We start from the raw sequence: 70,043 nt of genomic DNA on the forward strand, positions 1-70,043 counted from the left end.
ACTGACTGGCTTTAACGTCAGCTCTGAATAGAGTCTGTGGTGGACTCTTCATACATCTGTGCTCCACTTCTTTTCTAGTAGGGTCCAGAACATGTACAGCAGGCTAAATACTGTTGTAATCCTATGTGTAAGAACTACATTATCTAAAGCAAAGGCTTTGTGTACATACTCATTGTGAGTGTGAGGAAGTACATCTTCCCACTAAGCTATTATTTTTGTTTTTATGTACTGTAAGAAAGTTGTTGGGAAATGAGCTACACTAGATGAATTATTGGCAGTGATAAGTCATAAGAATCCTTGGCGCCTACAGGCAGTACGTACAACAGACCCACACTAGGAATCTAGGAATTCTTTGATCCCATTGTTGGCACCACTAAAGTCTTGCCCGGGTCAGATTCTAGTCACACAGTACAGCAAAACTGCTGCTCCTCCCTGGGCACCAGAACAAATCTAGTCAAGGCCATGCCATGCCAGTTGTCTGTCACCACTAGGTCCACAGGTCACCAGAGCTCCATGCCTGTGCTATTGTTTAGGAGCGAGGAACACTGGCGTATTCCAGATGGCGGTTCCCACCCGTCACCCAAATGTCCTCACCCCAAGACCCAAATTAGACAGAGCTGTACTTGTATGAACATACCCTGTGTACATTCATTGGGAAGTAAGAGTTAAAAGATGGGAGGTAAGGACCCATTTGCATTAGTTAGTATATACACTGAATGTACAAAACAAAACACCTGCTCTTTCTATGACAGACTGACCAGGTGAAAGCTATGCTCCCTTATTGATGCCACCTGTTAAATCCACTTCAATCAGTGTGGATGAAGGAGGAGACAGGTTCATGAATGATTTTAAACCTTGAGGCAATTGAGACATGGATTGTATGTCTGTCATTCAGAAGGTGAATGGGCAAGACAAAAGATTTAAGTGCCTTTGAATGGGGTATGGTAGTAGGTGCCAGGTGTGTCATGAACTGCAACGGTGCTGAGTTTTTCACTCTGATTAGTTTCCTGTGTGTATCAAGAATGGTCCACCACCCAAAGGACATCCAGCCAACTTCACCCAACTTCAGGAAGCATTGGGTCAAGATTGACCAGCATCCCTGTCGAACGCTTTCAACATATTGGAGTCCATGCCCCGACGAATTCAGGCTGTTATGAGAGCAAAACAGGGTGCAAATCAAGATTAGGAAGGTGTGTAAAATAATTATTTAGGATGTTTAAAAAAAATAATAATAATATTTAAACATACACATGGAAACATTACAAAACATCCATTACATCACACCTGCCCAGACACACATGCTCACACCGCCATCTCCAGCGCCGCATCACTCTCTGCCACATGGCCTCAAACTGCACCACTTCGTTTCTCTGTCGCCCACGCACTTTCAACATTTAAATAATAAAGCATTTGAACTTTCCATAATGTGTTAACAATGGAGGATTGGTCGATTTCCAGTTTGAAAAAACATATTTAAGATGATTGACCAAAAAAGTACAGTCAAACCTATTGAGTATCTCATTGCACCCTCATATTCCATGAAATATGCAGACAGACGGAACACTGACTTTCGGGCATTCCCAGAAGGCATGTATTATTGAGTCATTGTTAAAATGACTGCCATTGAGCTGTAGAATTTGTGAATGTTGTCTCTTGTATAATACATTAGTTTACACTGGATTAAGCGTACATTTGTTACCTGTAATTGTGTTTTATGTTCCAATATTTCCTCACTCTTGTGCCAATATCAGTTCTTTTAAGTCTTGGTTCCAATAGTTTATTTTTTAAAGAGATTGGATAGTTGGATAGGCTCTTTGCAAGTTTTGCATATCATATAAATATAGTGCTGACACAAATAGGATTCCTTCAACATTACTCTGGCATCCAAAAGATTCGGTAAAATATACGTTTTAAGTTGCATGTTTTGAAAATATCTACATTGGTCAATCCAGAATTGCTTTTAATGTGGTCATGGAAATAAATGTATTTCCTAGTCATTTTGTTGATCTCTGCTCTTTAGGGTTCCATGACAACAACATGACCTCTGACTACTCTCTCTCAGACAGGAAGATATGTTTGCTTTAGGACATTTATACTGTGTATATAACCCTTCTTACAGGTTTAGGATCTTCATTTGACCGGTTGGTAGAGCATGGTGTTTTGCCATGCCAGTGGTGTGTTCGATTCGCACGGGGACCAGTACTGGATAAGAGTAAAAAAAACGTATCCACTCACTACTGTAAATTGCTCTGGATAAGATGTAAAATAATCCTGCAGCAACAGGATTTGGTCCCGTGCTCCTGCTTTTTCTATTCTCTCTTTTGCTAGTCCTCCCGGTTTTGACCCTTGCATGCCCTGACTCTGAACCCGCCTGCCTGACCATACTGCCTGCCCTGACCTCGAGCCTGCCTGCCACTCTGTACCTCCTGGACTCTGACCTTATTGTGATCTTTTTGCCTGTCCACGACCATTCTCTTGCCTGCCCCTTGGAAACTAATAAATATCAGAAACTTGAACCATCTGCCTCCTGTGTCTGCATCTGGGTCTCTCTGTGCCCTTATAGGTTGGTCAAAATGAGGCTACATGAAAAGTGGAATACTGTTAATATAACCGTGTGTTAGTGTGGGTTTTCAATGAATTAATGTAAATTACAAAACGTATCTGCATTTCCTGTGATCAAATTAAGTGCCTACAGTGGTGAGGTCTGCCACTAAGGTGTTGACAACACAATATCCAAAAAGAACTGTCTCTATAACATTGTCAGAAACGCCACGTTGCACTCTGCTTCTTTGCTCTCAGCCCTCCTTCTTCCTCTTCTAAGACAAATCATAACTGTACTAGCAAGACTAGCAGAAGTACAGTTGACATACTGTTGAAGATGTGTAACGGATCTCGTCCTCTTCTGAAGAGGAGTAGCGAGAAGGATCGGAGGACCAAAACGCAGCGTGGTAAGTGTCCATAATGTTTAATAAAAACAACAGAACACTGGAACAAACCAATAACGTGCATCAACGAAACAGTCCCGTGTGGCGACAAACACTGACACGGAAGACAAACACAGGTGGAAAAAAGGCCACCTAAGTATGATTCTCAGAGACAACGACACCTGCCTCTGATTGAGAACCATACTAGGCCGAACACAGACACCAACATAGAAAAACAAACAGACTGTCCACCCCAACTCACGCCCTGACCATACTAAACAAAGACAAAACAAAGGAACTAAGGTCAGAACGTGACACAGTATGACAACGAATGTCTGTTGTAACTACCCATCCCGGGTCTGGGATCGTTGTCCTCATCTGACACTAATTAGCATAACGCAACGGACATAAATATTACTAGAAAATATTCCTATTCATGAAATCACAAGTGAAATATATTGAAACACAGCTTAGTATTTTGTTAATCACCCTGTCATCTCAGATTTTGAAAATATGCTTTACAGCCAAAGCAAGACAAGCATTTGTGTAAGTTTATCGATAGCCTAGCATAGCATTATGTCCAGCTAGCAGTAGGCAACTTGGTCACAGATCACTGAGAGCCATCAGGTGACCACTTACGCAATATAGTCGCTTACGCTCATTCTTCAACATAAATGCGTGAAACTATGTCAAAATGCTGTAGACACCTTGGGGAATACTAGAAAAAGGAATCTGGTTGATAGCTCTTTCACTGCTCAATAGGGACGCATCGGAACGCAGAGCTTTCAAAACATGAGTCACTTCCGGATTGGATTTCTCAGGCTTTCGCCTGCAATGTCAGTTCTGTTATACTCACAGACAATATTTTTACAGTTTTGGAAACTTTAGTTTTCTATCCTAAGCCGTCAATTATATGCATATTCTAGAATCTTGTCCTGACAAAATAGCCCGTCTATTTTCCAAAAATGAAAATACTGCCTCCTAGTTACAAGAAGTTAAGAAAGTGGCATTAATAGTTAAAATCCTAAAGAAATTGATTATGACACAACAGCAACGATGATATTGTTCCTTTGAGAAAAATATTGACTGCATTTTCTGTGTTTTTACCAAATAAACCACACTTTCAAACTTGTGCTAATCCTGTGGTTTGTGTGGATGACTATTCTGTTTTCTGTCCTATACTTTTAGAAAACAGAACTTTAAAATACATGTTTTACTTTAAATCATAACATTTGATTTACCCACAGCTCCCAGAAAAAAAATAACTTGATTTTAATGTCCATTGTTAATGGATTCCACTGGGAGCTTTGTATATTACACTACATTGTTACATTGTTATCAGTATGAACAGACGCCATCTGCTCAAAGACGAAAAGGAGAGAACCATATATTTGTCATCACCACCATTAATAGACAACCACAGCCTATGGGAGTGTGTCCAAGCAGTGTTCTGTATAACAATGAACAGTCTCACTACCCAGACTCCTTAATGTCTGATTCAATTTAGACCATACAGTCTGATAGAGTGGAGGAAGTGGAAAACAAGGTTGTAGATAGTTTCCACCCCCTCTCTTTCTATTTGCACATCATTACAACACAGTATATATCCATAATGACATTTGAAATGTCTATTCCTTTAGAGAGAGAGAGAACGAGGAGACCACCTAAAAGGAAGCAATTCCTAAAACTTCCATAACAAAGCCATCACCTACAGAGACATGAACCTGGAGAAGAGTCCCCTAAGCAAGCTGGTCCTGGGGCTCTGTTCACAAACAGAGCCCCAGGACAGCAACACAATTAGACCCAATCAAATCATGAGAGAACAAAAATAATTACTTGACACATTGGAAAGAATTAACAAAAACAGAGCAAACTAGAATGCTATTTGGCCCTAAACAGAGTACACACATTTCACTTGCTTTGGCAATTTAAATAAATGTTTTCCTTGCCAATAAAGCCCCTTAAATTGGAGAGGCCAGTTTAGGTCGTGTTGTCATGGAACCCTAAAGAGCAGAGATCAAAAAATAAAAACAGCAGCGGTTGCTAAACCCCCCTCCTCGTCCTCCAACCTCATTTCCCTCCCTCCCTTGTTTCAGGGGCGTGACTCAACACCAGCGGCTCAGCTGAAACTGCCCAGAAACCTCTTAGTATGTCAGTGAGCCAGACACAGCCCAGACCAACACAGCCAAACACACAGGGTGGAACAGAAGGAGAGCGAGTCAGAGACAGAAAGTTCTAGGCAAGTGATGAGAGCACAGTGACTACTTGTCATTTTCTCTCTCATTTGGTGATGTCAGCAGAGCTCAATCTACTAGACAGAAGCTTGACTGAGTTGATGGATACGGGTGCCATTTTTCTTCAGTAAAACAACCCTGAGAAGTTTGGCGAAACTCCTGAGAAGAAGAGAAGACGGATCTTCATCACACTTTTGAATAGACCGTTCAGATAGGGGCAGAGTTTCAGCCCTGGTCTAATCTTGTGCGTTGTGATTCTCATAGTGAGATTCTTCTTCACCATGACAGGCAGACTGCATCTCCTGATTCTGGGTGAGTCCTTTTTGTAAACTGTTTACACAGAAGTCATGTTGCCATGGAGAAGGTTGTGTGTTTGGGAGAGAAAGCACAAAATCAGACAGTGTTTGTTTGTTCGGGGATGGTTAGATGAAGAGTAAAGAAAAAGACTTGAAGAGGCAAATCATAACTTGAATTCTCACTTAGTCTCCCATTGATATCAAAGCATAACTAAGTGATCATTTGACTTAAATTTGCCTGAAATGCTAATGTGCAAATTCATTGGCAGGTCATCATGATCAGGGTCCCACAGGAAGTCACTACAGGGTTGAACACCTCTCAGTTTAGCCTGCTCCAAGATCTGTTCTTACTGTCAAATCAAATCACATTTTATTTGTCACAGACACATGGTCAGCAGATGTTAATGCAGGTGTAGCGAAATGCTTGTGCTTCTAGTTCCGACAATGCAGTAATATCCAACGAGTAACCTAACAATTTCACAACTACTACCTTATACACACACACACACACACACACGTGTAATGGAATGAATATGTAAAAAAAAAATATGAATAAGTGATGGTACAGAACGGCATAGGCAAGATGCAGTAGATGGTATAGAGTACAGTATATACATATGAGATGAGTAATGTAGGGTGTCTTGACAACCCCTATGGTCATTGTCACATGCCAAACAAACAGATCTGGGACCAGGCTACTCTCAGATTGCATTAGACATCATTTCTGACATAAGCTGAAACTACATTTAGGAACAACTGGAAAATGTTATTAAGTAAAGCAGAATGGTTGAGTCATCAGTGGTGGAAAAAGTACCCAATACTTAAGGAAAATGAAAGGTACCTTTTTATAGAATATTACTCAAGTAAAAGTGAAAGTCACCCAGTTAAATACTACTTGAGTAAAAGTCTAAAGGTTTTTGGTTTTAAATGTACTTAAGTATCAAAAGTATATGTATATATCCTTTCAGATTCCTAGATACTATGCAAACCAGACGGCACAATTCTTGTTTTAAAAATGTATGGTTAGCCAGGGGCACACTCCAACACTCAGACATCATGTACAAACAAAGCATTTGTCCTTAGTGAGTCCGCCAGGCAGTAGGGATGACCAGGGATGTTCTCTTAATAAGGGTGTAAATTGGACCATTTTCCTGTCCTGCTAAGCATTCAAAATGCAATGAGTTCCTTTGGGTGTGAAGGAAAATGTATGGAGTAAAAAGTACATTTTCTTTAGGAATCTAGTGAAGTAAAAGTTGTCAACATAAAGAGTGAAGTACAGATACACCAAAAATCTACTTAAGTAGTACTTTAAAGTATTTTTACTGAACCACTTATGCCACTGTGAGCTATTTTAATCCTTTGTATTGAAAGGAGTCAGATGACAGCGGAAATGTATCGTTCTTCTCAGTAATTGCAGGTTTAATGATATAGTGGTTTAATCATAACATTTGAGAACATCTAAGACATAAGGTAGGGGGAGAGCACAGCAAGTTCCTTTGAGATATTTGAGGCGACAACGTGCCATTGTGTGCCAAGGTTGGAATCCATTTAAAATCCTGTTAATAGCCTGTTGAAATTGAGTTCAGTTTATTGCAACTATTTTACATGTGGCTAATAGATCTGTCTTGCTTCCTTGTGGACTCCCTTTTACGGCATTAGCATTTATAACTTATTTCCAGTAAGTGGAAAATCATCAAGTACTTTTTACTGGTTCATTGAGTAAGACAGAGCAATAGGGACACAGCTCTTAAAATGGAAACAATGACACTCATCAGAACTGAATGGAACCTAAAGGACAGACCGTTGTCATAACACTGAATGACTTTTGGGAATCTGAGGACTAAAAGCCTGAAGGAGCACATTCAGAGGAATTAGCAGTAGAGAGAGAGAGAGAGAGAGAGAGAGAGAGAGAGAGAGAGAGAGAGACACTCTCCCTATTCTTCATCCTAGACTCTGGGTCCCTCTCTCTAAATAGACCCTCTGTTCCTCGGCCTTTAACAGTGGTATCTATACTCTGATCTCCCCTGAAGCACCCCACAGTCTGATAACACTCACACCCCTCAAGCATGCACACACACACACACACACACACTTTGAGATTAAAAAAATATCCTTGTTGCCATGACATCACAGCGAGGTGATAACATTCAATGTGATTTCTCGCTGCCGTGAAGAAGACAGGAAGTCTTTGATGACACATTGTAAGGGGTGGCTAATTGAGGAGAGGTGACTATCCCTCTTTATGTGCATTTGGTTAGTTAGTGTCTCAATGGCTGAAACCTTGTCACATTCTTTAGAATTTAGAAGTATCAAATAAAATTTTATTGGTCACACACATATTTAGCAGATGTTATTGGGGGTGTAGCGAAATGCTTGCAGTAACAATACACAACAATTCACACATCTAAAAAGTAAAATACTGGAATTAAGAAATATAGAAATATTAGGACAAGCAATCTTGGAGTACGGAGTATATAAAACAGTATGTAAAGTGACCAGTGTTCCATGACTATGTACATAGGGCAGCAGCCTCTAAGGTGCATGGTAGAGTAACCAGGTGATAGCGGTCTAGTGACAGTGATTAAAGTTCAGGGCAGGATCTTGGCCGGTGGCCAGCTAGTGGTGACTATTTAACAGTCTGATGGCCTTGAGATAGAAGCTGTTTTTCAGTCTCTTGGTTCCAGCTTTGATGCTGCACCTGTACTGACCTCGGCCTGTTCACCCCGCAACCATCCAGAAGGCGTGGCCCGGGTGGCTGAGGTCCATGATGGTCTTCCTGGCCTTCCTGTGACACCGGGTGCTGTAGATGTCCTGGAGGGCAGGCAGTGTGCCCCGGGTAATACATTGGGCAGACCAGACAACCCTCTGGAGAGCCCCGTCTTTGTGGACGGTACAGTTGCCGTAACAGGCAGCCCGAGAGGATGCTCTCAATGGTGCATCTGTAAAAGTTTGTGAGGGTCTTATGGGCCAAGCTGAATTTCTTCAGCTTCCTGGGGTTGAAGAGGCACTGTTGCGCCTTTGTCGCCACACTGTCTGTGTGGGTGGACCATTTCAGATTGTCAGTGATGTGTGCGCCAAGGACCTTGAAGCTTTTCACCTTCTCCACTGCGGTCCCGTAGATGTGGATGGGGGTGTGCTCCATCTGCTGTCCACAATCTGCTCCTTTGTTTTGTTGAAGATGGACAGGTTATATTCCTGGCACCACTCCCCCAGGGCCCTCACCCCTTTTCCCTGTAGGCTGTCTCGTCATTGTTGGTATCAGGCCTACTACTGTTTTGTCGTCTGCAAACAAACGTGACGAACGTGGCCACGCTGTCATGGGTGAACAGGGAGTACACAAGGGGGCTGATCACGCACCCTTGTCGTTTGAATGCCTTACGAAGGGCATAACTGGACTGTTTGTACTCAACTATATTCCCAGTCACTTTGCGGTGGTTTTACACGAATGCTGCCATCTATCCACAGTTTTAAGTCACAGTGGGAACAACATCCCCTATGCACTTCCTGATGAACTCAATCACCGTGTCAGTGTATATGTCAATGTTATTCACAGAAGCAACCCGGAACATCTCTGTCCGCGTGATCAAAACAATCTTGAAGCATGGATTCCGATTGGTCAAAGGGTCAAATTCAGGAAAGTTGTATTTCTGGCAAAAATGCTTGTGAGTTACCACCGCTCTAATATTCTAAAGTTATTTCTGGCTGTATGTAATAATGCAAAGGATGTTCTGAGCTAATAAGGTGAGAAATAACATAAGGAGCCATGAACAGGGCGACCATGTCTATCAGCGCCATCTTGAAAGCTATGCAAGGGGAAATAGATTATAAGCTTTGAGAGGCAACTAAGGGTAGAATAATGACAAGCCATGATGTCAACTGTCACACTCTGGCAAAACAGTTATCTGTGGAGGGAAAACACGGTAGATCCATTCTGCTACTCCGTTCAATGGTAGCAGCTGGAAAGTTAGTGTCAGTCTGGTTGGCAGATGAAGTGGGGGATAAATGGAGGGTTGTGAAGGGAGAGAACAAAGCTACTGTATCAGAGAACATTGACAGATGGTTCCTTAATATTTTTTACTAGTTAGAGTGAAACAGAGAGCACCAACTTAAACAGTGCCTACAGATTGTTTAAGAAGACTCTCTCTCTGACCACAACATTCCACACTACTGCTGCCTCTCTCTACCCATTACCACAATGGACTGACTACCCATTTACTATCATACAGACTGAGGTCTACAGTCATTATCACACAGTCCCGTGCCAGGTGATGGCTTCCTGGAAAAGAGGAAATGGTCACCTCCGGACAGCCGTGTGCAATTCAGGGGTTATTATGGGCATATCCTGTGAGCACAGTTGCCGTAGGAACAATCTGCTGAGATCCAGATAGGGGGTATACCTTTTTGAACAGAGAGAGATAAACCTTTACAAACTATTGCTGCAAGTTTGTGCCTGAAACCTCTCCAACTGATTATTTTTTAAATTTATTTTACCTTTATTTAACTAGGCAAGTCAGTTAAGAACAAATTCTTATTTTCAATGAAGGCCTAGGAACAGTGGGTTCAGCCTGTTCAGGGGCAGAACGACAGTTTTGTACCTTGTCAGCTTGGGGATTTGAACTTGCAACCTTTCGGTAACTAGTCCAACTCTCTAACCACTAGGCTACCCTGCCATCACAACCACAGTCAAAGGTCGGTTCTACAAAAGTAGTTTTGTTACTCCCCCAATACCATTAATGTTCTGTGCTATCCAGGATCCTTGGGACGTCCCTACCATATTGAATTTGAAATGTAAAAAGGTAAGGGTGAAGGTTAGGGTAAGGTGAGGGTTAAGGTTAAGGTTAGGCTTTAGGGTAGGGATGTTCCAAGTATCCAGGATTGCACTGACCATACGATAATGGGACAACTTATTGTAGAATCTGCCTGTTGCTTACTCTGCAGCTCTTCACCTTGCCCTGCTGATGGAACATGTATCAGGCTGTCCTAAAGGATTCTCTAAAAATGGGAAACATTGCATTGGTATGTACATGTCTGTCTTGTATTATATCTTCTATATAGAGTTGAAGTCGGAAGTTTACATACACTTACGTTGGAGTCATTAAAACTCGTATTTTCAACCACTCCATAAATGTCTTAACAAACTATAGTTTTGGCAAGTCGGTTAGGACATCTACTTTGTGTATGACAAGTAATTTTTCCAACAATTGTTTCCAGACAGATTGTTTCCCCTACAATTCACTGTATCACAATTCCAGTGGGTCAGAAGTTTACATACACTAAGTTGACTGTGCCTTTAAACAGCTTGTAAAATTCCAGAAAATTATGTCATGGCTTTAGAAGCTTCTGATAGGCTAATTAACATCATTTAAGTCAATTGGAGGTGTACCTGTGGATGTATTTCAAGGCCTACCTTCAAACTTTGTGCCTCTTTGCTAGACATCATGGGAAAATCAAAAGAAATCAGCCGAGACCTCAGAAAAATCTTGTAGACCTCCACAAGTCTGGTTCATCCTTGGGAGCAATTTCCAAATGCCTGAAGGTACCTTGTTCATCTGTACAAACAATAGTACGCAAGTATAAACACCATGGGACAACACAGCCATCATACCGCTCAGGAAGGAGACGCATTCTGTCTCCTAGAGATGAATGTACTTTGGTGCGAAAAGTGCAAATCAATCCCAGAACAACAGCAAAGGACCTTGTGAAGATGCTGGAGGAAACAGGTACAAAAGTATCTATATCCATAGTAAAAACAAGTCCTATATCGACATAACCTGAAAGGCCGCTCAGCAAGGAAGAAGCCACTGCTCCAAAACCTCCATTAAAAAAGCCAGACTACCGTTTACAACTTTACATGGGGACAAAGATCGTACTTTTTGGAGAAATGTCCTCTGGTCTGATGAAACAAAAATGTAACGGTTTGGCCATAATGAACATCGTTATGTCTGGAGGAAAAAGGGTGAGGCTTGCAAGCTGAAGATCACCATCCCAACCGTGAAGCACAGGGGTGGCAGCATCATGTTGTGGGGGTGCTTTGCTGCAGGAGTGACTGGTGCACTTCACAAAATAGACGGCATCATGAGGTAGGAAAATTATGTGGATATATTGAAGCAACATCACAAGACATCAGTCATGAAGTTAAAGCTTGGTTGCAAATGGGTCTTCAAAATGGACAATGACCCCAAGCACACCTCCAAAGTTGTCAAAATGGCTTAACAAAGTCAAGGTATTGGAGTGGCCATCACAAAGCCCTGACCTCAATCCCATAGAAAATGTGGGCAGAATTGAAAAAGCCTGTGCGAGCAAGGAGGCTTTACAAACCTGATTCAGTTACACCAGCTCTGTCAGGAGGAATGGGCCAAAATTCACCCTACTTATTGTGGGAAGATTGTGGAAGGCTACCTGAAATGTTTGACCCAAGTTAAACAATTTTAAAGGAAACGCTACCAAATACTAATTGAGTGCATGTAAACTTCTGACCCACTGGGAATGTGATGTAAGAAATAAAAGCTGAAATAAATCATTCTCTATTATTTGGACATTTCACATACTTAAAAGTGGTGATCCTAACTGACCTAAGACAGGACATTTTTAATTTGATTAAATGTTAGGAATTGTGAAAAATTGAGTTTAAATGTATTTCGCTATGGTGTATGTAAACTTCTGACTTCAACTTTGTCTGTTATATTTTAAATGACCATTCCCCAACCATTCTACCTCTTCACACTCTCAATAACTCTGTTTTTGACCCCAGATGAGAATGAGTGTAATCCTCCTAGTGATGACTATGACTATGACACTGAAACACCACATATCTGTGGTGAGAATGCAGCATGCATCAACACCAATGGAAGCTTCTACTGTCAATGTGCTCCTGGGTTCAGATCATCATCACAGCGGATGAACTTCACAGCTGACTCACCTGAAAAATGTATAGGTAAATGTTAAGGGAATTTTTATCAATGATGACTAATTATGTATACATTTCAATCAGGACTGACTAGTCCAAATGCTATTATGTACTGTACATATATGAATTCTCTCTTGCTCCCATTCCCAATTGTATATAATATAGTCAGGAGTTTAGTAACAATGACGGTCTGTTCCTTTGTACAAATGAATTAACTATCTCCAGACTGTCTAGAATGCTGATTTACAATGACTGACCTTGGCTTCAGGCGAGGAGGGAAGGCTCGAGAACTATAGGGCCTCTCTACTAGTGTCATGAAGAGATAGAACATTTAGAAAACGCTGACGTCATTTTCAGTTTATAACCTGTGGAAAAATGTGTATAATATGATATAATGATATATATGATATAATGATGAGACCAAGGCGCAGCGTGAGTAGAGTTCCACATAATTTTAATAAACTGAAACTCACCTAACCAACCGAACCGTGACGCTACTGATGTACACTAAGGCAACTATACATAGACAAGATCCCACAACACAAATGAGGAAAATGGCTACCTAAATTTTATCCCCAATCAGAGACAACGATAAACAGCTGTCTCTGATTGGGAACCTTATCAGGCCAACAGACATTAAAAAAAACCTAGACATACAAAAACTAGAGTACCCACACTAGTCACACCCTGACCTAACCAAAATATATAGAAAAACATATCTAAGGTCAGGGCGTGACAGTCAGTATCTGGTGTGATCACCATTTGCCTCATGCAGTACAACACATCTCTTTTCGCATAGAGTTGATCAGGCTGTTGATTGTGGCCTGTGGAATGTTGTCCCACTCCTCTTCAATGGCTGTTTAAAGTTGCTGAATATTGATCGGAACTGGAACACGCTGTCGCACGCGTCGATCCAGAGCATTCCAAACATGCTCAACATTTCTGGTGAGTATGCAGGCCATGAAAGAACTGGGACATTTTCAGCTTCAAGGAATTGTGTACAGATCCTTGCGACATGGTGCTGTGCATTATCATGCTGAAACACAAGGTGATGGTGGCTGATGAATGGCACATCAATGGGTCTCTGGATCTCGTCACGGTATCTCTATGCATTCAAATTGTCATAGATTAAATGCAATTGTGTTCGTTGTCCATAGCTTATGCCTGCCCGTCACTCTGTTCACAACGTTGACATCAGCAAACCGCTCACCCACACAACGCCATACATGTGGATCACTAGGCCGGTTTGAAGTACTGCCAAATTCTCTAAAACAACATTGGAGGAGGATCTTGGTAGAGAAATTAACATTCAATTATCTGGCAACAGCTCTGGTGGACATTCCTGAAGTCAATTGCACGCTCCCTCAAAACTTGAGAAATCTGTGGCATTGTGTTGTGTGACAAAACTGCACATTTTAGAGTGGCCTTTAGTTGTCCGCAGTACAAGGTGCACCTGTGTAATGATCATGCTGTATAATCAGCTTCTTGATATGCCGGATTAACCTGGCAAAGGAGAAATGCTCACTAACAAGGATGTAAACAAATTTGTACACAACATTTCAGCTCATGAAACATGGGACCAACACTTTACATGTTGCGTTTTATATTTTTGTCCGGTGTATATTCTACGTTTGCATTTGAGGTGTGACTGACTATTCCTTTCTCTGTGTCTCAAGACATCAACGAGTGTTTGGAGAATAAAGACATCTGTGGTCCCAATGCCGAGTGTCACAATACATTAGGGTCCTACTCCTGCATCTGCAATGAGGGGTTTGTCTCCAGTACTGGAGTGGAAGGATTTATATTTAGTCAAGGAGTCACGTGTGAAGGTAAGATAACAAAGAGAACTGGTAATAACACTAAATATCAAAAGATGTGTACAGTACATCCAGAGAGCATATCAGGCATATACAGGATGTCATCCTGTATGAAATGGTGAGAGTTTCCTTTTCCTAATGGTCGTTTTTACCCACATGTAGATTTATTTATTTTTATTTATTTTACCTTTATTTAACCAGGTAGGCAAGTTGAGAACAAGTTCTCATTTACAATTGCGACCTGGCCAAGATAAAGCAAAGCAGTTCGACAGATACAACAACACAGAGTTACACATGGAGTAAAACAAACATACAGTCAATAATAAAGTATAAACAAGTCTATATACAATGTGAGCAAATGAGGTGAGAAGGGAGGTAAAGGCAAAAAAGGCCTTGGTGGCAAGGTAAATACAATATAGCAAGTAAAACACTGGAATGGTAGTTTTGCAATGGAAGAATGTGCAAAGTAGAAATACAAATAATGGGGTGCAAAGGAGCAAAATAAATAAATAAATTAAATACAGTTGGGAAAGAGGTAGTTGATAGGGCTAAATTATAGGTGGGCTATGTACAGGTGCAGTAATCTGTGAGCTGCTCTGACAGTTGGTGCTTAAAGCTAGTGAGGGAGATAAGTGTTTCCAGTTTCAGAGATTTTTGTAGTTCGTTCCAGTCATTGGCAGCAGAGAACTGGAAAGAGAGGCGGCCAAAGAAAGAATTGGTTTTGGGGGTGACTAGAGAGATATACCTGCTGGAGCGTGTGCTACAGGTGGGAGATGCTATGATGACCAGCGAGCTGAGATAAGGGGGGACTTTACCTAGCAGGGTCTTGTAGATGACATGGAGCCAGTGGGTTTGGCGACGAGTATGAAGCGAGGGCCAGCCAACGAGAGCGTACAGGTCGCAATGGTGGGTAGTATATGGGGCTTTGGTGACAAAACGGATTGCACTGTGATAGACTGCATCCAATTTGTTGAGTAGGGTATTGGAGGCTATTTTGTAAATTACATCGCCAAAGTCGAGGATTGGTAGGATGGTCAGTTTTACAAGGGTATGTTTGGCAGCATGAGTGAAGGATGCTTTGTTGTGAAATAGGAAGCCAATAGGAAGCCAATTATGTAGATACAGTGCCTTGCGAAAGTATTCGGCCCCCTTGAACTTTGCGACCTTTTGCCACATTTCAGGCTTCAAACATAAAGATATAAAACTGTATTCTTTTGTGAAGGATCAACAACAAGTGGGACACAATCATGAAGTGGAACGACATTTATTGGATATTTCAAACTTTTTTAACAAATCAAAAACTGAAAAATTGGGCGTGCAAAATTATTCAGCCCCCTTAAGTTAATACTTTGTAGCGCCACCTTTTGCTGCGATTACAGCTGTAAGTCGCTTGGGGTATGTCTCTATCAGTTTTGCACATCGAGAGACTGAAATTCTTTCCCATTCCTCCTTGCAAAACAGCTCGAGCTCAGTCAGGTTGGATGGAGAGCATTTGTGAACAGCAGTTTTCAGTTCTTTCCACAGATTCTCGATTGGATTCAGGTCTGGACTTTGACTTGGCCATTCTAACACCTGGATATGTTTATTTTTGAACCATTCCATTGTAGATTTTGCTTTATGTTTTGGATCATTGTCTTGTTGGAAGACAAATCTCCGTCCCAGTCTCAGGTCTTTTGCAGACTCCATCAGGTTTTCTTCCAGAATGGTCCTGTATTTGGCTCCATCCATCTTCCCATCAATTTTAACCATCTTCCCTGTCCCTGCTGAAGAAAAGCAGGCCCAAACCATGATGCTGCCACCACCATGTTTGACAGTGGGGATGGTGTGTTCAGCTGTGTTGCTTTTACGCCAAACATAACGTTTTGCATTGTTGCCAAAAAGTTCAATTTTGGTTTCATCTGACCAGAGCACCTTCTTCCACATGTTTGGTGTGTCTCCCAGGTGGCTTGTGGCAAACTTTAAACAACACTTTTTATGGATATCTTTAAGAAATGGCTTTCTTCTTGCCACTCTTCCATAAAGGCCAGATTTGTGCAATATACGACTGATTGTTGTCCTATGGACAGAGTCTCCCACCTCAGCTGTAGATCTCTGCAGTTCATCCAGAGTGATCATGGGCCTCTTGGCTACATCTCTGATCAGTCTTCTCCTTGTATGAGCTGAAAGTTTAGAGGGACGGCCAAGTCTTGGTAGATTTGCAGTGGTCTGATACTCCTTCCATTTCAACATTATCACTTGCACAGTGCTCCTTGGGATGTTTAAAGCTTGGGAAATATTTTTGTATCCAAATCCGGCTTTAAACTTCTTCACAACAGTATCTCGGACCTGCCTGGTGTGTTCCTTGTTCTTCATGATGCTCTCTGCGCTTTTAACGGACCTCTGAGACTATCACAGTGCAGGTGCATTTATACGGAGACTTGATTACACACAGGTGGATTGTATTTATCATCATTAGTCATTTAGGTCAACATTGGATCATTCAGAGATCCTCATTGAACTTCTGGAGAGAGTTTGCTGCACTGAAAGTAAAGGGGCTGAATAATTTTGCACGCCCAATTTTTCAGTTTTTTATTTGTTAAAAAAGTTTGAAATATCCAATAAATGTTGTTCCACTTCATGATTGTGTCCCACTTGTTGTTGATTCTTCACAAAAAAATACAGTTTTATATCTTTATGTTTGAAGCCTGAAATGTGGCAAAAGGTCGCAAAGTTCAAGGGGGCCGAATACTTTCGCAAGGCACTGTAGAAACGAGTGTGAGGACGACATCACAATTTGCGGGAAGCATACACAGTGCGTCAACACACCAGGCAACTACTCCTGTGTCTGCAATCCAGGGTTTGGCCTGAAGTCTGGCAAAGCTCAATTCACAGGGAATAGAGAATCGTGTGAGGAAATTACAGATCAGAAAGCCACCACAGACCAGACAGCAACCACAGACAGTGAGGATGCTCAAGGTGCTAAAGGTATGGGAGGAATTGTATTATCACCCTGGATGGGTTTAGAAATCCTGGTTGGAGGCCTCCAGATTTCCTGCTAATTCCAGGAATCTTCCAACTGGGATTTGGGGAAAACCTGGGAATTTTGAGAAATTTAAATAATATTTTATCTATACCCCTTGATGTATTTTGCTCAATTGCTCCTCTTCCTCATGAAGCACCAGATACTTTATTTATGACCAGAATGTGTAATTGATATTATGTGAATTGATCGGTTTTAGGTAGATCTGAACATCTTGTGAAAATGTCACCTGTGCTTTCTGTCATTCCTTTGTAGACTTGTGTAAAATAAATAAGTTTATCTGTGGAGAGAATGGAACGTGCCATAATGCCACCAACGGTGGCCATCGGTGTGTGTGCCATGCAGGATTCACCAACTACGGAGACCCGCAGGGGAGATGTACTGGTGAGAATCACATTTATAGATCATCATTCTCATTGAGATGGAGCTGTTTCAACATTCGAATGTCAATACTTCCGCTGCATGATCAAGTTGTCATCACTTCATCAATAATTTCATAATAAAATATATTTTCCTTTAAGATGCCTTATTCACTCATCTCTTCTCTTTCCACAGAGTTGAACTGTGATATGTTTGCGAGCGAGAAGCATCTTAAGATGGTAAGCCACATGAGTAGACAGTGTAATGATTCACATTTTGTTCTGCAGAACAAAATACAGACTAACTTCCTCCTCTCTCTCTCTACCTACGCCTGCTCTCTCTCTCCTCACTTTCTCTCCTCATCCCTCGTTCTCAGGTCATCCCTGGTCTGCAGGATGCTGTGGCCCTGATGAGGACCAGTTGTCTGGAGTTGAGGGAGAGTAATACGGCAGAACAAGTCGATGGAGAGGCCCTGCTAGAGGTACTACTGCTTATGTATTTGAGGCCCTTACTTATATTTGAGGCTCATTATAACCCAGGCATCCATCATAGAGGTTGACATATGCAGGTTCAGACTCAGCCCACTAAGGAAAGGATACATGCAGGGAAACAACGACTGACCAGCACTTGGTACATCTTGCTTATAATGGAAACTTTCGATGTATCAATCAGCACATCCTCATCGGCAGACTCGATAGCCTTGGTTTCCTCGCCTGGTTCAACAACTACTTATCTGATAGAGTTCAGTGTGTCATATCGGAGGGTCTGTTGTCTGAGCCTCTGGCAGTCTCTATGGGGGTGCCATAGGGTTCAATTCTTGGGCCGACTCTCTTCTCTGTATTTATTTTTTGTTTTTTTATTTTACCTTTATTTAACTAGGCGAGTCAGTTAAGAACAAATTCTTATTTTCAATGATGTGGGTTAACTGCCTGTTCAGGGGCAGAACGACAGATTTGTACCTTGTCAGTTCGGGGGTTTGAACTTGCAACCTTCCGGTTACTAGTCCAACGCTCTAACCACTAGGCTACCCTACCGCCCCTATGAAAATGACTTCTAAACATAGCGTTGTAGCATTGTGGTTAGTTAATGTGTCTATGTACCCCTCCTCCCCCACCTCTCTCTGTCTCTGTAGACTCTGTTGTCTGCTATAGACAGGCTCCTGTCTGGCGGGCCTCTGAAAAATAACAAGGAAGTGAGTGTCTTGCTGGACCTGGTAGAGACTGCTCTGAGAATTATAGGACCTCTGCTGAAACACCCCGAGACCAGGAGGTTCAAAACTCACACCGGTAGGAGAACATCCTGAACTAAGCCATGAGTCCAGACAACATAAACTCAGCGATGATTGTTTTGGCTTTTGAAGCCACCTAACGGAAGACAAGTTGTTATAACTTCCTTCGAAGAATATGTTTATTTGTGGCCATTTTTGAATAGCTTACTCCTTTCTAGCAGAAAGGAGAGTTGTAACATTCTGTTACATTCTGAGAGTTGTAACATCTCACCTACTGTAGGCCTGTTTGTGAAGATGTGAATGTATTTGCTTCCAGAGGTGGAGCTGTTGGTGCAGAGAAATGCCTCCTCACCCCAGGGGCCCCTCACCTTGTCATCTACACACGCTCAGCTAGACAGCCACTGGGAGACTGCTGCTGGAGACACCTCCTACCCAGGTTACCATCTTCATCATCCTCATCTTCATGATCAGCATCAACACTGCCATCATAATCCCACCACAATCATCAGAACCTATCTTTATAATGTAATGATATAATGTGAAATGAATGTACACAGTGTACAAACTCCTAGACTTAAACATTTGCTTTCTCAGGATTTGCAACAGTGTCCCTGCTCAGCTATAAGGGTCTGGAGACATCCACCAACCATTCCTTCTCAGGGCTGCAGGCACAGGAGGGCCACAGCTTTCAGATCAACTCCAAAGTGGTGACGGCCACCATGAGTAACAAGGACACATCCTTTCTCAAGGAGCCAGTCACATTCACCTTCTCCCATTTGAAGGAGGTGAGGAGCAGAAGCATTACCCCTCTATCCCATTATTATAGTCTATGTGAATGTGGCAGTATCAAATCTTCTAAATATGCTCATATGCTGCACCTGCTTTGCTTGTTCTGGGATGGTCACTGTGTGAAGTGTCCTGGAGTAACATCGTTTTTCTACTTCTCTTCTATGGTAATTATGAATGTTGTTTCCCAGTCAGATGAAGGGAACTACACCTGTGTGTACTGGGATGAGTTGGGAGAAGGGACCTGGTCTGATCGAGGCTGTTTCCTGGTGCAGTCCAATGCCACCCACACTGTGTGCTCCTGCTACCATCTCAGCAGTTTTGCTGTTCTTATGGCTCTCAATGAGTTCAAGGTGAGGGGGATTTCTCTCTTAGTCTAGCTGTACTTCTGTTGTAAGATAGAGCAGGAACAATGCCTTTTCAAATAGTTTCATTTCACTTTCTATGTAATTGTGCAATAGAAGATCGTTTGGCTTTTAAAAAGCTTGCATTCGTTTGAGAACAGTGAATCCATGAAGATTTTTTCTGTTTTAAATTAGTTCTGTGTCTTGCCTGGCTAGATAGGGCTCCATTATTATTTCTCCAGGGGTATGTTGTCTATATTATTAAGACTCATGCATGAAAGTTGTGTCAGACATCTTCCCACTAAGCTATTATTTTTGTTTTTATGTACTGTAAGAAAGTTGTTGGGAAATGAGCTACACTAGATGAATTATTGGCAGTGATAAGTCATAAGAATCCTTGGCGCCTACAGGCAGTACGTACAACAGACCCACACTAGGAATCTAGGAATTCTTTGATCCCATTGTTGGCACCACTAAAGTCTTGCCCGGGTCAGATTCTAGTCACACATTACAGCAACACTGCTGCTCCTCCCTGGGCACCAGAACAAATCTAGTCAAGGCCATGCCATGCCAGTTGTCTGTCACCACTAGGTCCACAGGTCACCAGAGCTCCATGCCTGTGCTATTGTTTAGGAGCGAGGAACACTGGCGTATTCCAGATGGCGGTTCCCACCCGTCACCCAAATGTCCTCACCCCAAGACCCAAATTAGACAGAGCTATACTTGTATGAACAGACCCTGTATACATTCATTGGGACGTAAGAGTTATAAGATGGGAGGTAAGGACCCATTTGCATTAGTTAGTATATACACTGAATGTACAAAACAAAACACCTGCTCTTTCTATGACAGACTGACCAGGTGAAAGCTAAGCTCCCTCATTGATGCCACCTGTTAAATCCACTTCACTCAGTGTGGATGAAGGAGGAGACAGGTTCATGAATGATTTTAAACCTTGAGGCAATTGAGACATGGATTGTATGTCTGTCATTCAGAAGGTGAATGGGCAAGACAAAAGATTTAAGTGCCTTTGAATGGGGTATGGTAGTAGGTGCCAGGTGTGTCAAGAACTGCAACGGTGCTGAGGTTTTCACGCTGATTAGTTTCCTGTGTGTATCAAGAATGGTCCACCACCCAAAGGACATCCAGCCAACTTCACCCAACTTCAGGAAGCATTGGGTCAAGATTGACCAGCATCCCTGTCGAACGCTTTCAACATATTTGAGTCCATGCCCCAACGAATTCAGGCTGTTCTGAGAGCAAAACAGGGTGCAAATCAAGATTAGGAAGGTGTGTAAAATAATTATTTAGTATGTTTAAAAAAAATAATAATAATATTTAAACATACACATGGAAACATTACAAAACATCCATTACATCACACCTGCCCAGACACACATGCTCACACCGCCATCTCCAGCGCCGCATCACTCTCTGCCACATGGCCTCAAACTGCACCCACGCACTTAACATTTAAATAATAAAGCATTTGACCTTTCCATAATGTGTTAACAATGGAGGATTGGTCAATTTCCAGTTTAAATATGTTTTTTCAAGATGATTGACCAAAAAAGTATAGTCCAACCTATTGAGTATCTCATTGCACCCTCATATTCCATGAAATATGCAGACAGACGGAACACTGACTTTCGGGCATTCCCAGAAGACATGTATTATTGAGTCATTGTTAAAATGACTGCCATTGAGCTGTAGAATTTGTGAATGTTGTCTCTTGTATAATACATTAGTTTACACTGGATTAAGCGTACATTTGTTACCTGTAATTGTGTTTTATGTTCCAATATTTCCTCACTCTTGTGCCAATATCAGTTCTTTTAAGTCTTGGTTCCAATAGTTTATTTTTTGAAGAGATTGGATAGTTGGATAGGCTCTTTGCAAGTTTTGCATATCATATAAATATAGTTCTGACACAAATAGGATTCCCTCAACATTACTCTGGCATCCAAAAGATTCGGTAAAATATACGTTTTAAGTTGCATGTTTTGAAAATATCTACATTGGTCAATCCAGAATTGCTTTTAATGTGGTCATGGAAATAAATGTATTTCCTAGTCATTTTGTTGATCTCTGCTCTTTAGGGTTCCATGACAACAACATGACCTCTGACTACTCTCTCTCAGACAGGAAGATATGTTTGCTTTAGGACATTTATACTGTATATAACCCTTCTTACAGGTTTAGGATCTTCATGTGACCGGTTGGTAGAGCATGGTGTTTTGCCATGCCAGTGGTGTGTTCGATTCGCACGGGGACCAGTACTGGATAAGAGTAAAAAAAAACGTATCCACTCACTACTGTAAATTGCTCTGGATAAGATGTAAAATAATCCTGCAGCAACAGGATTTGGTCCCGTGCTCCTGCTTTTTCTATTCTCTCTTTTGCTAGTCCTCCCGGTTTTGACCCTTGCATGCCCGGACTCTGAACCCGCCTGCCTGACCATACTGCCTGCCCTGACCTCGAGCCTGCCTGCCACTCTGTACCTCCTGGACTCTGACCTTATTGTGATCTTTTTGCCTGTCCACGACCATTCTCTTGCCTGCCCCTTGGAAACTAATAAATATCAGAAACTTGAACCATCTGCCTCCTGTGTCTGCATCTGGGTCTCTCTGTGCCCTTATAGGTTGGTCAAAATGAGGCTACATGAAAAGTGGAATACTGTTAATATAACCGTGTGTTAGTGTGGGTTTTCAATGAATTAATGTAAATTACAAAACTTATCTGCATTTCCTGTGATCAAATTAAGTGCCTACAGTGGTGAGGTCTGCCACTAAGGTGTTGACAACACCATAACCAAAAAGAACTGTCTCTATAACATTGTCAGAAACGCCACGTTGCACTCGGCTTCTTTGCTCTCAGCCCTCCTTCTTCCTCTTCTAAGACAAATCATAACTGTACTAGCAAGACTAGCAGAAGTACAGTTGATATACTGTTGAAGATGTGTTACAGTGTAACGGATCTCGTCCTCTTCTGAAGAGGAGTAGCGAGAAGGATCGGAGGACCAAAACGCAGCGTGGTAAGTGTCCATAATGTTTAATAAAAACAACAGAACACTAGAACAAACCAATAACGTGCATCAATGAAACAGTCCCGTGTGGCGACAAACACTGACACAGAAGACAAACACCCACGAAACACAGGTGGAAAAAAGGCCACCTAAGTATGATTCTCAGAGACAACGACATCTGCCTCTGATTGAGAACCATACTAGGCCGAACACAGACACCAACATAGAAAAACAAACAGACTGTCCACCCCAACTCACGCCCTGACCATACTAAACAAAGACAAAACAAAGGAACTAAGGTCAGAACGTGACACAGTATGACAACGAATGTCTGTTGTAACTACCCATCCCGGGTCTGGGATCGTTGTCCTCATCTGACACTAATTAGCATAACGCAACGGACATAAATATTCCTAGAAAATATTCCTATTCATGAAATCACATGTGAAATATATTGAGACACAGCTTAGCCTTTTGTTAATCACCCTGTCATCTCAGATTTTGAAAATATGCTTTACAGCCAAAGCAAGACAAGCATTTGTGTAAGTTTATCGATAGCCTAGCATAGCATTATGTCCAGCTAGCAGTAGGCAACTTGGTCACAAATCACTGAGAGCCATCAGGTGACCACTTACGCAATATAGTCGCTTACGCTCGTTCTTCAACATAAATGCGTGAAACTATGTCAAAATGCTGTAGACACCTTGGGGAATACGTATAAAAAGGAATCTGGTTGATAGCAATGCTCAATAGGGACGCATCGGAACGCAGAGCTTTCAAAACATGAGTCACTTCCGGATTGGATTTCTCAGGCTTTCGCCTGCAATGTCAGTTCTGTTATACTCACAGACAATATTTTTACAGTTTTGGAAACTTTTCTTTTTCTTTTTTCTTTTTCTATCCTAAGCCGTCATTTATATGCATATTCTAGCATCTTGTCCTGACAAAATAGCCCGTCTATTTCCCAAAAATGAAAATACTGCCTCGTAGTTACAAGAAGTTAAGAAAGTGGCATTAATAGTTAAAATCCTAAAGAAATTGATTATGACACAACAGCAACAATGATATTGTTCCTTTGAGAAAAATATTGACTGCATTTTCTGTGTTTTTACCAAATAAACCACACTTTCAAACTTGTGCTAATCCTGTGGTTTGTGTGGATGACTATTCTGTTTTCTGTCCTATACTTTTAGAAAACAGAACTTTTGTAACGAGTTTCGTCTTCATACGAAGGAGAGTCGGACCAAAATGCAGCGTGTGGTTTACGATCCATGTTTATTAATAATACGAAACACGAATCTCCAATACAATACTACAAAACAAAACGTAACGAAACCCTAACAGCCTATATAGTGTGAACACAGGGACACATAGGACAGGAACAATCACCCACAAACACACAGTGAAACCCAGGCTACCTAAATATGGTTCCCAATCAGAGACAATGACGAACACCTGCCTCTGACTGAGAACCATATCAGGCTGAACATAGAAATAGACAAACAAGACATGAAACATAGAATACCCACTCAGATCACACCCTGACCAATCAAAACATAGAAAATACAAAGTAAACTATGGTCAGGGCGTGACAACTTTAAAATAAATGTTTTACTTTAAATCATAACATTTGATTTACCCACAGCTCCCAGAAAAAAAATAACTTGATTTTAATGTCCATTGTTAATGGATTCCACTGGGAGCTTTGTACATTACACTACATTGTTACATTGTTATCAGTATGAACAGATGCCATCTGCTCAAAGACGAAAAGGAGAGAACCGTACATTTGTCATCACCACCATTAATAGACAACCACAGCCTATGGGAGTGTGTCCAAGCAGTGTTCTGTATAACAATGAACAGTCTCACTACCCAGACTCCTTAATGTCTGATTCAATTTAGACCATACAGTCTGATAGAGTGGAGGAAGTGGAAAACAAGGTTGTAGATAGTTTCCAACCCCTCTCTTTCTATTTGCACATCATTACAACACAGTATATATCCATAATGACATTTGAAATGTCTATTCCTTTAGAGAGAGAGAGAACGAGGAGACCACCTAAAAGGAAGCAATTCCTAAAACTTCCATAACAAAGCCATCACCTACAGAGACATGAACCTGGAGAAGAGTCCCCTAAGCAAGCTGGTCCTGGGGCTCTGTTCACAAACAGACCCCACAGAGCCCCAGGACAGCAACACAATTAGACCCAATCAAATCATGAGAGAACAAAAAGATAATTACTTGACACATTGGAAAGAATTAAACAAAAACAGAGCAAACTAGAATGCTATTTGGCCCTAAACAGAGTACACACATTTCACTTGCTTTGGCAATTTAAAGAAATGTTTTCCTTGCCAATAAAGCCCCTTAAATTGGAGAGGCCAGTTTAGGTCGTGTTGTCATGGAACCCTAAAGAGCAGAGATCAAAAAATAAAAACAGCAGCAGTTGCTAAACCCCCCTCGTCCTCCAACCTCATTTCCCTCCCCCCCCTTGTTTCAGGGGCGTGACTCAACACCAGCGGCTCAGCTGAAACTGCCCAGAAACCTCTTTAGTATGTCAGTGAGCCAGACACAGCCCAGACCACCACAGCCAAACACACAGGGTGGAACAGAAGGAGAGCGAGTCAGAGACAGAAAGTTCTAGGCAAGTGATGAGAGCACAGTGACTACTTGTCATTTTCTCTCTCATTTGGTGATGTCAGCAGAGCTCAATCTACTAGACAGAAGCTTGACTGAGTTGATGGATACGGGTGCCATTTTTCTTCAGTAAAACAACCCTGAGAAGTTTGGCGAAACTCCTGAGAAGAAGAGAAGACGGATCTTCATCACACTTTTGAATAGACCGTTCAGATAGGGGCAGAGTTTCAGCCCTGGTCTAATCTTGTGCGTTGTGATTCTCATAGTGAGATTCTTCTTCACCATGACAGGCAGACTGCATCTCCTGATTCTGGGTGAGTCCTTTTTGTAAACTGTTTACACAGAAGTCATGTTGCCATGGAGAAGGTTGTGTGTTTGGGAGAGAAAGCACAAAATCAGACAGTGTTTGTTTGTTCGGGGATGGTTAGATGAAGAGTAAAGAAAAAGACTTGAAGAGGCAAATCATAACTTGAATTCTCACTTAGTCTCCCATTGATATCAAAGCATAACTAAGTGATCATTTGACTTAAATTTGCCTGAAATGCTAATGTGCAAATTCATTGGCAGGTCATCATGATCAGGGTCCCACAGGAAGTCACTACAGGGTTGAACACCTCTCAGTTTAGCCTGCTCCAAGATCTGTTCTTACTGTCAAATCAAATCACATTTTATTTGTCACAGACACATGGTCAGCAGATGTTAATGCAGGTGTAGCGAAATGCTTGTGCTTCTAGTTCCGACAATGCAGTAATATCCAACGAGTAACCTAACAATTTCACAACTACTACCTTATACACACACACACACACACGTGTAAAGGAATGAATATGTAAAAAAAATATATGAATAAGTGATGGTACAGAACGGCATAGGCAAGATGCAGTAGATGGTATAGAGTACAGTATATACATATGAGATGAGTAATGTAGGGTGTCTTGACAACCCCTATGGTCATTGTCACATGCCAAACAAACAGATCTGGGACCAGGCTACTCTCAGATTGCATTAGACATCATTTCTGACATAAGCTGAAACTACATTTAGGAACAACTGGAAAATGTTATTAAGTAAAGCAGAATGGTTGAGTCATCAGTGGTGGAAAAAGTACCCAATACTTAAGGAAAATGAAAGGTACCTTTTTATAGAATATTACTCAAGTAAAAGTGAAAGTCACCCAGTTAAATACTACTTGAGTAAAAGTCTAAAGGTTTTTGGTTTTAAATGTACTTAAGTATCAAAAGTATATGTATATATCCTTTCAGATTCCTAGATACTATGCAAACCAGACGGCACAATTCTTCTTTTAAAAATGTATGGTTAGCCAGGGGCACACACCAACACTCAGACATCATGTACAAACAAAGCATTTGTGCTTAGTGAGTCCGCCAGGCAGTATGGATGACCAGGGATGTTCTCTTAATAAGGGTGTAAATTAGACCATTTTCCTGTCCTGCTAAGCATTCAAAATGTAATGAGTTCCTTTGGGTGTGAAGGAAAATGTATGGAGTAAAAAGTACACTTTCTTTAGGAATCTAGTGAAGTAAAAGTTGTCAACATAAAGAGTGAAGTACAGATACACCAAAAATCTACTTAAGTAGTACTTTAAAGTATTTTTACTGAACTACTTTACACCACTGTGAGCTATTTTAATCCTTTGTATTGAAATGAGTCAGATGACAGCGGAAATGTATCGTTCTTCTCAGTAATTGCAGGTTTAATGATATAGTGGTTTAATCATAACATTTGAGAACATCTAAGACATAAGGTAGGGGGGAGAGCACAGCAAGTTCCTTTGAGATATTTGAGGCGACAACGTGCCATTGTGTGCCAAGGTTGGAATCCATTTAAAATCCTGTTAATAGCCTGTTGAAATTGAGTTCAGTTTATTGCAACTATTTTACATGTGGCTAATAGATCTGTCTTGCTTCCTTGTGGACTCCCTTTTACGGCATTAGCATTTATAACTTATTTCCAGTAAGTGGAAAATCATCAAGTACTTTTTATTGGTTCATTGAGTAAGACAGAGCAATAGGGACACAGCTCTTAAAATGGAAACAATGACACTCATCAGAACTGAATGGAACCTAAAGGACAGACCGTTGTCATAACACTGAATGACTTTTGGGATCTGAGGACTAAAAGCCTGAAGGAGCACATTCAGAGGAATTAGCAGTAGACAGAGAGAGAGAGAGAGACACTCTCCCTATTCTTCATCCTAGACTCTGGGTCCCTCTCTCTAAATAGACCCTCTGTTCCTCGGCCTTTAACAGTGGTATCTATACTCTGATCTCCCCTGAAGCACCCCACAGTCTGATAACACTCACACCCCTCAAGCATGCACACACACACACACACACACACACACACACTTTGAGATTAAAAAAATATCCTTGTTGCCATGACATCACAGCGAGGTGATAACATTCAGTGTGATTTCTCGCTGCCGTGAAGAAGACAGGAAGTCTTTGATGACACATTGTAAGGGGTGGCTAATTGAGGAGAGGTGACTATCCCTCTTTATGTGCATTTGGTTAGTTAGTGTCTCAATGGCTGAAACCTTGTCACATTCTTTAGAATTTAGAAGTATCAAATAAAATGTTATTGGTCACACACATATTTAGCAGATGTTATTGGGGGTGTAGCGAAATGCTTGCAGTAACAATACACAACAATTCACACATCTAAAAAGTAAAATACTGGAATTAAGAAATATAGAAATATTAGGACAAGCAATCTTGGAGTATATAACACAGTATGTAAAGTGACCAGTGTTCCATGACTATGTACATAGGGCATCAGCCTCTAAGGTGCATGGTAGAGTAACCAGGTGATAGCGGTCTAGTGACAGTGATTAAAGTTCAGGGCAGGATCTTGGCCGGTGGCCAGCTAGTGGTGACTATTTAACAGTCTGATGGCCTTGAGATAGAAGCTGTTTTTCAGTCTCTTGGTTCCAGCTTTGATGCTGCACCTGTACTGACCTCGGCCTGTTCACCCCGCAACCATCCAGAAGGCGTGGCCCGGGTGGCTGAGGTCCATGATGGTCTTCCTGGCCTTCCTGTGACACCGGGTGCTGTAGATGTCCTGGAGGGCAGGCAGTGTGCCCCGGGTAATACATTGGGCAGACCAGACAACCCTCTGGAGAGCCCCGTCTTTGTGGACGGTACAGTTGCCGTAACAGGCAGCCCGAGAGGATGCTCTCAATGGTGCATCTGTAAAAGTTTGTGAGGGTCTTATGGGCCAAGCTGAATTTCTTCAGCTTCCTGGGGTTGAAGAGGCACTGTTGCGCCTTTGTCGCCACACTGTCTGTGTGGGTGGACCATTTCAGATTGTCAGTGATGTGTGCGCCAAGGACCTTGAAGCTTTTCACCTTCATGGGTGAACAGGGAGTACACAAGGGGGCTGATCACGCACCCTTGTCGTTTGAATGCCTTACGGAGGGCATAACTGGACTGTTTGTACTCAACTATATTCCCAGTCACTTTGCGGTGGTTTTACACGAATGCTGCCATCTATCCACAGTTTTAAGTCACAGTGGGAACAACATCCCCTATGCACTTCCTGATAAACTCAGTCACCGTGTCAGTGTATATGTCAATGTTATTCACAGAAGCAACCCGGAACATCTCTGTCCGCGTGATCAAAACAATCTTGAAGCATGGATTCCGATTGGTCAAAGGGTCAAATTCAGGAAAGTTGTATTTCTGGCAAAAATGCTTGTGAGTTACCACCGCTCTAATATTCTAAAGTTATTTCTGGCTGTATGTAATAATGCAAAGGACGTTCTGAGCTAATAAGGTGAGAAATAACATAAGGAGCCATGAACAGGGCGACCATGTCTATCAGCGCCATCTTGAAAGCTATGCAAGGGGAAATAGATTATAAGCTTTGAGAGGCAACTAAGGGTAGAATAATGACAAGCCATGATGTCAACTGTCACACTCTGGCAAAACAGTTATCTGTGGAGGGAAAACACGGTAGATCCATTCTGCTACTCAGTTCAATGGTAGCAGCTGGAAAGTTAGTGTCAGTCTGGTTGGCAGATGAAGTGGGGGAGGATAAATGGAGGGTTGTGAAGGGAGAGAACAAAGCTACTGTATCAGAGAACATTGACAGATGGTTCCTTAATATGTTTTACTAGTTAGAGTGAAACAGAGAGCACCAACTTAGACAGTGCCTACAGATTGTTTAAGAAGACTCTCTCTCTGACCACAACATTCCACACTACTGCTGCCTCTCTCTACCCATTACCACAATGGACTGACTACCCATTTACTATCATACAGACTGAGGTCTACAGTCATTATCACACAGTCCCATGCCAGGTGATGGCTTCCTGGTAAAGAGGAAATGGTCACCTCCGGACAGCCGTGTGCAATTCAGGGGTTATTATGGGCATATCCTGTGAGCACAGTTGCCGTAGGAACAATCTGCTGAGATCCAGATGGGGGTATACCTTTTTGAACAGAGAGAGATAAACCTTTACAAACTATTGCTGCAAGTTTGTGCCTGAAACCTCTCCAACTGATTATTTTTTAAATTTATTTTACCTTTATTTAACTAGGCAAGTCAGTTAAGAACAAATTCTTATTTTCAATGAAGGCCTAGGAACAGTGGGTTCAGCCTGTTCAGGGGCAGAACGACAGTTTTGTACCTTGTCAGCTTGGGGATTTGAACTTGCAACCTTTCGGTAACTAGTCCAACTCTCTAACCACTAGGCCACCCTGCCGTCACAACCATAGTCAAAGGTCGGTTCTACAAAAGTAGTTTTTTTACTCCCCCAATACCATTAATGTTCTGTGCTATCCAGGATCCTTGGGACGTCCCTACCATATTGAATTTGAAATGTAAAAAGGTAAGGGTGAAGGTTAGGGTAAGGTGAGGGTTAAGGTTAAGGTTAGGCTTTAGGGTAGGGATGTTCCAAGTATCCAGGATAGCACTGACCATACGATAATGGGACAACTTATTGTAGAATCTGCCTGTTGCTTACTCTGCAGCTCTTCACCTTGCCCTGCTGATGGAACATGTATCAGGCTGTCCTAAAGGATTCTCTACAAATGGGAAACATTGCATTGGTATGTACATGTCTGTCTTGTATTATATCTTCTATATAGAGTTGAAGTCGGAAGTTTACATACACTTACGTTGGAGTCATTAAAACTTGTATTTTCAACCACTCCATAAATGTCTTAACAAACTATAGTTTTGGCAAGTCGGTTAGGACATCTACTTTGTGTATGACACAAGTAATTTTTCCAACAATTGTTTCCAGACAGATTATTTCCCCTATAATTCACTGTATCACAATTCCAGTGGGTCAGAAGTTTACATACACTAAGTTGACTGTGCCTTTAAACAGCTTGTAAAATTCCAGAAAATTATGTCATGGCTTTAGAAGCTTCTGATAGGCTAATTGACAGTCGTTTTAGTCAATTGGAGGTGTACCTGTGGATGTATTTCAAGGCCTACCTTCAAACTCGGTGCCTCTTTGCTAGACATCATGGGAAAATCAAAAGAAATCAGCCGAGACCTCAGAAAAATCTTGTAGACCTCCACAAATCTGGTTCATCCTTGGGAGAAATTTCCAAATGCCTGAAGGTACCACGTTCATCTGTACAAACAATAGTACGCAAGTATAAACACCATGGGACAACACAGCCATCATACCGCTCAGGAAGGAGACGCATTCTGTCTCCTAAAGAGGAACGTACTTTGGTGCGAAAAGTGCAAATCAATCCCAGAACAACAGCAAAGGACCTTGTGAAGATGCTGGAGGAAACGGGTACAAAAGTATCTATATCCATAGTAAAAACAAGTCCTATATCAACATAACCTGAAAGGCCTCTCAGCAAGGAAGAAGCCACTGCTCCAAAACCTCCATTAAAAAAGCCAGACTACCGTTTACAACTTTACATGGGGACAAAGATCGTACTTTTTGGAGAAATGTCCTCTGGTCTGGTGAAACAAAAATAGAACTGTTTGGCCATAATGACCATCGTTATGTCTGGAGGAAAAAGGGTGAGGCTTGCAAGCTGAAGATCACCATCCCAACCGTGAAGCACAGGGGTGGCAGCATCATGTTGTGGGGGTGCTTTGCTGCAGGAGTGACTGGTGCACTTCACAAAATAGACGGCATCATGAGGTAGGAAAATTATGTGGATATATTGAAGCAACATCACAAGACATCAGTCATGAAGTTAAAGCTTGGTTGCAAATGGTTCTTCAAAATGGACAATGACCCCAAGCACACCTCCAAAGTTGTCAAAATGGCTTAACAAAGTCAAGGTATTGGAGTGGCCATCACAAAGCCCTGACCTCAATCCCATAGAAAATGTGGGCAGAATTGAAAAAGCCTGTGCGAGCAAGGAGGCTTACAAACCTGATTCAGTTACACCAGCTCTGTCAGGAGGAATGGGCCAAAATTCACCCTACTTATTGTGGAAGGCTATCCGAAACGTTTGACCCAAGTTAAACAATTTTAAAGGCAACGCTACCAAATACTAATTGAGTGTATGTAAACTTCTGACCCACTGGGAATGTGATGTAAGCTGAAATAAGCTGAAATAAATCAATCTCTATTATTTGGACATTTCACATACTTAAAAGTGGTGATCCTAACTGACCTAAGACAGGAAATGTTTAATTGGATTAAATGTTAGGAATTGTGAAAAATTGAGTTTAAATGTATTTCGCTATGGTGTATGTAAACTTCTGACTTCAACTTTATATCTGTTATATTTTAAATGACCTTTCCCCAACCATTCTACCTCTTCACACTCTCAATAACTCTGTTTTTGACCCCAGATGAGAATGAGTGTAATCCTCCTAGTGATGACTATGACTATGACACTGAAACACCACATATCTGTGGTGAGAATGCAGCATGCATCAACACCAATGGAAGCTTCTACTGTCAATGTGCTCCTGGGTTCAGATCATCATCACAGCGGATGAACTTCACAGCTGACTCACCTGAAAAATGTATAGGTAAATGTTAAGGGAATTTTTATCAATGATGACTAATTATGTATACATTTCAATCAGGACTGACTAGTCCAAATGCTATTATGTACTGTACATATATGAATTTTCTCTCTTGCTCCCATTCCCAATTGTATATAATATAGTCAGGAGTTTAGTAACAATGACGGTCTGTTCCTTTGTACAAATGAATGAACTATCTCCAGACTGTCTAGAATGCTGATTTACAATGACTGACCTTGGCTTCAGGCGAGGAGGGAAGGCTCGAGAACTATAGGGCCTCTCTACTAGTGTCATGAAGAGATAGAACATTTAGAAAACGCTGATGTCATTTTCAGTTTATAACCTGTGGAAAAATTTGTATAATATGATATAATGATATATATATGATATAATGATGAGACCAAGGCGCAGCGTGAGTAGAGTTCCACATAATTTTAATAAACTGAAACTCACCTAACCAACCGAACCGTGACGCTACTGATGTACACTAAGGCAACTATACATAGACAAGATCCCACAACACAAATGAGGAAAATGGCTACCTAAATTTTATCCCCAATCAGAGACAACGATAAACAGCTGTCTCTGATTGGGAACCTTATCAGGCCAACAGACATTAAAAAAAACCTAGACATACAAAAACTAGAGTACCCACACTAGTCACACCCTGACCTAACCAAAATATATAGAAAAACATATCTAAGGTCAGGGCGTGACAGTCAGTATCTGGTGTGATCACCATTTGCCTCATGCAGTACAACACATCTCTTTCGCATAGAGTTGATCAGGCTGTTGATTGTGGCCTGTGGAATGTTGTCCCACTCCTATTCAATGGCTGTTTAAAGTTGCTGAATATTGATCGGAACTGGAACACGCTGTCGCACGCGTCGATCCAGAGCATTCCAAACATGCTCAACATTTCTGGTGAGTATGCAGGCCATGAAAGAACTGGGACATTTTCAGCTTCAAGGAATTGTGTACAGATCCTTGCGACATGGTGCTGTGCATTATCATGCTGAAACACAAGGGGATGGTGGCTGATGAATGGCACGTCAATGGGTCTCTGGATCTCGTCACGGAATCTCTATGCATTCAAATTGTCATAGATTAAATGCAATTGTGTTCGTTGTCCATAGCTTATGCCTGCCCGTCACTCTGTTCACAACGTTGACATCAGCAAACCGCTCGCCCACACAACGCCATACATGTGGTCTGCGATCACTAGGCCGGTTTGAAGTACTGCCAAATTCTCTAAAACAACATTGGAGGAGGATCTTGGTAGAGAAATTAACATTCAATTATCTGGCAACAGCTCTGGTGGACATTCCTGAAGTCAATTGCACGCTCCCTCAAAACTTGAGAAATCTGTGGCATTGTGTTGTGTGACAAAACTGCACATTTTAGAGTGGCCTTTAGTTGTCCGCAGTACAAGGTGCACCTGTGTAATGATCATGCTGTATAATCAGCTTCTTGATATGCCGGATTAACTTGGCAAAGGAGAAATGCTCACTAACAAGGATGTAAACAAATTTGTACACAACATTTCAGCTCATGAAACATGGGACCAACACTTTACATGTTGCGTTTTATATTTTTGTCCGGTGTATATTCTACGTTTGCATTTGAGGTGTGACTGACTATTCCTTTCTCTGTGTCTCAAGACATCAACGAGTGTTTGGAGAATAAAGACATCTGTGGTCCCAATGCCGAGTGTCACAATACATTAGGGTCCTACTCCTGCATCTGCAATGAGGGGTTTGTCTCCAGTACTGGAGTGGAAGGATTTAGATTTAGTCAAGGAGTCACGTGTGAAGGTAAGATGCCAAAGAGAACTGGTAATAACACTAAATATCAAAAGATGTGTACAGTACATCTAGAGAGCATATCAGGCATATACAGGATGTCATCCTGTATGAAATGGTGAGAGTTTCCTTTTCCTAATGGTCGTTTTTACCCACATGTAGATAGAAACGAGTGTGAGGACGACATCACAATTTGCGGAAAGCATACACAGTGCGTCAACACACCAGGCAACTACTCCTGTGTCTGCAATCCAGGGTTTGGCCTGAAGTCTGTCAAAGCTCAATTCACAGGGAATAGAGAATCGTGTGAGGAAATTACAGATCAGAAAGCCACCACAGACCAGACAGCAACCACAGACAGTGAGGATGCTCAAGGTGCTAAAGGTATGGGAGGAATTGTATTATCACCCTGGATGGGTTTAGAAATCCTGGTTGGAGGCCTCCAGATTTCCTGCTAATTCCAGGAATCTTCCAACTGGGATTTGGGGAAAACCTGGGAATTTTGAGAAATTTAAATAATATTTTATCTATACCCCTTGATGTATTTTGCTCAATTGCTCCTCTTCCTCATGAAGCACCAGATACTTTCTTTATGACCAGAATGTGTAATTGATATTATGTGAATTGATCGATTTTAGGTAGATCTGAACATCTTATGAAAATGTCACCTGTGCTTTCTGTCATTCCTTTGTAGACTTGTGTAGAATAAATAAGTTTATCTGTGGAGGGAATGGAACGTGCCATAATGCCACCAACGGTGGCCATCGGTGTGCGTGCCATGCAGGATTCACCAACTACGGAGACCCGCAGGGGAGATGTACTGGTGAGAATCACATTTATAGATCATCATTCTCATTGAGATGGAGCTGTTTCAACATTCGAATGTCAATACTTCCGCTGCATGATCAAGTTGTCATCACTTCATCAATAATTTCATAATAAAATATATTTTCCTTTAAGATGCCTTATTCACTCATCTCTTCTCTTTCCACAGAGTTGAACTGTGATATGTTTGCGAGCGAGAAGCATCTTAAGATGGTAAGCCACATGAGTAGACAGTGTAATGATTCACATTACAGATCTGCAGAACAAAATACAGACTAACTTCCTCCTCTCTCTCTCTACGCCTGCTCTTTCTCTCCTCACCCCTCGTTCTCAGGTCATCCCAGGTCTGCAGGATGCTGTGGCCCTGATGAGGACCAGTTGTCTGGAGTTGAGGGAGAGTAATACGGCAGAACAAGAACAAGTCGATGGAGAGGCCCTGCTAGAGGTACTACTGCTTATGTATTTGAGGCCCTTATTTATATTTGAGGCCCTTACTTATATTTGAGGCTCATTATAACCCAGGCATCCATCATAGAGGTTGACATATGCAGATTCAGACTCAGCCCACACACATTAAGGAAAGGATACATGCAGGGAAACAACGACTGACCAGCACTGTTGGTACATCTTGCTTATAATGGAAACTTTCGATGTATCAATCAGCACATCCTCATCGGCAGACTCGATAGCCTTGGTTTCCTCGCCTGGTTCACCAACTACTTATCTGATAGAGTTCAGTGTGTCATATCGGAGGGTCTGTTGTCTGAGCCTCTGGCAGTCTCTATGGGGGTGCCATAGGGTTCAATTCTTGGGCCGACTCTCTTCTCTGTATTTATTTTTTATTTTTTTATTTTACCTTTATTTAACTAGGCAAGTCAGTTAAGAACAAATTCTTATTTTCAAACTGAACTGCCTGTTCAGGGGCAGAACGACAGATTTGTACCTTGTCAGTTTGGGGGTTTGAACTTGCAACCTTCCGGTTACTAGTCCTACGCTCTAACCACTAGGCTACCCTACCGCCCCTATGAAAATGACTTCTAAACATAGCGTTGTAGCATTGTGGTTAGTGACTGTGTCTATGTACCCCTCCTCCCCCACCTCTCTCTGTCTCTGTAGACTCTGTTGTCTGCTATAGACAGGCTCCTGTCTGGCGGGCCTCTGAAAAATAACAAGGAAGTGAGTGTCTTGCTGGACCTGGTAGAGACTGCTCTGAGAATTATAGGACCTCTGCTGAAACACCCCGAGACCAGGAGGTTCAAAACTCACACCGGTAGGAGAACATCCTGAACTCAGCCATGAGTCCAGACAACATAAACTCAGCCATGATTGTTTTGGCTTTTGAAGCCACCTAACGGAAGACAAGTTGTTATAACTTCCTTCGTAGAATATGTTTATTTGTGGCCATTTTTGAATAGCTTACAAAGTTTTTCATTAGATTATATGGGTTGACTTTTCATTGCATAATTTCCTGCGCACAAGTCTGCCTTTCTAGCAGAAAGGAGAGTTGTAACATTCTGTTACATTCTGAGAGTTGTAACATCTCACCTACTGTAGGCCTGTTTGTGAAGATGTGAATGTATTTGCTTCCAGAGGTGGAGCTGTTGGTGCAGAGAAATGCCTCCTCACCCCAGGGGCCCCTCACCTTGTCATCTACACACGCTCAGCTAGACAGCCACTGGGAGACTGCTGCTGGAGACACCTCCTACCCAGGTTACCATCTTCATCATCCTCATCTTCATGATCAGCTTCAACACTGCCATCATAATCCCACCACAATCATCAGAACCTATCTTTATAATGTAATGATATAATGTGAAATGAATGTACACAGTGTACAAACTCCTAGACTTAAACATTTGCTTTCTCAGGATTTGCAACAGTGTCCATGCTCAGCTATAAGGGTCTGGAGACATCCACCAACCATTCCTTCTCAGGGCTGCAGGCACAGGAGGGCCACAGCTTTCAGATCAACTCCAAAGTGGTGACGGCCACCATGAGTAACAAGGACACATCCTTTCTCAAGGAGCCAGTCACATTCACCTTCTCCCATTTGAAGGAGGTGAGGAGCAAAAGCATTACCTCTCTATCCCATTATTTTGGTCTATGTGAATGTGGCAGTATCAAATCTTCTTCATATGCTCATATGCTGCACCTGCTTTGCTTGTTCTGGGATGGTCACTGTGTGAAGTGTCCTGGAGTAACATCGTTTTTCTACCTCTCTTCTATGGTAATTATGAATGTTGTTTCCCAGTCAGATGAAGGGAACTACACCTGTGTGTACTGGGATGAGTTGGGAGAAGGGACCTGGTCTGATCGAGGCTGTTTCCTGGTGCAGTCCAATGCCACCCACACTGTGTGCTCCTGCTACCATCTCAGCAGTTTTGCTGTTCTTATGGCTCTCTATGAGTTCAAGGTGAGGGGGATTTCTCTCTTAGTCTAGCTGTACTTCTGTTGTAAGATAGAGCAGGAACAATGCCTTTTCTAATAGTTTCATTTCACTTTCTATGTAATTGTGCAATAGGAGATCGTTTGGCTTTTAAAAAGCTTGCATTCATTTGAGAACAGTGAATCCATGAAGATTTTTTCTGTTTTAAATTAGTTCTGTGTCTTGCCTGGCTAGATAGGGCTCCATTATTATTTCTCCAGGGGTATGTTGTCTATAATAATAAGACACATGCATGAAAGTTGTGTCAGTCACTGTGACTCACAGGAGGTTGGTGACACATTAACTGGGGCTCGTGGTAATGGAGTGGAATAAGTGGAATGGTATCAAATACATCAAACATATGGTTTCCATTTACTCCATTCCAGCCTTTATCATGAGCCATCCTCCCCTCAGCAGCCTCCACTGCTGTGACTATATGGTGACGTGTCTTCGCCTCTATTCCTCCCTCCAGGACACATTCCAGCTGCAGCTGATCACCTGGGTGGGCCTGTCCCTGTCCCTACTGTGTCTCTTCATCTGCATCCTCACCTTCTCCCTGATCCGCTCCATCCGGAGCACCCGCAATACCATCCACCTCCACCTCTGCCTCAGCCTCTTCATCGCCAACCTGATCTTCCTCGTCGGCATCTCACGCACCGAGAGCCAGGTAAGCTTGCATCCAACCAATCACATACGCTCTGCCCTCGAGGCAGAATTGCCCTCGGGAACAAGACTGAATAAGGAAAATTCCACTGAGCTTTTCTGGCCGTGGGAGGTCAGAGGATGTGACAATGTGTGTAACATTTACATGTGGCGTACGTACTCTGTCCATGTGGGTGGTGAGAACAATGTTTTAGTAGGAAGAAATGTTCATGTATGCAACGATTGTGTTGTGGGTAACTTATTGTACTGTGAACCTTATCACTATCTACAATATATGTCATTTTGTTCAAATGTAGTTTTCTCGATCACTCTCACCCCTTTATTTCCTTTCTCTTCATCCCTCTCTTCCTCAGGCTGGTTGTGCGGTGGTGGCTGGGCTGCTTCACTTCTTCTTCCTGTCGGCGTTCTGCTGGATGTGTCTGGAGGGAGTGCAGCTCTTCAGGATGGTGGTCCTGGTCTTCAACACCACCTTCAGGCCCCTCTACATGATGGCGGGGGGCTACGGCGTTCCTGCTGTCATCGTCGCCATCTCTGCCCTCGCCAACGCCAAAGGATACGGAACCGAGCGCCAGTGAGTGACCACTACATTGATCCCTGACAGTGTCTGACTCTCTGTCCTTCTCTGTTGTGTACTATAGAGATCAGGTATTCGTGTGTCTTCATGTGTGCATTGTGTGTTTTAGCTGCTGGCTCAACCTTGAGGATGGATTCATCTGGAGCTTCTTTGGCCCTGTCTGTATCATCATCATGGTGCGTATCACAGATGAAAGGTGGAATAGTTTCATCACTCCTACTTACAATGTTTTGTGTCATGTTAGAGTTCTACTTATCTCCCTCTCCTCTCCTAGGTGAATGTGTTTTTCTTCCTCATCACAGTGTGGAAGTTGGCCCAGAAGTTCTCCAGCCTGAACCCTGACCTTGACAAACTCCGCAAATTCAAGTGAGCCGGCAAAGAAACGGACGTTCTCACACAGGCTACGTTATAGCCCATAACAAAGGACCACTGTTTTTCCTGGCCAGAACATGTGGGAAAAAAACAGGCCTTACTATAAAATGACATGTTGTGACCCATGCTCTCAATCTAACTTTATGTGTGTTTGTCGCCTCCTGCAGGGCATTCACCATAACTGCAGTGGCTCAGCTGTGTGTGCTGGGCACCATGTGGATCTTTGGCTGTTTCCAGTTTGAGGAAAGCACGCTGGCCATGTCGTACCTGTTCACCATCCTCAACAGTCTGCAGGGGGTCCTAGTGTTCCTCATGCACTGCCTGCTCTCTAAACAGGTACGTCACGACTCAAGACTCTGACAATCAGGGTCCTTGAAGCAGTTCTAATATGGACATCGTACAGGTGAGTCCAAACTGTTGGGCTTGGTGGGATGAAATGTCATCTCAGTAGTGAGCCGCAAACCAAAAAACCTGAAATAACATTGTTCATCAATACATAAGATCATTCTGGAAGCTTCTGGCAGTCCAAACCAAATGTCAAGGACCAAGTCAAAGACCCCCCCCCCTAACAAAAGCCTAGGGGAGGGATTCAGCATTGTATAAATAGTCCCAATGTAATGTTAAAAGGGGAGCGAACATGGCTGTCTTAGAATGTTGTAGTGTCATGTACATGCACCATTATGCTCATTCTATATAGTATTTTTTAGAAGCTAACAGTGTCATGTAAAATGCATCATAATGCAGAAACCACATTGGCCCAACTCTCGAAATAAATGGCTTTGGGTTATACTACTTTGGCTGAATTCCAAATGAGTTGTTAAGTGTTTAAATAATACTGATTGGGTTTAGTTTACTGTAGGGCCTACAGTTAAGGGTAGGCCAATATGTGCTTGTTGGACTCATAACAACTATGGTGGATAATTAAGATGATGCATAAAAGCTGTTTACCATTGAAATAAATGGTCAAGGTTCTGTCTATGTAAATGGCCGTTCCCTCTCTCTCATGAGCATGCTCTATCTACCGCATGCTCAAACATGGTCACACTAGAGAAGGAACGCCTACTTACAGAGACAGGAACAATGGAGGAATGAACAGCTGGTTCTGGTCTACTTATTCCCTTCCTCCCACCCCTGCTCGACCAGCTTTCTCTACCGTCTTTGCTCATAGTGCTCTCTTTTGCACCTTGTAGGTGAGAGAGGAGTATGGCAAGATCCTGGACAGCATCTGTGCACTGCAGAAGACGAAGTACTCAGAGTTTTCCTCCAACCAGTCAAGCAACAGCAAATCACAGGTATTAACTCTTACTAATTGAGTAGCCAATATCTAAAAGAACAGAAAGTCCTCCAACACTGTTGAATTTGAGTGACAGCGAACACGAGGCAAAGTTCTGCCTAAAAGTTCTGCATAACAGTTCTGCGAGGTAATGTTCTGCGAGTAAAAGTTATACCATATTTATTGTTTACGAACTGACCGTGGAAAAATAATGGGATGGTAAAATCTATTTCTGTCATGTACTAAGAATTTCTAGATCTTGAGGTGCAATACATTTAAATAGATCCTCAAGGAAGATGGATTGCTTTGATTATACTTCTTGATGATAAACACATTTATATGGACCGAATAATGACCATCCAAACTTTGAAAATATTTATAATAATCTAAATAAATACAAATAACACTTACAGTTTTAAGTAAGTCTGTAAAGGAAATCATACTATCAACTATCACCCTCTGGTGCTCAGAGATGATGAATATTATGGGCACGTTGGAATTGACTGACATTGGCTCAGAAACCCGGATCTCGTAAGATAGACTTGGAGGAGGCTTAATCAAGCTAGTCGGATTGATCATTTTCTGGTATCCTTTTCTATGGTGCCAAAAGTGAAAAGTGTATTGATTGAGGCTTGAATGTGGTCATATCATCAACTTCTTTCCCTCCATATAACTACGACAGATTTTCCACGAGGACATGGATATTTACAATTTTACCTAGGTTTATTGACTGACAGAACTTTCTTAACAAAAAACCTTTCTTGCACAATACAGGTTCAACTGATCCACTTATCATATGGGAGGCCAATCAATTGAATCTTCATCCCCCCAAAATTGGTCAACAGAGAAAAGGCTTACAACAGAAATAGAAAATCTAACATTAGACATCAATGGTGTTGATGAATGTACTGCAGAAGCACTGAATAATCTATACACAACGTAAAATGAGTTTGAGGAACTTATTCATGAATAAAAGTGTTTAACATAGAAAAAAACAGAGCAAATTGGATGGAGAATGGCAAAACAATGCAACATGTGGAAAACCTTCAATAAAACCTTCAAAACCTTCAATATGGAAACACAACCAAAAATAACCTAAGGAAAAAGTTACAAAGATGGATACATTCTTCTCACCAAAAGGATAAACATATTTTAAACAAGCTCTTGTCAAGTCCCTCAAACCTCATTTGACAATAAGTTTTGTGATATCTTTCTCCCCCAAAAAATCATATAAAACTATTTCAGACACCAAAAAAATATTGTAAAGGCCTAATTATACAGGACAATCTATGCTTGGCACTTGACTCTTTCAGATGGGAAAAACCTCTGACCTTGATGGCATTCCAATAGACATATATTCAACTTTTTATGAACTACTGAAAGATCCACTACTATTATGTTTAAATTACTCTATATTAATTGCCACCTGTTGGACACACAAAGAGTGAACGATCACTCTCTTACTGAAGCAGGAGCCAGGAAGGCAGTACAAAGACCCAGTATCTTAAAAAAGAAAATGCAAAAAAAAAATTGCATTAAAAATGTCCTACCAGACATTATTCATCACGATCAGACAGGATTCTTAAAATGAATATATACTGGAGACAACATTACACAACTACTAGAAATAATTGAAAACTACAGGAATGCAGGGAAACCAGGTATAATCTTTATAGCAGATTTTGAGACCGCCTTTTATCCTGTCTAGAATCTGTGTAACTGCCTGGATTTGGTTTTTGTTGCAGAATCTCTCATAAGATGGGTAAAAGTAATGTACAACAATTCTTCATGCAAAATAATAAATAACAGTTACTTCTCTGAGAGTGTGAATAGTCAAGAGGAGTAAAACAATGTGTCCTCTGTCACGAGACTTATTTGTTATAGCCATTGAACTGTTAGCTGTAAAAATCTGATCTCGTGATAACATTAAAGCTGCACTGCAGAAATCGCACCCCCATTTCCTGGTTGCTAAAATTCTAATTTTAGCATGTGACAAAACAAGCACACAGTGTAGAACCATCTAAACCACTGTAATATACAGTGGGGAGAACAAGTATTTGATACACTGCCGATATTGCAGGTTTTCCTACTTACAAAGCATGAAGAGGTCTGTAATTTTTATCATAGGTATACTTCAACTGTGAGAGACGGAATCTAAAAAAAAAATCATAATCCAGAAAATCACATTGTATGATTTTTAAGTAATTAATTTGCATTTTATTGCATGACATAAGTATTTGATACATCAGAAAAGCAGAACTTAATATTTGGTACAGAAACCTTTGTTTGCAATTACAGAGATCATACGTTTCCTGTAGTTCTTGACCAGGTTTGCACACACTGCAGCAGGGATTTTGGCCCACTCCTCCATACAGACCTTCTCCAGATCCTTCAGGTTTCGGGGCTGTCGCTGGGCAATACGGACATTCAGCTCCCTCCAAAGATTTTCTATTGGGTTCAGGTCTGGAGACTGGCTAGGCCACTCCAGGACCTTGAGATACTTCTTACGGAGCCACTCCTTAGTTGCCCTTGCTGTGTGTTTCGGGTCATTGTCATGCTGGAAGACCCAGCCACGACCCATCTTCAATGCTCTTACTGAGGGAAGGAGGTTGTTGGCCAATATTTCGCGATACATGGCCCCATCCATCCCCCCCTCAATGTGTTCAGTCGTCCTGTCCCCTTTGCAGAAAAGCATTCCCAAAGAATGACGTTTCCACCTCCATGCTTCATGGTTGGGATGGTGTTCTTGGTGTTGTACTCATCCTTCTTCTTCCTCCAAACACGCGAGTGGAGTTTAGACCAAAAAGCTCTATTTTTGTCTCATCAGACGACATGACCTTCTCCCATTCTTCCTCTGGATCATCCAGATGGTCATTGGCAAACTTCAGATGGGCCTGGACATGCGCTGGCCTGAGCAGGGGACCTTGCGTGCGCTGCATGATTTTAATCCATGACGGCGTAGTGTTACTAATGGTTTTCTTTGAGACTGTAGTCCCAGCTCTCTTCAGGTCATTGACCAGGTCCTGCCGTGTAGTTCTGGACTGATCCCTCACCTTTCTCATGATCCTTGATGCCCCACGAGGTGAGATCTTGCATGGAGCCCCAGACCGAGGGTGATTGACCGTCACCTTGAACTTCTTCCATTTTCTACTGCTTGAACTTCTTCCATTTTCTTCTGCTTTTCTACTGATTAAAAGAAAGCATTGCCGGCGGTGTGATAACGTAGCCCTGTTTAAAGTATTCTTCTTTTAAAATGAAGCCATACAGAGCTGGTCAAAATACTCATTTCATCCTCCAGAAGAGGCAGAACAAATATTACAGAAAATAATATGTCTAAACTCCAATGTACTGCTTTTTAGGGGGAAGAAATGTAGAAGGAAGGTATCATGTTTATGAATGAGCATGTTTATGAATGACCCAACTCATTGCAGCTCTGCCACAAAAAAATGGAAGAGACAATTACTCAAAACAGAAACAAATTAATTGGTTTGTCTGCATCAAACAATAAAACATGCATGGCTTAAAATGACAGGTATAAATCATAAAATGTACCAGTTTCAATATAGGGTTGAGAGGTTTGACAACTATACAGCATAAAATTCAAGATAGTTGGGAACAGGTTTTTGATGTCCCAATACCTTTGAATCAGGTTTATGAACTGACATACAAAACAAAAAAATGGACACATCAATCCGATCTTTTCAATGTAAAATATTATATAAAATTCTGCCACAAACAAAGTCCTCAATATATGGCACAATGAACAGTTAGCCCTGTGCAGACTCTGTCATGAGGAAACACAATAAACAGATCTCTTTTGGTGCTGTCCTTCAGTGGCTCGGTTTTGGAGTCAGGTCCAGGAGTGGTTGTTACAGTGTCTTGCAAAAGTATTCATCCCCCTTGGCATTTTTCCTATTTTGTTGCATTACAACCTGTAATTTATATAGATTTTTTATTTGGATTTCATGTAATGGACATACACAAAATAGTCCAAATTGGTGAAGAGAAATTTTAAAAATTAAATAAAATTTAAAAAAAACAGAAAAGTGGTGTGTGTAAATGTATTTACCCCCTTTGATATGAAGCCCCTAAATAAGATCTGGTGCAACCAATTACCTTCAGAAGTCACAGAATTAGTTAGAATGCACACAGGTGGACTTTATTTAAGTGTCACATGATCTGTCACATGATCTCAGTATTTATACACCTGTTCTAAAAGGCCCCAGAGTCTACAACACCACCACCAAGCAAGCGGCACCATGAAGACCAAGGAGCTCTCCAAACAGGTCAGGGACAAGGTTGTGGAAAGTACAGATCAGGGTTGGGTTATAAAAAAAATATCAGAAACTTTGTACATCCCACAGAGCACCATTAAATCCATTATCACAAAATTGAAAGAATATGCCACCACAACAAACCTGCCAAGAGAGGGCCGCTCACCAAAACTCACGAACCAGGCAAGGAGGGCATTAATCAGAGAGGCAACAAAGAGACCAAAGATGAGCTGCCAAACTCGACAGCAGGGAGATTGGAGTATCTGTCCATAGGACCACTTTAAGCCATACACGCCACACAGCTGGGCTTTATGGAAGAGTGGCCAGAAAAAAATACATTGCTTAAGAATAAAATAAGCCAACACGTTTGGTGTTCGCCAAAAGGCATGTGGGAGACTCCCCAAACATATGGAAGAAGGTACTCTGGTCAGATGAGAATTGAACTTTTTGGCCGTCAAGGACAACGCTATGTCTGGTGCAAACCCAACACCTCTCATCACCCCGTGAACACCATCCTCACAGTAAAGCATGGTTGTGGCAGCATAATGCAGTCGGGATGTTTTTCATCGGCAGAGACTGGGAAACTGGTCAGAATTGAAGGAATGATGGATGGTGTCGTGGAAATTTCCTCTATTTACCAAATCATGGGAGCAAACCACACACACAAGTCAGAGTTAGTTATAAAAGTCCATCTTTAATTATATGAGCTCTATCACAACCCTGTGACTCTCAGATAAATTCAGTGTCTCTCAGTGAATTCTCTGAGAGCCCCTTCCACATTGTAAATGAGGTCCTTTATAGTAAAGACACACACACAGGATAAGACAGCATAGACATAATTCATCGTTCAGCTTTGTCTCCTTTCCCAAACCCCAGAACCATAAACCAATCCTCCAAATCAACAGGCATATATCAAATTGTCATTTAGATACAACCAACTCAAAATACAACCAATCCTGGACAAGCTCACGGAGAGGAGAATGATTCCAGACACTGCCATCTCCGATGGGAAAACTAGGGAGTGAACTGGCACACACACAGTGGAGCAAAAGATATGCTTACACATGATGACACTTTGACCTCTCCCCTCTCAGCGGCCATGCAAATTAGTCTTGACATAGAACAGATACTGCAACCCTGCCCAGAGTATTATACAAAATACCATTCTGATGAGAATTAACTTACACACATTTGATAAATATAAAACATCTTACATATGTTACCAACAAATTCTGATTATCCCACGACATTCCCCTCTCAAGGGACCTTTTGAAGAATCAGAATAGTAACATACTCAATATTTTAAAATTCAAATCCCCTCAATGTCAAATACCTTAGTTTATATGTAAGCTTTCTCCCTTCTGAAACTAAGATTACAACCTTTATTCTACAAGACAAAATTACACATGTTTAATAACACAGAATAATCCATTTGAGGAAAATAAAAACATATTTATGCTCTGTAAGTTACATGAGAAACAGTGTCTAAACACAGGCCTCCTCACAACATATAGGACAGACATCCCTCTAAGTACTCATGCTCAGAAATATACTCAGGAATAGAGAATAGGTCATTGAAGTCATTCATATTACAAATCATAAGTAACAACCCAACTATTTAGCAAACCAATATTTAGAATAGCACTCCTCAGTGATTCAAATTTGTCTTATCACTCAAAGTAAAAACCTCAATTTAACACACATCAATATTAGCAGATTTACATACAGTATAATTATCCCATAATTCTACTATTAACTTTTTTAATCATGATTTTAATACAGATCAGTATCTCAATGCATTCTTAATCTAAATTACTACAATTTACATGGTGTAGACCTCTTCAATCAATCTGATACCACAAAAGTATAAACAATTTTAATGGCACAGTTAGATTAAACCCCCCCCTCTCAGGCACGGCATCTTCTGGCATCTTCGTTTTTCTTCAAATAGCTTTACAGTTCAAAGTGGACGGCCCTTGATAATGTCCCAATTTCAATGTCTCATCTTTACCACTGATGTCTTGTCCATTCGTCAACCAACATACCAGCATCATAAGAAAATGTCAGAACAGATCTTTCTCCATGATCACTCCAAGTGGATTCTCACAGTATGAGAGAACCATGAAAGAAAAGCAGTTGATAGCTTAGATCTGATACTGTACACCAATTTCTGGCTTGGTTCTTTTCTCTCGGTAGAAGTGGTTAGGAAAGCCTCCTTCAATGCCTTTGTCTCTCTTCTTCAGCCAGTTAGAGGGGGTTTTGAGGTACACACACCATTCGGTCCAAATTATCTCTTCCATGCATTAAGATACCGTCTGATGTCACCCTTCATGATCACCTCGAAAGAACAGATCAGAACAACAGTTTAGTTCAGTTCATTAACTACATGATAAATGATTACTTTTACCAATTATTCTTAATATTCATATCTAAACATATTTCACAGAGAATATCAAAACATTCTATTGAAACTATTCTTTCAAATTGGTTTATACTCCCCATCTCACTGTCAACTCCATCGTAGAGCCAAGGATCAAGAAATTAGACCTTTGTCTCTCGGGAATAGAACAAAACAAACACAACAATACAATACACTCAACAATACACTACACTCATTCACATATCACTTAAGTTGCATAACTTCAATTCAAACCCTCAAAAAACTGAATCCTCCCCCATGTTTTACACACATCTCTCCGTATGAGAGTAATGTAAAACAAAATGTCAGCTAACCTAATCAAATTAAAATCACTAAACTGAAGGGGAAAAAAAACACTCCACAAAGAAAAATGATTTAACCCCTATGGTCATAGGAAAATAGACTTAAAGCAGCATACCCTTAGTTAAAAGCAATGCCCTCTTCACACTGGTCCAAATTACAAATATGGATTAAGAAACATATTTACCAATTACACAAATTATTTTGAAAGCAGCATTACAAATGACCATACATTTATTTTCCAAATGGCTTTCCAATGCGGGTGATCAAGCCACAACGGAAAGTCATCAGAAGGTCATAGGTCATACAAAACCCTCCAAAGCAGTGTTTTGCACTATATAAAACAATTTGCAAACAATAATCAACTAGTTCCAAACATTTTCGTATTTCCATGTTCCCAGAACATTCCTTTATCAAAAGAATTTGCGTGTGTAATGAAAAGTCAGAAAATAAAAACTCATTACAATCCCAATGTGGTGAGTGCCCCCTTCAATGTGGTAGTTTATGGCCCCAATTTCACTCACTCTCCCCAAGAGTATATTCCCTGGAAACATTCCAGAGAGAGACAGTGAAATATCCATTTTCCCGGAGAAAACACAATAACACTTAGTATTCATTACACTACATGACTCAGAAACTCAAACTCAAACGTGAAACTATAAACCAAACCTAATGATAATTCCACTGTACCTCAAATCATTAATCATAAGTTTTAATCAAATCAATGTATATGTATGATACAATGTTTAATCAAGTTAAATCAACTCCTAAAAAAAAACTCTTAATCAGCAACCTAATAATTTCAATCTGTTGATATACATTTTGTAAAAAAACAATTCTGATTTTTTTAAACAAATCTAAAATCCTTCAAAAGTCGGTGCTGTCTCATCATCGTAAAATAAAAATAAACTTAATTTTTTCCCCCACTGATATCCACAAAGGTCAATACTGTTCAGCACATACATTAATGATCTTCCTTTAGTCTGTACAGGGTCTGAAGTTCCAATGTATGCAGATGATACAGTGATAAATTCATGCAAATAACAAACTACACAAGAACTCACTACTATAATGATTCAGATGACAAAATAGCTAAGAGACTCATGTTTACATCTCAATAAAATAAAACACAGTCTGCATGTTCCTCAAAAAACAAGTACTGATGGAAAAAGCTCCTGGTGGTATCTGATTTTAAGTGCCAAGGCATCATACTTGATTCCAACCTTTCTTTTAAAAAGCAAATAATAAAGGAACTCAAATACAAAATTCAACCTAGCTAATTTCCCAAAACATATGAAATTGTTTTGACTACACTATATAACTACTATAACAACACTATAATTAAAATCTATGATACTCCCCCACTTAACATACTAGTTTAGTCTTTGGCCCAATCTTGCTTTTCAACATTCATACCCATTCAGTCTTCTGTCAACAGGTTGGCGTACTATTCAATCCAGCAATCACCTTTAATGACCTGACATTGTTCCACATAATGGAAACATACCATAACCTTAGAGTACATGAACTTTCCTGCTCATATTAACTGGTGTTACTTAAACAATCAAACCAAGAATCAATAACAATCAGAAGCTATCCTTACGATGTTTTATGATTCCGACATCCAGTCTCCCAATTCTCATAGCCTAATACAGTAAATATAAACGCCACAAATCTATGATGCCCACCTAGCGAATCAGCTGCTAGAAATACAGACAAAAATGTACCTGAACAACGGTTAAAACAATTAGAGTAAGGTTATTGTATATTCAAACTAATAACGCAAATGTACGTTATTCTACAACAATCTACCTGCCTCCAGCAACTTTCCCTGACAATGAGCAGCCAACATAACAACTCACTCTCTTACATACTTTCAACTCAACTTTCCTATTTCTTTTTCCCCCAGTGGGCAAAAATATAACCCCTCTCATTTCAACGTTTTTCCTTACCTCTATCGTAAGATTAAAACCCCAACTTTATAACTTCCTCTTCTCTTTGCTCTCCACACTTATGAAATGTATCATATTTCTTTAAAAATAACACACACAGCACAAAAATTATAACATGCGTCAGTCAATCTATAAGAATGAAAAACATTTCCGTAACCACTTTCCTATCGCCATTCTCTCCCCGCTATCATTCAGAGTGTCTTTAATTTAGGTAACTGTCTTCTCTATTGATACAGTAATTTAAATACGACCCAATTCTCAATACATTATTCCAGCAGATAATTTAGTGAACAGACATCGTCTTGCATCAGAATTCGCTTCGTTATTATTTTAAATTGAATTAGCCTATCAATTTAACCTAAACAATCTATTGAAAACGTTAAATGTATCTCTTATACAAACACCAGCGACCATAACTTTCCAGGAAAAACATACAAATAGATTATTTACAGTCAAAAAGTCTGAATTCAGCCAGCGCCGTGACTGGGAATGGAACTCGGGCCTCCCGCGTTGCAGGCGAGATTTCTACCACTGAACCACTATTGCTATTGCCAATAAACAAAATTCTCCGGATATAAACCGCATTTACAAGGTAAAATCAAAACACGTCACTATCGGTAATTCCCAGAAGTATAATAGCCTAATTTTAATAGTACAAACATTGCTCCAGCTATGATTCTCAAATTCCAAATGAATATATTAGCAATCAAAGAATAAAATCGACACTAATGACTAGGAAACAGTAAAAGTAGATTATGTTTACTTATGCAACGTATTTCAATTACTTTACTACATCACTTTAATCACGCAATGATAATTAGCTTGATGGAAAACCTTAGGCTTTGTACAACATTATAAATTACATCGAGCATCCCTCGAATTCTCTTTAACTTTATGGAAAACAGTTTATTCAATAAATCCCGCAACTTCTCTCATACTGGGAAGAAAAAGTATAACATGTTCAGACCTTAAGGGCAGTTTAATTTGAAATGTTTCCCCCAGACGGAGATAATCCAATATGCGTTTTATAGTTACATCGTTAGGGTAAGATAACCAAAAGTGGACACACTCTAATCAGTTTCTAGAGCTCAATTTCCCAGATTTTGTAGATTATTGTAATAGTGCTTAAAAACTTCATCTTTATCAAATTATCCATTTAAGATATCAACTCAAAACCTACGTACGTCTACGAATGGGTGGTTTAAATTGTATCTAATCATTTTCAGCATTACTTTATACACACATACCATTTATCATAATTTCAAATAATTCACAGAATCCATATAAAACTTTAAGAAATCTTAGGTACTCACACAGAACTTTCAGGATCATCCACACAGGATTGGTCAGATTTTTCACATTGACGTCCACACAGAACATCAAAAGGTTTGCCCACACAGAGTAAACCCTACCCCGCTCACACAGAGCGGTCCGACTCACACAGAGTAACCCTACCCAGCTCACACAGAACGGTCCGACTCACACAGAGTAAACCTAGGGCATACCTGGCTAGCACATTTAAAATAATTGGAATTCACCACATCTGAGGGTCACTTAGACAAATCACACAGACGCACAGAATGAGGTCCTTCTTCCAATAGGGCTTCACCAAGTGCCGTGTTTCACCTAGAACACACAGACTCCCTGGCCCCTCACCCCGACAGACCTCACCAAATCCCCACTGTGATCAATTCAGTGTCAGGAGGGCTCTTGGTCACTGGCAACCGGACAGCGCAGAGTATCTTTTGAGTCCACAAAACCCCCAGATTACTCTCCTCTGACTCGGCCCTGCTTACGCCGCCAAGGTGCCTTCCTTACAAAGGAATTCACGCTCAAGAGTATACGTAACAGGCATAATAAAAAAAACTCGACTTCAAATCTGTGTGTGGTTCGCTCACCTTTTTCTTAAAAAAAACTCAGTTCGAGATGTGGTATCCACTCGGCTCGCTTCCTCTTAGATCAAAGGTTGGTCCATCTGCTCCGTTTCCCGAAGTGTGGTTCTCCCTGAGATCCCAAGTTTAGGGGATCCCTCGTGCACGATTTATTTACCTAGATCGTAGGAACGGTCACCGAGTGAAGATTCACATCCCCTCCTCGTTGCCAAATGTCGTGGAAATTTCCTCTATTTACCAAATCATGGGAGCAAACCACACACACAAGTCAGAGTTAGTTATAAAAGTCCATCTTTAATTATATGAGCTCTATGACAACCCTGTGACTCTCAGATAAATTCAGTGTCTCTCAGTGAATTCTCTGAGAGCCCCTTCCACATTGTAAATGAGGTCCTTTATAGTAAAGACACACACACAGGATAAGACAGCATAGACATAATTCATCGTTCAGCTTTGTCTCCTTTCCCAAACCCCAGAACCATAAACCAATCCTCCAAATCAACAGGCATATATCAAATTGTCATTTAGATACAACCAACTCAAAATACAACCAATCCTGGACAAGCTCACGGAGAGGAGAATGATTCCAGACACTGCCATCTCCGATGGGAAAACTAGGGAGTGAACTGGCACACACACAGTGGAGCAAAAGATATGCTTACACATGATGACACTTTGACCTCTCCCCTCTCAGCGGCCATGCAACTTAGTCTTGACATAGAACAGATACTGCAACCCTGCCCACAGTATTATACAAAAATACCATTCTGATGAGAATTAACTTACACACATTTGATAAATATAAAACATCTTACATATGTTACCAACAAATTCTGATTATCCCACGACAATGGCGCTAATTACAGGGAAATTCTTGAAGGAAACCTGTTTCAGTCTTCCAGAGATTTGAGACTGGGGTGGAGGTTCACCTTCCAGCAGGACAATGACCCTAAGCATACTACTAAAGCAACATTTGAGTGGTTTAAGGGGAAACATTTAAATGTCTTGGAATGGCATAGTCAAAGCCCAAACCTCAATCCAATTGAGATTCTGTGGTATGACTTAAAGATTGCTGTAGACCAGCAGAACCCATCCAACTTGAAGGAGCTGGAGCAGTTTTGCCTTGAAGAAGGGGCAAAAATCCCAGTGGCTAGATGTGCCAAGCTTATAGAGACATACCCCAAGAGACTTGCAGCTGTAATTGCTGCAAAAGGGGGCTATACAAAGTATTGACTTTGGGGGGGGATAGTTGTGCATGCTCAAATTCTGTTTTTTTGTCATATTTCCTGTTTGCTTCACAATAAAAAAGATTGCATCATCAAAGTGCTAGGCATGTTGTGTAAATCAAATGATACAAACCCCCAACAAATCTATTTTTATTACAGGTTGTAAGGCAACAAAATAGGAAAGATGCCAGAGGGGTGAATACTTTCACAAGCCACTAAGTCATATCTCTGTTCAGATGGACCTACAAACTGTACTGTTAGGAGATCTGAAAAACCACGGTCAATCGATGGGAAATATGATTACACAATTTGGTAAAGTGTTTATCTTTAGTCTTGGTAGAAAGGGTACAAATAGAGAGGTTCAAGACCCTCGTAAGACATCACAGTAAAATAGAAGAATGTATTGCAAAAGGAAATAGTCAAATGGTACTGTACTAGGAAAGATGGGTTAGTCTGTGGACAACGGAGGGTTGGAATTAAGATTAGAGTGTACTGTATATGTGAGCGAAGATAGCTGTGAGTAGCAGTAGAATAAGTATTGTTGGCCGTTAGTTTTCTCCAATCAGGGGAGGATTGATAGTGCTGAAAAATAATATATAATAATAACAATAGGGGGATTAGAAATGAGACAAAAATGTTCTTGATAGAATCCAGAATCTGTAATATTATTAAGGCTGATCTGCAAGTTAAAGTTCTGCATAAAATATTACATTTACTGTATTATACAAAGGATATAAGCATATTAGAATATTTAGATACAAGTCAAATGTGCAAACATCCAAACTTGAGTACTTCAATCTCCATTTCTCAGAGGGCACCCTCTTATCAGGTTAACGGCCAATTTGGAACATTTGTTTTACAGCGCATTGTAAAATTCTCACTTCTTTCCCCATCCAGAGACATCTTTAATGAATCAGTCCATTAATTTAATCATTACTGACCATGGTTTGGGACATTATGTCCAGGCCTGAGCAGAGGTGTGATCAGTCTAGTAATTTCCTTCAAGTGAGATTGTTCAAAGGCAATTTTAAAAACCTTTCAAAGCACAACAAAGGAGGAAAAGAACTGTCATTTTTGATAATTTCCATAAAATAGGCAAACGTGTGATTCTGGGCCAGAGCCGATAGTCCCTAAAGATAATGAGGTGGGTGAGGAAGGTGTTAAGTCAAGCATTTTGTCTGGCGAGTGAAAGAGAGAGACAGCAGAGCCACTTGTGCATTAATAATGAAGGACTGTGATGACAGAGTCTGATCAAAAAGCAACTGATTGATGTTGTTGTCTGTCTTTGCCCTCTCTCTGTCTGTGTCCCCCAGACATCCAAGAGCGCACAGAACACGGGAGAGTCTCAGATCTAGGGGGCTGGACGCTGGTTGCTGGACATGACCCCATGATGCCTGACCTCCTAGCAACACCTGGGAGTTTTATAAAACCATAATCACCCTGGTTTTATGACAGGCATAAGTTAATGCTTGCCTGGTCCGAGATTTGTTTGTGCTGTCTTGCCAAAAGAGCACAAAAGGACCAGGATAGATTGATGGGATGGTTGATGTCTGTTTTTTTTGTGACAACTATATTTCGCTTTAAGCAGTATTGTGCACATTTTTTTAAGATTCTATAAATATTACTGTACTTTCTCGTTGTGCTGGCCTCGATATTATTTTAAGCTAAAACTCCAAAGAGTAACGTTATTTATTGTTTTACACTGATTTTCCTATTGACAGTTTCATGTGTCTTTTTCCAACCTTGATATTCTTTGGATTATATAATGCTGATGAGAAACCCCCCTCCTACTGTAGAAGAGTGGACTAGTCCTGCATGGTTTAACCAGGGACAACTCATCATGGATTATTACATTATGCATTATCCAGGTACTTTCTCTGATCTTAAAATACATAACAGATGAAAGCAACAATTTATTAAAAAAATAGTCATAAGCTATCATGGTTTTATTTATTTTTAAATCATTGTTTAAAACAACCATCAAAGGTCGAGTTGTGAGAGTCAAATTGAAATCATGTCAGATTGAAATGGATATTCTGTGTATATAGTTTTATTGTATCTCAATAAAAAAGATCAACCAAAAAATGTACAAGAATCATGATCATGACTGCTACATCGTTTCTAGTAAGGTGTGCATCCTGTCAAATAAGAACGAATTAAAATCATTGTAAATATTTTCTTAGTGAAGATCATTTGTATGATTGTTTTTTTTACTGGGAAATGGCATGCTTTTACCACTGTACTGTAACTTCTCTGATTTTAGACTTTATTTTCCATGCAATATTTTAATTCAATAAAATTAAAATATATTTTATCTTTGTAGCTTGATATTATTTTGTTAAATATGGTTCAAGATACTGTATATCTAAAATGTATTTCTGTCTCCTTTTTAGATTAAGGCAACTGCCGTATGTGTAGTCTACCAGAATCTGATGTGGAATTGTTTTGAAAAGGTTTCTGATTGGTTCAGAACTGTTTGTGTTAGTACAGACGTCAAACTCTGAATGGGTGGGGACAGAGTCTCCATCAGATTGGCTCAAAACAGCGCCCTCTGTCAGTCATCTAGAGTGTACATATAAATCATTGAATGAAGGTCATTATCAAAGCCTGCAACCCCAACTTTCTCTCTTCTCCTCTCCCTGTATTTACCCTTCTCTCCAATCCTCCTCTATCCCTCTCTCCAACTCCAACTGCCCTTTGTGTTAGTGCTATTCACCTGGCCAGGGGTCCCATACAGAGCAGAAGACGGATAGGAATACAGAAGCACTTACTTCCCTCTCTCTGCTGTTCATTTCTCTCTCTGCTGTTCATTTCTCTCTCTGCTGTTCATTTCTCTCTCTGCTGTTCATTTCTCTCTCTGCTGTTCATTTCTCTCTCTGCTGTTCATTTCTCTCTCTGCTGTTCATTTCTCCCTCTGCTGTTCATTTCTCTCTCTGCTGTTCATTTCTCTCTCTGCTGTTCATTTCTCTCTCTGCTGTTCATTTCTCTCTCTGCTGTTCATTTCTCTCTCTGCTGTTCATTTCTCTCTCTGCTGTTCATTTTTCTCTCTGCTGTTCATTTCTCTCTCTGCTGTTCATTTCTCTCTCTGCTGTTCATTTCTCTCTCTGCTGTTCATTTCTCTCTCTGCTGTTCATTTTTCTCTCTGCTGTTCATTTCTCTCTCTGCTGTTCATTTCTCTCTCTGCTGTTCATTTCTCTCTCTGCTGTTCATTTCTCTCTCTGCTGTTCATTTCGCTCTCTGCTGTTCATTTCTCTCTCTGCTGTTCATTTCGCTCTCTGCTGTTCATTTCGCTCTCTGCTGTTCATTTCTCTCTCTGCTGTTCATTTTTCTCTCTGCTGTTCATTTCTCTCTCTGCTGTTCATTTCTCTCTCTGCTGTTCATTTCTCTCTCTGCTGTTCATTTCTCTCTCTGCTGTTCATTTCGCTCTCTGCTGTTCATTTCTCTCTCTGCTGTTCATTTCGCTCTCTGCTGTTCATTTCTCTCTCTGCTGTTCATTTCGCTCTCTGCTGTTCATTTCTCTCTCTGCTGTTCATTTCTCTCTCTGCTGTTCATTTCTCTCTCTGCTGTTCATTTCTCTCTCTGCTGTTCATTTCTCTCTCTGCTGTTCATTTCACTCTCTGCTGTTAATTTCTCTCTCTGCTGTTAATTTCTCTCTCTGCTGTTAATTTTCTTCACCTGCTCAGATGGAACACAATCACCCCACTGGGCATAGCTTCATAATTTCAACGTGGAAATGTGTGTAATATTTGGTTAAAACGTTGATCCATGACTTTTCAACCTTTATTCACCCACTCAAAAAGACAGCCAGAAGTGTGTGGAATTCCCAATGTGTTATCAACCATCTAAAAACCATCTAAAAGCAGAAAATTCCAATTGAAAAACAATGTTTGATTTTTGGTGTAGTTGTCATCAAAATCTGTTATCAATGTGGTTTCAACCATTTAAATAACAACAAAGTTCAAATTGGAATACAATGTCAGATATTTTTTATTTATAAAACAACTTCACGTGTTATCACGGTTATCACTGATTTATTTCAGCTTTTATTTCTTTCATCACATTCCCAGTGGGTCAGAAGTTTACATAAACAATCTACCAAATACTAATTGAGTGTAACTTGGGTCAAACATTTCGGGTAGCCTTCCACAAGCTTCCAACAATGAGTTGGGTTAATTTTGGCCCATTCCTCCTGACAGAGCTGGTGTATCTGAGTCAGGTTTGTAGGCCTCCTTGCTCGCACATGCTTTTTCAGTTCTGCCCACAATTTCTCTATGGGATTGGGGTCAGGGCTTTGTGATGGCCACTCCAATACCTTGACTTTGTTGTCCTTAAGCCATTTGGCCAAAACTTTGGAAGTATGCTTGGGGTCATTGGCCATTTGGAAGACCCATTTGTGACCAAGCTTTAACTTCATGACTGATGTCTTGAGATGTTGCTTCAATATATCCACGTAATTTTTCTCCCTATGATGCAGCAAAGCACTCCCACAACATGATGCTGCCACCCCTGTGCTTCACGGTTGGGATGCTGATCTTCAGCTTGCAAGCATCCCCCTTTTTCCTCCAAACATAACGATGGTCATTATTGCCAATCGGTTAAATTTTTGTTTCATCAGACCAGAGGACATTTCTCCAAAAAGTATGATCTTTGTCCCCATGTGCAGTTTCAAACGGTAGTCTGGCTTTTTTTATGGTGGTTTTGGAGCAGTGGCTTCTTCCTTGCTGAGCGGCCTTTCAGGTTATGTCGATATAGGACTTGTTTTACTGTGGATACTTTTGTACCTGTTTCCTCCAGCATCTTCACAAGGTCCTTTGCTGTTATTTTGGGATTGATTTGCATTTTTCGCCCCAAAGTAAGTTGATCTCTAGGAGACAGAACGCGTCTCCTTCCTGAGCGGTATGACGGCTACGTGGTCCCATGAAGTTTATACTTGTGTACTATTGTTTGTACAGATGAACGTGGTACCTTCAGGCGTTTGGAAATTGCTACCAAGGATGTACCAGACTTGTGGAGGTCTACAAATTTCTTTCTGAGGTCTTGGCTGATTTCTTTTGATTTTCCCATGCTGTCAAGCAAAGAGGCACCGAGTTTGAAGGTAGGCCTTGAAATACATCCACAGGTACACCTCCAATTGACTAAAACGACTGTCAATTAGCCTATCAGAAGCTTCTAAAGTCATGACATAATTTTCTGGAATTTTCCAAGCTGTTTAAAGGCACAGTCAACTTAGTGTATGTAAACTTCTGACCCATTGGAATTGTGAAACAGTGAATTCTAAGTGAAATAATCTGTCTGTAAACAATTGTTGGAAAAATTACTTGTATACTGCACAAAGTAGTTGTCCTAACTTGACTTGCCAAAACTAAAGTTTGTTAACAAGACATTTGTGGAGTGGTTGAACGAGTTTTAATGACTCCAACCTAAGTCTATGTAAATTTCCGACTTCAACTGTACATCACAGAAGACTGAAATATAACAAAAATGGTTCGACAAAGAAACTCCGGATTTTCAGGTTTATGTTCATTAAAATATCAATAACATTCCACCCATGAGGCCACTAGAGGGTGCTTTGGTCATTTGGCTGCAGGATAGGGCTACCTTAGATTTTTGGTTGAGATGAAGACATGAATCCAACATGTTAATTATTAACTCGTAGATTACATTTGAAATAAACCAAAGCTTGAAACCCTATGCCTATATGTATTGTCAAGTTTTAGTTGAACCCTGGTTTGAATTCAAACAATAGTTGTTGATGACTTCACAAATGCTATAGGCCTAAATAGTATCATTGATGATTATGCTTTATGAAGTATGGTTACATTTCATTTGCTCTGTTAAACCTACACTTTGGAATGACTTTGATAGCAACAGTGAATCTATTTAGTTATTAAGAGATCTCTCAATAGTTATTCTCTTGATAGCACATTGGTGGTAGTCAGTGACAAATATAACATCTAAGCAGGGCTCTGTAAAATCTCTGGAAAGGAGACCAGAGGGATAGCTGTAGAAATGTAAAGTAGGTGGTGCTTCCCAGCCAATTTTTTTCTGATAGTGGGTATAAGATTGAAGATCTGACGTTGTTTCAAAAGTAGAAATTCAACATATTTTATACAAGGATTGAGTCAAAACAGTTGGCTGGTATTTCCTCACCCTTCTGAGCATTGGCTGTGAATGCCCTTACCCGCTATGTACTTATAACTGATTGTTTGGTTTTGCCCACTATAGTGCTGTCCGGTCAGAACATGATGTTGAGGCCCATACTGAACACTTGGTAATCAACACAATCACACAGACACAGCTGATACCCTCAAAGTTATTTATGTGTGGTAATCCAAATTACTTCAAATCTTACAGTTGTGGTTCTATAAGGATAATATATGCACACATGTAAACTGTATTAGTTAAGGGTTATAACTGTGCAATATACACATGTACATGAATAAATGGGAAATGGCATTACACTTACAACATGGGGTCATACCCCAAACAGAAGCCATGGATTACAGGCAACATCCGCACTGAGCTAAAGGGTAGAGCTGCCGCTTTCAAGGAGCGGGACTCTATTCCCGGAAGCTTAAAAGAAATCCCTCTATGCCCTCCGACAACCCATCAAACAGTTAAAGCGTCAATACAGGACTAAGATAGAATCGTACTACACCAGCTCCGACGCTCGCCGGATGTGGCAGGGCTTGCAAACTATTACAGACTACAAAGGGAAGCACAGCCGAGAGCTTCCCAGTGACAAGACAGCCTATAGAGAGGAGGTCAGAGACCTGACCGTGTGGTGCAAGGACAACAACCTCTCCTTCAACGTGATCAAGACAAAGGAGATGATTGTGGACTACAGGAAAAGGAGGACCGAGCACGCCTCCATTCTCATCGACTGGGCTGTAGTGGAGCAGGTTGAGAGTTCCTTGGCGTCCACATCAACAACAAACTAACATGGTCCAAACACAACAAGAGAGTTGTGAAGAGGGCACGACAAAACCTATCCCCCCTCAGGAAACTGAACAGATTTGGCATGGGTCCTCAGATCCTCAAAAGGTTCTACAGCTGCACCATCGAGAGCATCCTGACGGGTTGCATCACTGCCTGGTATGACAACTGCTCGGCCTCCGACCACAAGGCACCACAGAGGGTAATGCGTACGGCCCAGTACATCACCAAGGCCAAGCTTCCTGCCATCCAGGACCTCTACACCAGACGGTGGCAGAGGAAGACCCTAAAAATTGTCAAAGACTCCAGCCACCGTAGTCATAGACTGTTCTCTCTGCTACCGCAAGGTAAGCGGTACTGGTACTCTCCCAGGGACTTCCTTCTTTCTATTTTTAACCTTAGGCTCCACTCTGCTCTAAAAGCCTAAGGATTACCTGGGATTCCCTTATCGCCACACATCCCCTGGATGAGACTCTTTTGATTACTCTCAAATCTGTTGGCCTGGTCTCCACTCTCTCCTTCAAACTTAACTAGACCGAAAAAAGTGCACCTGCGGTTACTTCCATCTGGAACAGTTAGCTCCTATAATTTGGAGAACAGGTCAACTGGAAGGTGATGTAGAACAATGTTTTCTCATAATTATACATTATATTGTCACTTCTGAATAAAACTTGGATGATAATATCTTAAACGGTTGAACTCTTGATTCAGTATTCATACCCCTTGACATATTACATATTTAGTTGTGTTACAGTCTTACAATTCAAAATAGATTACATTGATTGTTGTCTCACCCATCTACACACAATACCCCATAATGACAAAGTGAAAATATGTTTTTAGACATTTTTGCAAATGTATTGAAAATGAAATACAGAAATATCAAATTTACATAAGTATTCACACCCAGATTCAATAGTTTGTAGAAGTACATTTGGCAGTGATTACAGCTGTAAGTCTTTCAGGGTAACTCTAAGCGCTGTCCACGCTTGGACTGTGCAATATTTGCCAATTATTTTGGATATGTTTCAAGTTCTGTCAAATTTCTTGTTGATCATTGCTAGACAACCATTTTCAGGTCTTGCCATAGATTTTCAAGTAGATTTAGGTCAAACTGTAACTCGGCCACACAGGAACATTTACTGTCTTCTTGGTAAGGAAATCCCATGTAGATTTGGCCTAGTCTTTTAAGTTATTATCCTGCTGAAAGGTGAATTCATCTCCCAGTGTCTGGTGGAAAGCAGAATGAACCAGGTTTTCCTCTAGGATTTTCCCTGTGCTTAGCTCTATTCCATTTATTTTTTATCCTGAAACACTCCCCAGTCCTTAACGATTACAAGCATACACATAACATGATGCAGCCACCACTATGCTTGAAAATATGTTTTATTGGATTTGCCCCAAACATAACAAATTGTTTTCAGGACAAAAAGTGAATTGCTTTGCCAAATTTTTTGCAGTATTACTTTAGTGCCATGTTACGAACAGGATTCATGTTATGGATCATTTTTTATTCTGTACAAGGCTTTTTTTCTTTTCACTCTGTCAGTTAGGTTAATATTGAAGAGTAACTAAAATGTTGTTGATCCATCCTCAGCTTTCTCCTATCACAGCCATTAAACTCTGTAACTGTTCTGAAGTCACCATCAGCCTCATGGTGAAATCCCTGAGCGGTTTCCTTCCTCTCCGGCAACTGAGTTAGGAAGGACGCCTGTATATTTGTAGTGACTGGGTGTATTGATACACCATCCAATTATTAACTTCACCATGCTGAAATGGATAATTAATGTCTGCTTTTTTTAACCCATGAACAATAAGTCCCTTCTTTGCGAGGCATTGGAAAACTTCCCTGGTCTTTGTGGTTGAATCTGTGTTTGAAATGCACTGCTCGACTGAGGGACCTTATAGATAAGTGTATGTGTGGGGTACAGAGATGAGGTAGTCATTCAAAAAATCATGTATAACACTATTATTACAAACAAAGTGAGTCCATGCAATTTAGTATGTAACTTGGTAAGCAGATTTTTACTCCTGAACGTATTTAAGCGTGCCATAACAAATGGGTTGAATACGTATTGACTCCAGACATTTCAGCTTTTCATTTTTAATTAATTTGTTTACAAAAATTGAAAACATAATTCCACTTTGACAATATGGGATACTATGTGTAGACCAGCAACAAAAAAACATATTTTTAATTCAAGCTCTAACACAACTAAATGTGGGGGGAAAAGAAGGGTGTGAATACTGAGATACTGTACATGTGTTTTTGGGAATGCTCAGTGGTCTCTGACCTCTGCACATACATTTAATACCTTCTTCAAACCTTGATAGAGGTAAATGTATATATGACGCCTCGTCTGTTTTACTAGGAATTCATTTTGACATTCTATTGGATTCGATGAAATTGTTCATGTGTGCCATAACTGCTGCCAAAAAATGCAATTAAAATAAAGTGGTTTGATCCAAAAACTTATTTTCAATGTTCCTGGAAAGTATCCTTTTTTAAACATTGTTATTCTAGAGAAGTCCACAGCTAAGCTGCATGGCTCAGCTACATAAGCTTTAATCTCCACCATCAAAGACCTTTGTTGGGTAGTAATATTATCTCTCAATATTTTGTATCTTGAACTGCTGTATCAATCCCTCCCTACTTGCTCATGTTTTTTTGCTGTGCAAATCATGTGAATGTTACAGTGCATTGCGAAAGTATTCGGCCCCCTTGAACTTTGCTACCTTTTGCCACATTTCAAGCTTCAAACATAAAGATATAAAACTCTATTTTTTTGTGAAGAATCAACAACAAGTGGGACACAATCATGAAGTGGAACGACATTTATTGGATATTTCAAACTTTTTTTAACAAATCAAAAACTGAAAAATTGGGCGTGCAAAATTTTTCAGCCCCTTTACTTTCAGTGCAGCAAACCCTCTCCAGAAGTTCAGTGAGGATCTCTGAATGATCCAATGTTGACCTAAATGACTAATGATGATAAATACAATCCACCTGTGTGTAATCAAGTCTCCGTATAAATGCACCTGCACTGTGATAGTCTCAGAGGTCCGTTAAAAGCGCAGAGAGCATCATGAAGAACAAGGAACGCACCAGGCAGGTCCGAGATACTGTTGTGAAGAAGTTTAAAGCCGGATTTGGATACAAAAAGATTTCCCAAGCTTTAAACATCCCAAGGAGCACTGTGCAAGCGATAATATTGAAATGGAAGGAGTATCAGACCACTGCAAATCTACCAAGACCTGGCCGTCCCTCTAAACTTTCAGCTCATACAAGGAGAAGACTAATCAGAGATGCAGCCAAGAGGCCCATGATCACTCTGGATGAACTGCAGAGATCTACAGCTGAGGTGGGAGACTCTGTCCATAGGACAACAATCAGTCGTATATTGCACAAATCTGGCCTTTATGGAAGAGTGGCAAGAAGAAAGCCATTTCTTAAAGATATCCATAAAAAGTGTTGTTTAAAGTTTGCCACAAGCCACCTGGGAGACACACCAAACATGTGGAAGAAGGTGCTCTGGTCAGATGAAACCAAAATTGAACTTTTTGGCAACAATGCAAGACGTTATGTTTGGCGTAAAAGCAACACAGCTCATCACCCTGAACACACCATCCCCACTGTCAAACATGGTGGTGGCAGCATCATGGTTTGGGCCTGCTTTTCTTCAGCAGGGACAGGGAAGATGGTTAAAATTGATGGGAAGATGGATGGAGCCAAATACAGGACCATTCTGGAAGAAAATCTGATGGAGTCTGCAAAAGACCTGAGACTGGGACGGAGATTTGTCTTCCAACAAGACAATGATCCAAAACATAAAGCAAAATCTACAATGGAATGGTTCAAAAATAAACATATCCAGGTGTTAGAATGGCCAAGTCAAAGTCCAGACCTGAATCCAATCGAGAATCTGTGGAAAGAACTGAAAACTGCTGTTCACAAATGCTCTCCATCCAACCTCACTGAGTTCGAGCTGTTTTGCAAGGAGGAATGGGAAAAAATGTCAGTCTCTCGATGTGCAAAACTGATAGAGACATACCCCAAGCGACTTACAGCTGTAATCACAGCAAAAGGTGGCGCTACAAAGTATTAACTTAAGGGGGCTGAATAATTTTGCACGCCCAATTTTTCAGTTTTTGATTTGTTAAAAAAGTTTGAAATATCCAATAAATGTCGTTCCACTTCATGATTGTGTCCCACTTGTTGTTGATTCTTCACAAAAAAATACAGTTTTATATCTTTATGTTTGAAGCCTGAAGCCAGTGGGACAGACCTTTTCAAAACGTCATTGTGCTGTATTGTGGGTGAACACATGGAGGGCAGGACTGAATGGAATGGATGTCTCTTATACACTACAAGTTTCTGGATGAATAATGCCAGAGACGTGGGCAAGTGACTCCTTGCATCAAGGATTTCAGCAGCGCCAGCAACAACAACCACAGGGCACCAACAAGATAGAATCACATTTCCATTAAAAAAGCATCAGTGTGTAGAAAATAGATGGGTTGCTTTTTAAGCCAGTCATAAAGCCAGCAGAAATTGGATACACCTATTTGATTTATACACCCCAAATCGCAGAGCAATCCTTAGTTAACCTCTACAGGATTGGTGTGTGTGTGTCCCCACAGCCCCATGGGACAGTTAATCTAACGTAGACTAATATGATTAGCATGAGGTTGTAAGTAACATGAACATTTCCCAGGACATTGACATATCTGATATGGGGAGAAAGCTTTAATTCTTGTTAATCTAACTGCACTATCCAATTTACAGGAGCTATTACGGTGAAAGAATACCATGCTATTGTTTGAGGAGAGTGGACAGTTATGAACTTCAAAATGTATTAATGAACCGATTAGGCACATTTGGGTTGTCTTGATACAACATTTTGAACAGATATGCAATGGTTAATTGGATCAATATAAACATTGCACGTACACTGTTGTCATCTAGTGGACAAAATCTAAATTGCGCCTGGGCTGGAATAATACATTATGGCCTTTCTCTTGCATTTCAAAGATGATGGTACAAAAGAAATACAAAAAAATGCATTGTTTTTCTTCTTTGCATGATGTTTTACCAGATCTAATGTGTTATATTCTCCTACATTCTTTTCACATTTCCACAAACTTCAAAGTGTTTCTTTTCAAATGGTATCAAGAATATATATATATCCTTGTTTCCGGTCCTGAGCTACAGGCAGTTAGATTTGGCTATATCATTTTAGGCAAAAAATAAATAAATTGAAGTTGGATCCTTAAGAGGTTTTAAAGCATTAACAAAGTGGTTTGTTCATTTACAGCTGGCTCCAGATTTCTCCTTTGAGGTTGAACATTCAAGGTGACTGTTTATTTCTAAACTTCACGGAAGGAGGTAGGATAAATAAATGTAAGCTCAAATGAGAACCCCAGTCAGGAGTTGACTGAAGCGAGTGGCTCTCTCTGCTGCTCCGTCTTTTGTTGCTATGCTACCTGGTTTTGTTTTGTTGTTCTTTCTCAGGATTCCCCACAGGTGCCTTGGAGACTGATGGAGAATATGGAACTGCTGCGTCTCACCCAAAATCCTCTCAGGCACAGCCAATTGAAGTGCATGCAGGAGGAGACAGCATCACGTTCCTCTGAGCTAGACTGCTACTCAGGGACAGAAAACAAAGAGAAATTAAATGGCTTTATCACCAAGAGATTCAGGAATGTAGAGGGACTGTCCCGTTTTGTTTACCTTGCCTTATCTTTGCGTTTACCTACCAGACCTGTAAAGAAATTAACAAAACATTAAGATTGTATGTGGAAAAAATAAATAAAAATAAATCTGTTCTGTCTAGTAAATGGTCTGAAGGTGGTTTTGAATGTTTGCAAATTGTTTTATCTGATACTTTATACTTTATGAAAACGTTTAATTATGGGTGCTCTACAGTTCCTTTTGAAATGTAATTGTCTACCAATTATCTAATATCTACCAATCAAATTTTCTAAGTTCCATGAAGAAGCTATTTTCTTATATTTTATCTTTTATTTTATTTATATTTTATCTATTTTATCTTATATTTTATCTTTTATTTTATTTATATTTTATCTATTTTATCTCCTCACAAAGTAGTACTGTGAAACAACAAAAATATTACCATTCAAACAAATCTGTATTCTTCCCTAAAAGATATTGTATCTTAGAAAATTACCTGAGCTGCTAATAAGAGAAAGGAATGAAAAATGTATCTAATATGTTACTTAACAGCCTTTTTATACTGAAACCAATTAGAATTATTAGTGGAGACAAAAAGGTGACATACCACACATCTGACCCCCTGCAGCCCAACTGTTACTTATAATCGTTATCACAGACAGACCGGATACTTTATTAGGCAGAACATCCTGGTGATGATGTCTGTGATAAAGAGAAAACATGAGAAAATATGTGAGAATTATAAATAGATGGACAGTAGGAGGGCTCAGACACCCAGAGAGAAGATTATGCAGGTCCTGCGGGCGAAGATCCGATAAAAGCGTCAGAAGAGTCAGAGAGGGGGGTGGGAAGGGGGAGAGAGAGTGGAGAGAGAGAGGAGATATAGACTCAGAGAGAAAGAGAGGAAACGAGTGTCACAATGAGTGTCTCAGTGACTGGACTATGGTAATGAGAGAAGAGACGGTGCTCCTCTGCCTGCAGAATTGAGTTTGACAGACCCATGCTGGCACAGCTGCAGACGAGAGGCTGATTTGGGTATCGGATGGGTAAGACCTTCACACCTCATCCATCAATCCTGCATTCTGTATCATTCCACAAAGTGACATTCATATGAAGAACCATGCCCGATTGATGGTGTAAGGTAAGTGTGATTAACTCAGGAATAATCATGTTATTATTATTTTAATTCGCTATGCCACAATTAGGTTCTAATTGACTGTCATCTCATCAATCAAAATTGGAGGGGGGGTTACTAAGCTAACATTTGGAATTGTTTTAAGATGGTAATTTAGCTATTTGATTTAGAATTGTAGAAAGTATATATAAAATAGATAGAAAATTATTTTATAAAATATTGAATTTGGCCTTTACCACTATAGCTCATAGAAACGCATTGAATAACACATTCAAAAATGAAAGAAAAGAGAGTAAAAAAAGAAATCATAAGAAATACGGTTTGAAGTGTCTGTCCTATATCTAGGAGATATCTGTTTTTTTTTTTACACATATTTAACCCCTTATTTTTGTTGGCACAAAATTACCTCCATACTTCCATGAATTTGTTTGGGTTACCTTCAGAAGAGCCTACCCTTTCACAGTGGCGTCATATTAGTTTGTAGCCCAAACGGTTCAGAAGCTACAGACGGTTTCGTGAGAAGACCCTTTTTAGGGATGTCTCCTGGTCTGACAAACAGCACTGTAGCTCTGCCACTTTCCACTGCAGATGCGGAAGGACAACATAGGTGGATTAAGACATGCAAAATAACAGATATCTCTAAATGTAAGGATTTTTATATGGATTCTTGTATTATGTTAATTAAATAGTGTATTTCTAAATACATTCCAATAATCAACTACTTCTATTTTCAAAGAAAAACGATCAAAATAGTTACTTCAAAATGTCTTTGAAAGTAAGTGAAATACCCTAAATAATATTTGAACCCCCATCTGTTTCATATGTATTTTAGCTACTATAGCTCTTCTCAAGTTTGTGAGGGGAGGAGATGTGTTTGCAGTTGTTATAGCATGGTTGCATCTGCAGTTAGGTTTGATAGGGAGCACTTGTGTACTGTGATTCAAACAGGAGCACAACGCAGTAAAGAGAATCAAGGGGAAACATAATGTATTCACTTCAGATGACATGACGACTAATGGCTCGTCTTAGGTCATTGTCACTGCCCTGCCTCTACTAACATGAAGCCTGTGGTCTTATAATCAGGGAGGTTCTTTGTCAGTTTTACTTACTCTCTCAAGTTGAAATGTTCAGCTTTATATTCACCTTGGTTCCTCCGTGGATATACCTCCATTGGCAAGGAAGCCTCTAAAAGAAGGGGAGGGGAGTGACAGAGAGGGTGTAAAAAACTGCAGCAGAAAGAAAGAGGGATAAAGGAGTACAGTGAGAAAAGCTATCCAGCAAGTTTACAAAAGCTACTGATTGTAACAGTTGTCGTCTTCCTCTTCTGAGGAGGAGTAGGAAATATCAGACCAATATGCAGCGTGGTAAGTGTTCGTCATATTTATTACACTGAACACAGGAAACAAACGAACAAAGAAAAACCGAACCAGTCCCGAATGGTGAAAAACACTGAAACAGAAAATGACCACCCACAAACAAGAGTGGGAAAACAGGCTACATAAGTATGGTTCTCAATCAGAGACAACGATTGACAGCTGCCTCTGATTGAGAACCATACCAGGCCAAACACATAGAAATATAAACACAAGAACAAAACATAGAATGCCCACCCCAACTCACACCCTGACCAACCTAAAATAGAGACATACAAAAGGAACTAAGGTCAGGACGTGACACTGATTATTCCCATGCTCACCTGGAGATGTCATTTTGCTGTATTGTGCCAGGTGTAATTTTACCCCAGCAGAAGGAAGGAAGGATGTAATTTGCTGTTTGAAAAGAGCTGGCTCATGAGTGTGAAACATCATTATCCTCTGTCAGGCTAGCATGGCTGAAGTGGATTGGGCAGCTATACTAGCAGACTGTAGAGGAAATGAATGAAGACTTGAGTGCTGGCCATGTTCAGTGGTGAGATCAGTAATCTTCTCATTCAAGTGTTGACTTGAGAGAGCAATAACCCTGCATCAATTTTCTGTTCTGAGATGCTCAGAAGTAACCTGTAAGCAATCTGTTTTTCACTCTCTTTCTTTAACCCGTTGAGACCCAAGCATATATCCAAATAAAAAATTATATATGCCTCTGATTATGAAAATAATTACTTTTTTGAATTTAAGTTTGTAGAACAATTTTCTGGAAACGTTGCAAAAATGCAACATTGGTGTCACGTTCTGACCTTAGTTCCTTTATTATGTTTTCTGTGTCTTCACCATACAGAACTGTTTCGTTTTCGTTTCGTTCTTTCTCTTTGTTATTTTGTATTTTCGTGTTCAGTGTCTTTTCATTAAAAATGACTAAAAATGAAGACAAATCGCTTTACAATTGGGCTTCAATGGTACGTATGTGTATTAACACAATTGTGAAATAATATTAAAATGACATCAAAATGGATCACAAGCATGTACACATGATGGAAAATATGATGTAATGTATACACATTTGAAATTAAGTCATATTTTGTCTGAAATAGCCAAATTGATTCACTTGAACGATCCACATTTTTGTATTTTTCCACCAAAAGCATATATTTTTTTCAATAATAAACTATTTTGTGTGTTTTCTATGTATGGAGAACATCTAACTTACTTTTAGTCATATTTGGTTGTAATTTCTAACGTTGGGCCAGTAACCTAAAGGTTGCTGGATCGAATCCCCGAGCTGCCACGGTAAAAATCTGTCATTCTGCCCCTGAACAAGGCAGTTTAACCCACTGTTACTAGGCCGTCATTGTAAATAAGAATTTCTTCTTAAATGACTTGCCTAGTTAAATAAAGGTTAAATAAAATAAAAAAATATATACATTTATTTGGAGAGATAACCTTCTATCTTACTTCTTTACCATACATTGAATGGTCGTCATTGTAGGATTGTGACCTTATACACCACTTTATTTTTAAAGAGATACATTTTTGTTATTTTGATGTATAGAGGTGGCATCAAAGTTACTCGTAAAGTATTTGGTTGTCCATATTTACAATAAATGGAACGGAAACAATCTCTCTAACTGTTCTGTCAATTAATTAATGTGGCCCGATGCTCCCTGCAAGAGACTAGGATGTGCAGGAAAAGACTAACATTACTCAAGGACTAAGCATACACAAAGCTAGGACTGAAAACAACCTCCACAAACCAGTCTGTTGGCCTGTAACTATTCAGCAAAAACAGCTGTCACTTAAATCTGCCCCCAAAAATCATCCTTGGTTATCAGGTTAACCCATTCAATTGTTGGGAGCATACAGTATTTAGAGTGTGAGACTTTGTCTTTCTTTTTTATCAGCCAAACCATGAAACTAGTACTCAGTTCTGTGATGATGAGTAATCATCACCCATTCGCATGGCTATCTGCTCCCAGGGTGCCCCATGGGTCTTGTCATGTGTCATTTCTGTCACAACAAATACAGAGGACCTTGGAAAAAGGGATATGTATGCCTGGAGAGTGCAGAGTGACACTAAGGCAAAGATTTGAGGCCAGGCTTGAAGTTATCGGGTTCGATGTGTGTGCGTGCATGCCTGGTGTGTGTAACTATGCATACATAGTGCATTCAAATCAAATCACATTGTATTTGTCACATACACATAGTTAACAGATGTTAATGTGAGTGTAGCGAAATGCTTGTGCTTCTAGTTCCGACAGTGCAGTAATATCTAACAAGTAATCTAACAATTCCCCAACAACTACCTAATACACACAAATATAAAAGGGGTGAATGAGAATATGTACAGT

The 70,043-nt window shown here is 40.5% G+C and overlaps 1 protein-coding gene across 2 annotated transcripts; it reads left to right on the forward strand.

Annotated features, from left to right (window-relative positions):
- Window positions 1–5,096: 5,096 nt before the first annotated feature.
- LOC139365072 (adhesion G protein-coupled receptor E5-like) lies at window positions 5,097–54,871 on the forward strand. Of its 2 annotated transcripts, XM_071102435.1 has the most exons (22): window positions 5,097–5,470; window positions 10,393–10,470; window positions 12,206–12,388; window positions 14,038–14,190; window positions 30,576–30,653; window positions 32,383–32,565; window positions 34,224–34,376; window positions 34,527–34,748; window positions 35,059–35,187; window positions 35,359–35,402; window positions 35,524–35,634; window positions 36,306–36,459; window positions 36,780–36,899; window positions 37,058–37,248; window positions 37,441–37,602; window positions 38,087–38,281; window positions 38,631–38,848; window positions 38,961–39,027; window positions 39,126–39,217; window positions 39,391–39,559; window positions 40,414–40,515; window positions 53,873–54,871. In XM_071102435.1, exons 1-22 carry the CDS (start codon window positions 5,440–5,442, stop codon window positions 53,912–53,914), a joined length of 2,877 nt encoding a protein of 958 aa, XP_070958536.1. In that variant the 5' UTR covers window positions 5,097–5,439; the 3' UTR covers window positions 53,915–54,871. The 2 variants fall into 2 exon arrangements, with proteins under 2 accessions (XP_070958536.1, XP_070958537.1); XM_071102436.1 differs by lacking the exons at window positions 5,097–5,470; window positions 10,393–10,470; window positions 12,206–12,388; window positions 14,038–14,190 and adding an exon at window positions 25,496–25,895.
- The last annotated feature ends 15,172 nt before the right edge of the window (window positions 54,872–70,043 follow it).

The sequence above is a fragment of the Oncorhynchus clarkii genome, chromosome 13 (genome assembly GCF_045791955.1).
Source record: "Oncorhynchus clarkii lewisi isolate Uvic-CL-2024 chromosome 13, UVic_Ocla_1.0, whole genome shotgun sequence".
Taxonomy (NCBI): domain Eukaryota; kingdom Metazoa; phylum Chordata; class Actinopteri; order Salmoniformes; family Salmonidae; genus Oncorhynchus; species Oncorhynchus clarkii.

Coding starts and splice junctions, on each gene's coding strand:
- LOC139365072 (XM_071102435.1), top strand. CDS start 5,440: ATGACAGGCAGACTGCATCTCCTGATTCTGG. Junction 35,403..35,523: donor GCGAGAAGCATCTTAAGATG/GTAAGCCACATG, acceptor CCTCGTTCTCAG/GTCATCCCAGGTCTGCAGGA. Junction 37,603..38,086: donor TGGCTCTCTATGAGTTCAAG/GTGAGGGGGATT, acceptor TCCTCCCTCCAG/GACACATTCCAGCTGCAGCT.